Genomic DNA, 72,089 nt, shown 5'->3' on the forward strand with positions numbered 1-72,089 from the left:
GAGGGAAAAGCGAAGGGAGAGAATTCTCCAGCGCTTACACACATTGGTGAAGATTACATAACCTCCACCTGCACACCATCACTGAATCCCTTCTGTGTGCTCAAATCAATCAAGTGAGAAAAGTAATAACGTGATAATTATAATAAATCACAATCTTTGGTGCTAAAGTAAAGACAGAGCAGAGTGTTCCGAAAGTCCCCCAGCCGACTCCTAGAACAAAAAGAGGACTTAGCTTGAAGGCATGGTCCGGAAAGTTGAAAACACCGGCGGGAGTACAGAACCCACTGCCGAATCAGGTTCTACCAAGCCCGGTTTCGGAGATTCTGGGTCCCTTCCTCAGGAACCTGTAGATTCATCGGACGATAGTCATTAAGCCATGAGCCAAAAGCGGCATAACAAGCAAGCCAGCTGGAGAAAAGTGGAAGGAGCCAACAGAGCTGCAGGCAAAACGCGCTTAAAAACTGAACAGGTTAGGCACGTCATGAATGAACAGCCAATCCCAGCAATAATGCCGAAAGCCAATAGGCTACACGACAGAGTTCCATTCATTGCATTCATTGAGGCCGTGAGGATGAACGGCATTAAGTTCAAATATCCAGAATTGTTCCCTCAACGGAATGAGGACAGATTTATCAGCTTTGAAATCCACAGGAACTTGTTCAATAATAAACCAGATAAGATCGCCAAACCCATGGCCCTTATCCAAGCAATGTGGGACCATGGAAGCAGAGATAGTAGCCGTATTCAGCCGACTCTTGTGTTCTGAAAGTCTGGTTTTTATTTTACGGCTGGTCTGCCCCACATACACAAGGTTGCATGGGCAGATGATAACATAGACCACCCATTGAGACAAACAGGTGGTATGTTGTCTTAGCTTATATTCACGTTGAGAGATGGGATGACGCCAGATGGAAATGGACAAGGAATTAAAACACATGTTGCAATGACCACAAGATTTATGGCTGCCCTGACTCTGAAAATTATTGCCTTACGATTGACTCAATAAATTGCTCAATAATGGACTTTGACTTAGTTTTTATATACCTTTTCTAGACATGTTGCAGTAATAGTCCTCAATTGGCTCTTTTGGCACTTGCAGTCATAAGTTTCTAAATTCAGTTAGTAACTGCTGTTCCCTATCCTCGGAAGTGAGTGCTACCTGGTGATTGAAAGATGACTTAGGAAATTGACTCAATAAATTGGCGAGAGAAAGCAGTTCTAGGTGCATCTTTGAAGCTATCGTGTATGTCTAAAATGTGCCAGTGTTTCCTGATAATACTAGCCACAATTTGAGCTTGAGCAGAAAAAGAGATGACACACACTTGGCGATCAGCAGCAGAAGGAATGTTATGAGAGTCTAACAATAACTCAGGGTTAGCATATCGTGCTCTGTGATACGCTCTTTTGATCACCCAGTCAGGATAGCCCCTGTCCTTAAAGCGGTGCGTTAATAATTTTGCTTGAGACTTAAATTTGGCGGTAGTCGAACAAATCTGCCGAATTCTAAGAAATTGGCTAATGGGTACAGACTGCTTCAATCTGGCAGGGTGACAACTGGAATAGTAAAGATAGGTGTTACGGTCAGTGGATTTTCGATGGACAGAAGTGGTCAATTTATGGGTGATCTTATTGACCTCAATATACACAGTATATTCTAGAAGAAAGGTGGGAAAGGAGATATGAAAGAGGTATTTAAAAATTTCTGCAGCAGAAACATACAGTAAGCGAGTCTTTTTCAATTGCAAATAAAACCCCCTCTGTAATCAGAATGCATTGGACTGTTAAAAAGCTTTAGACTCAGGAGCAATCTAAGGAAATACTTGGGATATCGTTGCTGTGTGGCTTTTGGTGCACCTGTATGTTTTTTTTTCTGATGTTTTTGTGTTAATTGCCTCGTTCTTTGTCTCTGCTGTGCTCCATTCACCATTGTTACCTGTACCCTCCCCTCGCGGGCTGAGGTGTATAGGACACCGGGACCTGGGCTCATTCCGGCATTGCTACCGTGTTGCTATCTTGTTGCTATGGGTTAGGGTTAGGAGGACTTGTCTGTGGGAGATGGGTTCTACTGTGGTTGCTCTCCAACATTTGATGATGTTCTGTTTGCTCTTTTCTGGATTTATTATCCTTGTTGTTATGCCTTCTTGTCTGCTGTTTTATTGTTGGTGCATATTTTCCTCAATAAAAATTGTATGACCTTAAAGGGCTTCGGGGCTGTTGCCGCACGGCTTTGTATAAGAGATTGATAGTTTTTGTATTTTTCTGTGTTTTGTCTTGTTTTGTTTTCTGATTATGTATGCAATTTTGGAACCTGCTTAGCATTGTTGGATTTGCGAGATATAAATATTTTAAATAAATAAATAATAGTTGATGGTACGGATGGATAGGCCTTATGGTCTTTATCTGCTGTTATGTATCTGATTGGTCAAAGACCAGGTTGAGTCCTATGATGGCACTCGGTCATTGTTTGGGGGGGGGGCAGGGAGAGATGTTTGTGAGTCCTCTCATGAAATGAGACACTGGGGTGGGGTGGAGACCAGTATATCATCAATTTGTGCATGATATGGTGATACTGCTGATAGGTGTACATGCAGACATGCACAGAAGTTGTTTTTAGACCTGAGTCACAAAGGTGAAAGAGATAGGTGAGGAGGAAAGGAATAGGGCAAGTAATGGGGTCTTGATTCTTGCATCAGGCCCAATGGATGAAGCAAGTCTTCCTGGACTGGTAAGATTCCTAGTACTTGATCTTTTGGCTGCCAACAGAACTGATATCATTTCTTGTGACATTGGTATGTGGTCTAAGAAGCACTTCTTAATCTCTATGTCATTAAGGAGAGACTATGGAGGTTGGGATGCAGATGACCCTGTGTTGGGTGATAGGGAATGAATAATGCCCCAAAAGAAACTACCTGCACAGAGAGCAGACAAGTGAAACACACTCTTAGAAACATCTAGACTGCCCATCCACAGCATCCACTATCTCCTTAGAACATAGAACACAGAAACATGATGGCAGATAAAGGCCAAATGGCCCATCTAGTCTGCCCATCCGCACTAACCATTATCTCTTTCTCCGAGAGATTCCACGTGCCTATCCCAGGCCCTTTTGAATTCAGTCTCTGTTTCCATCACCTCTTCCGGGAGACTGTTCCACACATCTACCACCCTTTCTGTAACAACATATTTCCTCAGATTACTTCGGAGCCTATCACCTCTTAACTTCATCCTATGCCCTCTCATTGCAGTTTCCTTTCAAACGAAAGAGACTGGACTCATGCACATTTATATTACGTAGGTAAACACCTCTGTCATATATCTCCTCTCCCACCTTTCCTCCAAAGTATAGAGATTGAGATCTTTAAGTCTGTCCCCATACATCTTATGATGAAGACCACCGACCATTTTAGTAGTCTTCCTCTGGTCCAACTCCATCTTGTTTATATCTTTTTGAAGATGTGGTCTCCATAATTGTACACAGTATTCTAAATGAGGTCTCACCAGAGTCTTATACAGGGGAATCAATGTCTCCTTTTTCCTACTGGCCATACCTCTCCCTATGCACCCTAGCATCCTTCTAGTTTTCTCAATTATCTTTTCAACCTGTTTGGCCACCTTTAGATCATCACATACTATCATACCCAAGTTCTACTCCTTTTTCATGCACTAAAGTCTTCACTCCCTAAACTATATCATTCCCTCTGGTTTTTGCATCCCAAATACATGACCTTGCGTTTCTTAGCATTAAATCTTAGCTGTGCAGTCTTTGACATATCTTCTGTAGGACTCGAGATGAGTAGAAATGGTAGGCAGGCAAAGAGCAGGCTGCTTCCCCAGGAGATGGTGAATGCATCTCAGGCTAGGCTCATGCTTCCTGGGTGAAGAGAGTAGTAGAGTACCCCTGGCATTCTCTAGCGCCATGAAGAGGTTGGTTTGACTTGAGCCCAATTGTTTGAACAAGTTTCAAGCTTTATTAAAATTTGATTGGATCGCTTATCACATGTTTCTAAGCAATTCTGAATAATTGTGAGGTGGGATTGAAGGGTCACTTGTAGGGATACGGATACAAAGTGTAACTGAGTCTGCAATCTGACTGTAGTGTCCTGGCAAGTACATTACCTGAATGTTGATGTGAATGGCAAGTACCAAATGCATGAGGCTTCTTGGCAGAGAGTTAGGGATCTGGAACTTCCTTGTTTATGCCAAAAATCAACACCTGGTTCTCCAGGTGGAGATGACATAGTAAACTGCTCAAAGCTATAAGTGATTGATGTGGAGAGACTGTTCCTGCAGGGCCTTGCAGTTTGGTTTATTCCAAATGGGCTATCCAGCTCAGTGTGGAAGCGTCAGCTGTGACTATTACAGTGGAGGCTTGACGGGGCATCCTGCCATCAGGGAAGGAGAAAGCACTACCACTGATGAGACTACTTGAGTGCTGCTGGAACATGAACAAGCTTGGTGAGGAGCCATTGAAGCAGTTGCTTATGTGCAGCCTAGCTTGTGGTTCTGGAAACACTGTGGTTGCCAAGTGGCCTGGTAATCAGCAGGGTTGTGGAGTTGGTAGTCACAGTCAGAAGCAATTTTGGGTACAGTTGGAGTTGGTAAAAATGAACTGGCTCTGACTCCAGCTTCAAAACAAAAACTTACATTTACCAGCATTTTAAGTCCAAAACAAAAAATCTATAGCCTAATAGCAGTAGGAGTTGGATAGTAGAAAAACGAAGGAGTCAGAGTCAAAAGTTTGATGTACAACCTGGTAACAAGCATACTGCAAGCCATGATACATAGAGGTGGTCACACAGTTTGATAAGTGCTTCTTTCCTCTGGAAGTTAAGCCATAGCCGATGTGTTGCAATGAAAATAAGTCTAAGCTGGTGTCAGATTGGATCTGCTGTAGCTGATTAGGAAGCCCAGATTTTGCTGACTGAATAGTGTAGTCTGGATGGTTTGAGGCAATTGCACTTTGAAATGTGTTTACAAAGAAACCATGAGGGGCATTTATGATAGGACATCTAAGTCTGAGGTTATATGTTTTGGGCAATACATCCACAAACCCAGCAGAAAAAATGTCCATTTTCAAATCTGCCAGACGTTTATCTTTTATTTTTGAAAATGACCTATGTAAAGTTTTGGTCCTTAGGTCGTCTAGCTTTTTTGGCTATTTTCAAAAATAAAAGCATCCACATGAAAAACACACAATAGCATGTTTTATAGATGTACCCAACTACCTTGTCTGATGGTGGCAGAGGAATCCCCATCAGCTGAGCTGGTTTTGGGGATTCCTGCCGGCTAAGCTGATAGGGATTACCCCTGCCAGGATCAGCTGAGCTATGGACCCCTATATCTGTCCCCTGACATCCCCCAACATTGCTGGACACCCCCTCCCCCGACATCCCTGGACCCTTCCTGACATCCCACATTGCCAGACCCCCCCTTACCTGCTAGTGAAAGATCGGCAGGAGCGAAGCCCACTCCCTCCTGCCTACAGGGCTGCATATTGCAAATAACGGGCCTTCCCCCTCCCAATGCATTTTGGGATGCAGTGAGAGGGGCCTAAGGCCCAGATTGGCTCAAAATCAGAGGGAGGGATGTAGGGCTCCACGGCTCAACTGATCCAGGCAGGAGGAATCCCCATCAGCTAAGCTGCCAGGAATCCCTGAAACTGGTTCAGCTGTTGGGGATTCCTCTGCCACAATCAGCTGATGGCAAGCCCTCAATGTGCTGTTTCTTTTCCCCCTTCTCTGGATGGTGGGAGGAGGTTGTGATCACTGGGGGAGTAAAGGGAGGGTCATGTCTTAAACCCTCCAGTGGTCATCTTGTCAGTTTGGTCAGCTTTGGGGCACTTAGACCCGTTTTACTTTGGTCTAAGTCCCAGCATGTAAGTTCTGCCTAGGATGTCCTGCAAAAACTTTGATTATTGCTTCAGGACATCCAGGTGGAAGCCTGTCTGATTCCTGCCCTTAACATACTTCCCAACACACCCCTTTGAGCTCTAGACGCACAGCAGCTTAGAAGTGCTGCTGAACGTCCAGAAAGTTTGTTTTGATTATAGGCACTTGGACGTCCCTGCTATTAGGAAGTTCAAGTGCTGACTTACACACGTTTTTGGACGTTTTAAAGGTTTGATTATGAGCCCCCCATTTGTCCAGGCAAGGTATATAAAGTGGCTCTGCTTTCAAAGGCGTGTTGTTTCCACTATAAGGCATATAATAAAAACTCTGAATGCAGACAAGTGGCCAAACATTAGCACTTTACTGGTAACAGCTTTTTAAAAAATCTATATCAAAGGAACTACCAGTGGCAGGTGTGAATGGGGATTTGGTTATAAGCATCTTTGAGGTTGAGGGAGGCTAGCCAGTAATTGATGTCTACAAGTAGCAAAATATTGATCTCTCCTCTGTCTTTAACATAGTGGATCATCCTTTGCTTCTCTCTCGTTTCCACTCACTAGGAATCCAAGGCCTGTCCACGCTAGGTTTTCCAATTATCTCATGGATCACACTTTCCAGATTTTCCATGGAAACTCTTTTTCCTGCACCAATTCTGTTTTATCAGGGGTACCTTCAGGCTCTAGTCTCATTCCTACTCTTTTTGATATCTTTCTCTCCCTTCTTCATAAACTGATTCAGGAACCAGTGTCATAAGAACATAAGAATTGCCGCTGCTGGGTCAGACCAGTAGTCCATCATGTCCAGCAGTCCACTCATGCGGCTGCTCCCAGGTCAAAGACCAGTGCTCTAAATGAGTCCAGCCTCACCTGCGTACATTCCAGTTTAGCAGGAACTTGTCCAACTTTGTCTTGAATCCCTGGAGGGTGTTTCCCCTATAACAGACTCCCTTTCTGCTAAGTAGATGACATCCAAACCCTCAGTTGCTCAGTCTACCCCAGAGGCATAGCCATGGGATAGGCCTAGCCCACCCAGTTTGAGCTCAGGCCTGCCCACCCAGCAGCCACACGCTGCCAGCGGCTGACCCGAAAGTCTTCCCTCTGATGTGTTTGCATTTTGTGTCAGAGGGAAGGCTTCTGAGTCAGTCACCAGCAATGTGTAGGGACTGCATGTAGGAAGAGAGAGAAAGAGAGAAGCTGTATGGGCTTGTGGGGTGGGAAAGGAGGGAAAGAGAGAGATGCTCACCCAATTTGGGCTCAGGTCTGCCCAAAATTGGCCATCTGGTTATGCCACTGGTCCACTCTCAGTTGTCTCCACCAAGTCTCTATCTGGCTTAAGAACAACTTCCTTTTCTTGAATGCCTCAAAATGCAGAGCCATCATTTTTCCCAACCCTCGCTTACCTTTTCCTCCTTGCCCTACCATCGGATGTACTCTTCCTTTTTCTAATTCTATTAAGATTCTGGGCATCAGTGGCTGTGAGTGGGCGTGGCATTGCTGCTCTGGGCCGGCAGGACTGTGGCAGCAGAAGGCAGACATATCAGCTGATTTTAGCTGATCTCTCTCCCGGGGCCAGTGCGCAGAATCAACAAGTACTGGGGAAAGGGAGGAGAGGTGCGCTCATTCTGACACATGTGCGGGAATGAGGAGCAGGGCCGGAAAGGAGGCCTAGCGTGTGCAGGGACACGTCGAAGATTAGGAGGGGGCCGGGAAGTGCAGAGAGGGTTCCTGGACCGCCTATAAGATCATACTATTGACATTTAAAATTAGAATTGCAGGTCAGACCAAATTTATAAACAGCACTGATTCAGCACTCTTCCCAGCACTCTCTTCAATCCTCCAACCAAAATCTACTTTCAATTCCCTCGTTAAGGCACATCAATACCATGAGAACCAATATCTTCTCAGTTATGGCCCCCTCACTTTGGAATTCAGCCCCCTACTACTTAAGAGAGATTAATTCCCTAGACAAATTTAAATCCAGATGAAAAGCATTTCTTTTCAAAGATGTTTTTGAAGTTTGATCGTCCTTTCAAGGATGTTTTGAATTTTGTACTAGTTAGGCCATTCTGACCTTTCTATTTCGTTTCCCCTGCCTTTCAATTTTCCCATTTTTTGTTCTTTACTATCCAGTCATTGTAGTTCTTCAACATCTCCCCTCGTTCCAGTATGTCATGTATACTTGTTTTTCCCATTTTTTGTTCTTTACTATCCATTCATTGTAGTTCTTCGGGGGGGAAGTCCTTCAGGGGGTGGGACAGGCCTTGGGGGGGTGCAGGCCTTTAAGGGGGGGCAGACCTTCAGGGGAGGAGGTCCCTGGTGTAGAAGTACACGGAGGGAGGGAAGGGGGGTTCAAAGAGAAGTGCATATGCCGGACTTTGGGGGGAAAGAAATAATGGGTCTAAAAAGAGAGGAGAGGGAGAGAGATGATGGACAATGGGATTTAGGGAGGGAAAGAACAGAAAGGGAGAGAAGTGAGACACAAAGGATGGTGTGGAAGGGGGGATAGAGATACTGGATAGGAGGGTAGTTGGGAAAAGAAAGGGAGAGATGATGGACCCTGGGGTGGTGGGGAAGGAGGGAGAGATGGTGGATGAAAGGGTTGTTAAGAAAAGGTGGATCTGTGGATGGAGACGATGGAAACAAAAAAAAGAAAGATGCCAGACCTCTGGGGGAGGGGAGGGAAGGGAAACGGAAGGCGAGGACAGAGATGGCAGATGAATGGTTAGCACGGAGAAAGAAGAAAGAAGGAGACCCTGGCAAGCAAGTTATCAGAAGACAACCAGAGCCTGGGACCAACAAGATTTGAATAATGACCAGTCAACAAAAGATAGAAAAACTAATTTTATTTTCCATTTTGTGATTACAATGTGTCAGATTTGAAATTTGTATCCTGCCAGAGCTGGTGTTAGACCGCAAACGTGAGCTAGGATTTAACAGAGAGAGGGAAAAGTCTTTGTTTATTTTGTTTACACCACAGCGCCAGTGTGGTTAGGAGAAGGCAAAGGGGGTGAAGAGGCTATAAAATAAACCCATCAGGATGTTTGAAAAAACAAACAAACACCCAATTGGGCTGGAAAATCGAATCGAATAACCAATTCAGTAGGCTGAATCGAATTGAATCAAAATTTTTTTGCCTGAATCGGGCAGCATTAGTGCCAACACATGTGGCGGCTCTAATTTGAGGTCCTACAGGACCCCGGCAAGAGGCAGGCCAGAGTCCAAGAACAGGGCTACCCGATGTCCGGGTTTCCCTGAACAAAATTAGTAAAATAAAAAAGCCACCTGGATGCCTGACAGAGACGGGACATAGGGTAACCCTAAGTCGTGTCCAAAACAAAATCCAACTTTACTTCTTGAGACCAGGAAGAGGCACCTCTTAAACAGTGAATAGTTGATTTTAGAGCACAGTCCAACTATGTACAGATTCTCATTCACTTCAAGATGTTATTATCTAATTTCAAAACTCCAATTTCGGTGATCAGGAGGTGGGCTCTGACTTAACAGAAGCCAAACCTCTCCTAATCCAATTACACTGGTCAGTTGGTGGGTTCTGACCAAAAGACATATCTCCCACCCAAATCCAAATTTTAAATCTTTTCTGGAGGTTGGTCACCAACTGAGACCACCTTCCAGGAAGGGCCAAGAACTGGCTGGGCTTCTCTATGGATTTGCCTAGGCTTCTGGAAACTGTTGGAACCCATGTTCTGAGTAGGGTTACCAGATTAACCTCTTTAAAAAAAAAGATACCCCATTCCTCCCCCATATGAACCTTGTGTCTCCCTCCCAAAGTTTGGGGCCGCATCTGGAGAGTCTCTGCGCATGTGAAATCATCACGTTGACATCCACGCATGCGCAGAGCCACTCCAGATACAGCCTGTCTTTTTGATTGTCCAAGTGCCGATTTAGGCAGGTTTTTAAACTTTTTTAAAAAAATTATGTACCTCTTATTTTCTTGTTCACTACCCAGTTTAGGTTCTCTTCTACATCCATTCCTGAAAGACAATCCCAGATGATGTAAAAACATAGGCAACTGAATATAATCCCTTTTTATACTTTAATAAAAAGATTTAAATATAAAATCATAAGTGTTTGAGACTTGTGCAAATGAGGGCAGAGCTTGCGGGGAACTGTCCCAGTGTCATTCTCCAAGACAATGGTGTAGCGAGGTAGGAGGCACCTGGGGCAGGGGTGGTAGTAGGCACCCAAGGCAGGGGTGCCCCCCCCCGTGTCCTCCTCTCCACTCCCTGCGCCACACTTGCATTCTCCCTTCCCTCCATACCTCTTTAAATGGGCCTAAATCTTTGCCAGCGCAAACAGCTTCTCCAGCCTGCTGCTTGCACCAGTGTTGGCTTTCCCTCTGATGTCACTTCCAGGAAGTGATTTTAGGGGCAAGCCAGGCTAGTGCGAGCAGCAGGCTGGAGAAGTTGCTCACACTGGAAAAGATTTAAAGAGGTACAGGGGGAAGGGCATGAAAATGACATTGGGGACAAAGAGGTGCCAACATGGCACCCAGAGTTGTCTGCATCCCTTAATAGGCCACTGCTCTGAGCAGTGGAGTACCAAGGGGGAGGGGGCGGTCCACCTCAGGTGGAGCCTTAGGGGGGTGCACAGCTGGCCAGGTCCCTTTACCTTCATGGCGCTTCCCCTGTCCGCCCGCCTGACAACAGGCCCGGTCCGACAAACCTCCCTGCCCTGTGGCCGCGAGTCTAAATTACCTTCTTACAGCAGCTGGAGTATTGAAGCTGCATGTGGCTGCCGTAAAGGTCATCTCTGACGCAACCGGAAATTGTGTCAGAGACGACCTTTACGGCAGCCATATGCAACTACAACGCTCGGCTGCTGTAAGAAGGTAATTTAGACTCGCGGCCACAGGGCAGGGAGGTTTGTCGGACCGGGCCTGTTGTCGGTCGGTCGGGCGGGCGGGCGGGCAGGGGAGAAAGGGAGGAAAGGTGGAGTGGAGAGGAAAAGACGCTTAAGGGAAATGGGTAAAATAGAGGGGGGAGAAGGACGCTGAAAGCACATGGGGAAGACAGAGAGGGGAGAAGGACACTGAAAGCACATGGGGAAGACAGAGGGGGGAGAAGGACGCTGAAAGCACATGGGGAAGACAGAGGGGGGAGAAGGACGCTGACAAGACGTGTGGAAGACGGGGGGGGGTGGAGAAGGTCGCTGAAAGGAAATGGGGAAGAGAGAGTGGGAAGAAGATGCTGAAGGGAAATGAGGAAGAGAGAGTGGGGAGAAGACGCTGAAGGGAAATGAGGAAGAGAGAATGGGGAGAAGACGCTAGCAGGGAAGAAGACAGAGATGCCAGACTATGGGGGGAGCGGAGGGAAGAAGATGGGTACCAATTTGGAAGGGGGGAGAAAGGGAGAGGCACAGTAACAGAGCAAATGGAAGACGCAGAGAGAAGAGAAACAGTGGTGGAAGGAATTCAATGAGAACATGAGGAAAGCAGAAACCAGACAACAAAGGTAGAAAAAAAAATTCTATTTATTTTTCGCTTCAGGATAAAGCAGTATATTAGTTGTGTTGATAAAAATTTATAAACAAAGCCCTGCCAGCTGAACATCTCTTTCTCCAGTTCAGCAGCCAGAACTTTGATTTATAAGGAAGGAATAAGCTAAATATTGCAGTACTGAAGCTTGTATGGATGTTGTGGGGACGGTGACGGGGCGGTGAATGGGATGGCGGTGATGGGGCATTGAAGAGGACGGTGCAATGACGGAGACAAATTTTTTCCCTGTGCCATTCTCTAGTACTCACGTCAAAAGCTTCCCTCTGACTCAGCTTCCTGTTTCCGCTTTTGACTGAGCACTGTGTTGCCAATCTGAAGTTCTGTCGATGCCAGGGGTAGAAGGAGGCCGTTGCCGATCTTAAGTGTCATTGTGTGTGTGTGTGTGGGGGGGAGGGTTTGCAAATCTTGTTGCCAAAATCGGAAAGGTGACGAAGGGAGAAAGATGGGCCTGTGGTGAATGGAGAGATTGAGAGAAGGGGGCAGATGATGGAAGTGGGGAGAAAGGTGAGAGAGAAGAGGGCAGATGATGGAAGTGGGGAGAGAGAAAAGGGCAGATGATGGGGAAAAGGATTGAGTTAGGAAAATACTTGAGGGGGTGAGGGAAAGAGGTGGCGAGTTGTAGGTAGACAGTAAAAAAGGAAATTGATGAGAGGGTAGTAAGAACGTAATCTAGATGGATGCAGAAAATAAATTGAAAAGGAAAATGAGGGAAGAAAGGGATTGCAGAAGAGAGGTGTGGGAGAGGGAAGGAGAGGAGAGAGATGCCAGACCAATGGGGGTGAAAGGAAAGATGGAAGGGGGAGGCATACAGTTTCTGGAAGGGGCATAGAAGGAAAGAAGATGCCATATAGGGAGGGGCAGAGAGACGGCAGACAGTGGACGGAAGGAAGAGAGTAACAAGAAGATGAGGAAAGCAGAAACCAGAGAAGACAAAGGTAAAACAAAAATTTTCTATTTATTTATTGCTTTAGGAGACATGTGTCACTGTTTCTCTGGTGTTGCATTTTATGCAGAGTCCAGCTTCTTGCTGGTTCAATTTAACCTTTGTCTATTTTATCCCCCCTTTTACAAAAGTGTGGAGCGTTTTTTAGCGCTAGCCTTGGTGGTAGCAGCTCTGATGCTCAGAATTCTATGAGCGTCAGAGCTGTTACCACCATGGCTAAAATCCACACTACAGTTTTGTAAAAGGGGGAGGGGTTAGTTTGTGATGACATATTCCATACTAGACGAAGGTGTTTTCTGTGTTCTGTGTGTTCGAAAGACACAGGATTGATAGTGTAGGATTGATCTGTACTAGTCTGGCTTGTTTAGTTTTACAATGGGTGTATTGATGTACTGCTCACTGCAATATGTGAGATGCTGCCTTTTCCTAGGTACTCATGTAACATAGTAACATAGTAGATGACGGCAGATAAAGACCCGAATGGTCCATCCAGTCTGCCCAACCTGATTCAATTAAAAAAAATTTTTTTTTTTCTTCTTAGCTATTTCTGGGCAAGAATCCAAAGCTTTACCCGGTACTATGCTTGGGTTCCACCTGCCGAAATCTCTGTTAAGACTTACTCCAGCCCATCTACACTCTCCCAGCCATTGAAGCCCTCCCCTGCCCATCCTCCACCAAACGGCCATACACAGACACAGACCGTGCAAGTCTGCCCAGTAACTGGCCTTAGTTCAATATTTAATATTATTTTCTGATTCTAAATCTTCTGTGTTCATCCCACGCTTCTTTGAACTCAGTCACAGTTTTACTCTCCACCACCTCTCTCGGGAGCGCATTCCAGGCATCCACTACCCTCTCCGTAAAGTAGAATTTCCTAACATTGCCCCTGAATCTACCACCCCTCAACCTCAAATTATGTCCTCTGGTTTTACCATTTTCCTTTCTCTGGAAAATATTTTGTTCTACGTTAATACCCTTTAAGTATTTGAACGTCTGAATCATATCTCCCCTGTCTCTCCTTTCCTCTAGGGTATACATATTCAGGGCTTCCAGTCTCTCCTCATACGTCTTCTGGCGCAAGCCTCCTATCATTTTCGTCGCCCTCCTCTGGACCGCCTCAAGTCTTCTTACGTCTTTCGCCAGATACGGTCTCCAAAACTGAACACAATACTCCAAGTGGGGCCTCACCAATGACCTGTACAGGGGCATCAAGACCTTCTTCCTTCTACTGACTACGCCTCTCTTTATACAGCCCAGAATCCTTCTGGCAGCAGCCACTGCCTTGTCACACTGTTTTTTCGCCTTTAGATCTTCGGACACTATCACCCCAAGGTCCCTCTCCCCATCCGTGCATATCAGCTTCTCTCCTCCCAGCATATACAGTTCCTTCCTATTATTAATCCCCAAATGCATTACTCTGCATTTCTTTGCATTGAATTTTAGTTGCCAGGCTTGTTACTAAAAATCATGTTTTTCGTACAGATGGGGGGGTGCCAAAAAATGATGGGCCCCGGATGTCACATATGCTAGGTACGCCACTGGCTCTGAGATAAGCAAGGAGAGTTGCATCAAACAGGCGAACTCCTGTATGTGTAAATTAAGCCAAAAGACTCATGCAGTATTTTATCAAGCTGTGGTAGATAATTTTACCGGGCCAGAGTGGTAAATGATCCGATGTTCATTCAATTCCTGTGAACGTTGGAGCATTTACCTCGCCAGCCAACAGTAAAACGCTCTACCGCTGCTTGATAAAAGCAGTCTGGAGGAGAGCTCTTGACACACAAGAATCAAAAGGAGACATCACCTTATCATACCCTACTTCTCTCTGGAGTAGGGTTATCATATGGCTCCAGGAAAAAAAAAAAGAGGACAGATTGAGACATCTGGGTTTTACTTCAATTGAAACACCCCTGCTGGCTTTGCCTACCTTCTCTCAACAACCTCCCTTCATCCATTCCTTGAATCACTTGACAGGTGATTTAAAAAAACCTGCACAATTAACTTCACTTATCTCCCCCTATGATTCCCCCCCTCAAGAGCTCCACTCAGCTGTTAAGTCCCTCATATCTGCGCCCTTCTCTTCAACAGCCAACTCCAGACTCTGTTCCTTCTGCCTTGCAGTGCAGTATGCTTGAAGCAAGCTGCCTGAATCCCTACAGCAGGCTCTGTCTCTTGTCAGTTAAAAGCCCACCTCTTTGAGAGCAGTTTAACTCCTCTCATCTTGGGTTCTGCATGCCAACCCCATATGTCATGTCTATCTGTCTGTCCAAGTTAGATTATAAGCTCTTTCGAGCAGGGACCCTTTATAAATGTCAAAATGTACAGCACTGCATATGCCTTTCAGCACTATATAAATGATAAGTAGTAGTATGTCTTAATCCGTCCTCCTTTTTCTGGAGCCATATGGTAACCTACTCTGGACTGGGGGTGTGCAGCTGTTTTCAGACACTTTCTTTGTGTTGCAAATTCCACCCTATCTCTCCCATTCCATACTGCATAACAGGACTACGTGGGGCGGGGCTGAAGGCTCTCAGGAGCATTTGATTGGCTGTTGGCACCACAGGTTCGAATGAGTACCTTTGCCACCGCCACACAATCTTAGGGAGAATCGGCAAGGGAAAAAGGTCCACTTTCGCAGTTTTGGGCTTCATTGATCGTACGATGAGGTCTGTTATTATATCAACACCATCACCACTGTAAGTCTTAAAACAGTGGGTCCCTGTGACGTAGTCACTGAGTAGAGGAGGCAGGGGGTGGGCTGGACTCCGTATCTTACCCGCCTCCAATCCCGCCCCTCCCCTCCCTAGCAGCTGGACCTATAGGAAAGTGGTGATAGCGGAAGTAGGGCATCCCTCCAGCTGTCTTCCCCTCCCGTCCCGTCCTGTTCCTCCTCCTCCCCCACAGCGTCTTCCTCGCCGGTATCACAACCTGTGCTCCGTACAGTTTTCCGCTGCATCCACCATGTCTTGGCTTGGTGCTGCCGGGATAGGCAAGTGCAGCGACGAGGTGTTTGACGAGGAAGCGAACGAGCTACAACTAGCGCAGCGAGAGTGGACGAACGTCATGGAACAACGCGCCAAGGTAATAACAGCGCCGGAAGTCCCGCCCCATGCTCTAGCCATCTGCGTCCCTGTGATTTGTCGACGATCGTTCGGACAGCTGTTCCGCTACGTTACGTGTGCGTGATTCTTCCCTCCCCTGGTTGTCAGAGTAACACTGTGTGTGCAGGAAATATACTTGCAGGAGGCTGGGTACGCACAATGCTTAAATTTAGGAATGCGATATTTTATACAAACTAGATTTGCTTTTCTAGATTTAGGAATCAAAACTCTGCTGCACCGACTCATCTTTTACCAATCTTGCTATGCTCTCCTTAAGTCACTTCACTGGCTCCCTATCTGCCATCGCATAGAGTTCCAAGATCTTATTGCTGACCTACAAGTGTGTTCATTCTGCTGTCCCTCAATATCTCTCCTCGCTTCTCTCTCTCCTTATACACCTCCCAGAGAACTCTGTTCCTCAGATAAGTCACTCTTAACATTACCCTTCTCCTCCACTGCCAATTTCAGACTTTGTTCCTTTCATCTAGCTGCCCCCTATGCCTGGAATAAATTACCCGAGTTTGTCTCTCAAGCAAACTGACTGAAAACCCACCTTTTGATATAGTTTTCAATCCTTAACCCTACTTACTCCTCTGCCCTCCAACCCAGCCAGCTGATTTAACCATTCCCCCCTTAATTGTATCCTTGACATCCTGCTTGTCTGTCTTGCCTGTTTAGATTGTAAGCTCTTTCGAGCAGGGACTGTTTTCTTCTTCTATGTGACTATGTACAGCGCAGCATGCATCTGGTAGCGCTATAGAAATAATTAATAGTAGTAGTAGGAAAGGAGATATGCAGTCCTTGCCTTTTGCGTACAACTGGGAGGTACACTGGTGCAGGTCTAATATGCTTCCATTTGCTTGAGCCTGTTGCTGATGCTATTTAAGGATTAAAGATTCAGGATGTTTAATTAAAGGCCCTTAGGGGAAAGCCGGAATGGCTCACGTTGCTACACTTGAATATAATAACTTCAGCAATAATCAAACATATTGTCCACAGGAAGTTGTTTTTGGGTTTGTTTGTTGTTTTTTTGCTTGAAGATAAAATGCTTGAACAAAAAAAACCCAAACAAAAATCGGGTGTACAATTTAAATATATAAAACTTAATTAACTTATGCTCGCTCCTGCTATCCTCTCCAAAACAGGACCCCCCCCCCCAATCAAATATATCTTCTGGGATGAAATGTTAAGGGTCGTTTTACTAAGCTGCAATAAACAGTGAAGCTTTAAAAAGGCACTATTCAGGTGTGCACTACCCATGCACTAAAATATATATATATATATTTTTTTTTAGATGAATGGGTAAAGAGTGGGAATTTCTGTGCTATTTGGAACATCTATATTGCCGTGTCCTAACAGATTAGTGTGGGATTAGTGCATGACCCTCCCCACCTACAAAATAGGTGGCAGTAAGGGCTGCGCAATAATGGCAACATTAATGCATGGCTGTTAATTTAGGAAATGGAAAATCTGCTTTTTTCTGGCTGTAGTAAAAATAGTCTTAGTGTGAGGGAAAAACTCTGGTAAGGGTGTGCTAAGGCCACTTTCTACTTCATCTTTGTAAAAGGACCCATTGATGAGGCTGAAACATTGTGATGTCATCAAGCTTTGTTAAAGCAGCCATGTAATGGGTTGGTGGGTTGTCATATTGCAGGATTTTCCACATACATTTTTGTACACATGGTGCAGACTGATAAATCCTGGAACAATTAGACACCCAAGATGAGTACACAAAAATATTTTGGAATGTTTATAACACTTTGAGAAACTGGAATAGTAATCACTACAATACAATATTTAAAGTGCAATGATTGAACAAGTGAAGATTTTCTCTAGGGGTAAAACCCCGGCGTGATCTTTTTACTCCCAACTGATTGGTTCTGAGCACTTTGTAGTACTTAGTTTAAATATTCACCTTTAATACAGAATGAGTGGGCATTTTTATATTTTGCATGATAAATCTTAATGCCTGATTTATCCGAAACAGTTAACAGTTTGTAAATTATGCTAGTAAGGTGAACTGCTCTCAGCATTTATGGCGATTAAGAATCAGTTTTGCTCTTATATCATGTGTACGATGATGGACTTAAAATACGTAATTTCATGATTAAATTATGTGATTGTATTATGGAAAAGGATAGTGAATTTCTTAGAATCCAACAGATTATAAGATCCAAGGCAACATGGCTTTACTAAAGGTAACACGCTATTGTTAAAGAGTAGTAACAATAGTAATCTTTACAGTGAGGTCTCGTAAAGATTACTATTGTTACTACTCTTTAACAATAGCGTGTCACTTTCAGGTGTCATTTGTGTGGATCACATTAACTTTTGAAGGGATTTACTAAAGGTAAACAACAAAAAAAGACCAACGAGTTCCACAGGATGCCAAGAGAAAACCAAAACCAAAAATGTGGATATGATGTACTTGATTTCAGAGTTTATTGTAACAGTTCTTCACAAATAATTCAAAAGGTGCAGATAAAGCAGTATGAATCCATTCAACACACATCAGTAGATTGTGGTGTGGATACAAGTTGAAAAAGTGGAATATGAACGGAAATGAGAGAGATGTGTGGAATATCCATGTGAATTAAATAATATGAAACTCAAAAGGGAGACACTATGGGCTCCTTTTACAAAGGTGCGCTAGTGGTTTTAGCGCGTGCTAGCCGCTACTGCCTCCTTTTAAGCAGGCAGTAATTTTTCGGCTAGCACGCACTAATCTTGTGCGTGCGCTAAAAAGGAGCCCTATGCTTTAGATTGATGACGAGACTATCTCAAAATATATGAAAAAATGAATATACCAAAAATTTCTGTAAAATTAAAAATAGAGGAATCTGTAGCGTAATAACAATGAAGATATGAAATTGTGAGGTGAAAAAATGTGTGAGGGCATATCAGTGTAAACATACCAAATCAGCAGGTACCACAAGACTTAATTAAGCTCTAAAGCAGGGGTGCCAAAAAGGTCAATCGCCATTGACCAGTAGATCACAAAGGCAATGCCTTTGCGTTCTGTTTCCCTGCTTCCCCGACACCAGGCACGTACAAGCGCCGGGCCCAAAGCCTTCCTACACCGAGTCCTTTTCAGTCAAAGGCAGAAGTTAAAGTGCAGTCCTATTTCAACGCGGCTGAAATAGGACTGCACTTTAACTTCTGCCTTTGACTGAAAAGGACTTGGGCTTCCTTCGATACCATTTGATTACAGAATTTTACATTCATCTAAGTACCTGGAGGAACAAGTGATTAACTTTTATACTCTCTGTCTTTAGATCAGTGGGCTTAGGCATTCAGGGCATTACAGGACAGTGTATTTCCTGCCTTTCCACTGATATTTACTTATTTATTGTACATTGTTTGCACTTTAAAGCACACAGGGAGCACCAAGATGATGGTGTGCCGCTGGCAGGAGTAGTATTTTCTGCCCGGTGTTTGCTGGCTCTGCTTTTTTAAGCAATAGAGCTGCTCTTCTGAGATGCCCTTTAGAGCATTTTCAAACTCACGCTGAGGGTACTCCTCATTTCAAAAATTTAAATTTGAGGCTGTATTGTTATTTAGTGTGGAGGCTATGGAATCATATTGCCTGTAATGTCCTAGGGCACACCCAGTTCATATCATTGTGTCTTTTAAGATTATATGTGAAAACATACTGAATGCCACAAGATTTAATTATGTTCTAATGGTCTCAAACTCAAACCCTTTGCAGGGCCACATTTTGTAGGTACTTGGAGAGCCTCAGAAAAAATGTTAATGTCTTATTAAAGAAATGACAATTTTGCATGAGGCAAAACTCTTTATAGTTTATAAATCTTTCCTTTCGGTAAGTCTTAATAATAATATTGTAATTTATAGCTAAAGAGAAACTGTTTTATTTTACCGAGGGCCTCAAAATAGTACCTGGCAGGCTGCATGTGGCCCCCAGGCTGCGGGTTTGAGACCACTGCTCTAAAGCATACAATCGTGTGCGAATACTGGAAAAAAAGATGAATGAAAAATATACAGTCAAATGATATTCAAAGACAAAATTTTATATGAGAACAAACAGAAAACATTGAGTTAAACAGAGGTGCCTTATTATCGTCTGACTTAATTCACCATCAGAATGGGGATTAAAAAAACTTGTTCAAAGCGGTTTACAATGAAGATACATTAAAGATACATTAAAATAAAATAAATAAAATGGTACTTTGGATTTCCCTAGCTGTCCCGAAGGCTCACAATCTAGCTAAAGTACCTGAGAAAACAATAAATAAAATAAATGAAATAAAGTAAATTCCAGTCAGACAATAGGATCTGATGTTAGAAGTTCATAAAGACGATATGCCAAGGAGCGAAAGCTGGTATGCTCCTTGAGCCCTGACGTATGCAGCTAAGCCAACACATAATATATCTATAACATAATATATATATAACATATCCAAAGCAGTGTGGAATCAATTATATCTCTTACATATAGGCATCGACAAATAATTGAGTTTTTAATCGTTTCTTAAAGCTGACCCATTCAGTGCACAATCTCAAATGTCCAGGAAGACTGTTCCACAGATGTACAGCAGCGATACAAAACATTTTCCTTTTTGGAGGTCACATATCGTACTACTTCCCTTATTGCTGTTAATTTCATCTCTCTCTCTGATCTTAACATTCTTCCCGGTTTTTATATCTCCCACCAATGCCCCAAAGCAGGCCGACCTATACAAAACCTGGTGGACAATCGTAAGGACCTTGTGCTGTACTCTCTGTCTTACTGGGAGCCAGTGAAGATGTTTCAAAGCCGGTGAAATGTGTGCCATTCTTGGTGTATTTATAATCAGCCTTGCAGCTGAGTTCATTACTAAATGCAAAGCCTTATTCTTTATTTGAGTCAGTCCTAGGTAAGGTGAATTGAAATATATATTCTGAATGTGGGGTTGATAAATGAGTGTTAAGATATGTGAGATAGCAAATTTGTGATAATCAGTGAACATAATTGTGTCCACAAAAAAACATTAGATACGTAGTGCAAAAAGTAAAAGACAAATTGTGAATATGACAGAACCTTAAAACACAGTATGAACCATCCCTGAACTTAAATTGTAAAAAAAAACACAGGACCGACATGATAAAAATAAAAACAGAAATGGAAACCTGTAGGTAAGAAATGTGTGCACATGTAGACCAATTTAATGATTGACAATCCTCAATAGGCCCAAAAGTTAATAAAATCAATAAAATAGGAACACCTAACAACAAAAAAAAATCTAAAAGGCAATATTATGGTAATTGGAAATCGGCTTCAGCTAAGGAATAAATTATCTGAGGGGGTACAAAACTAAGAAAAACATAAGACGGTCCTTTAAATCTGGCTAGCCAAAATACCGTGAAGTACAAAAGAAACATGAGAGCAAAAGAACCCAAAGGCAAACAATGTAGTAGGAACCAATATAAAATTGAACTTACAGAAAGTCACCAAAGTTGAAGCATGGAGCAAAATGCTTGTCTGTCAATTGTAAAAACAAATGTTGTGGGAAAGAACTGAGGCCAGGATTTTCAAAAACCCATGTTAAAAAGCGACGGTCTGCTAATGCAGCCATTTTGATAGCAAATCAAAAAAAGCGAGACATTCTTAAAAAATTGCACATGAAAATGAGGTTGGCGGACAGCAGCGAAGATTTGCTAAATTTGCATGTGCCCATCGCTGGTGATAGCAATGGGCACATGCGCATAAAAAAATGCTGTCAAGACCCCCCCCCAAAAAAAAAACCACCCCACAACAGAGGAAGGGATGCTCACACTCTCCCACTGCCCTGAAATCCCAGCCAGGTGTCACCCCCCCCCTCCCGCAGCGGGAGAGATTCCCAAACTCTCCCGCTGTCAAGAAATCCCAGACATGCACCCCCTTCCCCCACAGTGGGAGAGATGCCCACACTCTCCTGCTGCCAAGAAATCCTGGCTGCGCACCCCTCCCTCCAAAGCGGGAGAGATGCCTGCTCTTCCCCATTGGCAAGTGCCCCTCCACCATAGAATACCTCCCTCTGCCTCCAATGCCCCCTCCCCCTTACCTCCAAATTGATGCACCGGAAGGATGCGGACTCCCTCCTCCCAGAAGTCCTTTATCGTCAAAAATGGGCCTTCCCCTTCCCGGTGCATCTTGGGACTTCTGTTAAAGCTCGGTGCCCATTATTCATATTTGGTATTTGGACGAATAATATTTTTTTATTCGTATTTGGCTAATTAGTAGAACATGCTAATAAGCACAGCTCTATAAATATACACTAAATAATCATTTTAAAATTCCCCACAATATTCCATGGACTGGATCAAAAGTTTGCTATTTTGTGTAAATAGTACAAGAAGCATTAATGTTGTATTCTGTGATTTGAATTACAGGAAGGCTACCGAGATGGAGTAGATGCTGGAAAAGAGGCATCACTTCAGGAAGGCTTTAATCAGGGTTACAAACAGAGCGCACAGCTGATGGTCAAAAGTGGACAGCTGCGAGGGACCCTTAAGTGAGTGTCTCAGATTTATGAGGTGAAAATGGAATATTAGTGTTTTTTTGTGCCTTATCATCCTGCATATCAGAAAAACACATACTACTCAATATATTACAACTTGTTTTTTTTTCCCTTGGATCTCAGTGATGTCAAAACTTCATTGTTGCCAGAAAGTTGTACCTCAAGGTCCAGATTCTGTATAGGATGCACAGTCTCAGCAGCCGCCTAAGTGGCTTTTAAGAATCACACACGGGCGACCTATATAGAATTGCATTTGTCCTGACGGACAGATGCCTAACCGCCCCAATTCTCTAACCAGCGTCCATGTCACAGGCACTTTGTGGAGAGAAGTGATACCCACTTATTCCTGCCACATGTTTCAAGCCATGTAAAATGGCTGTCAAAACCTCCAATGGAAATATAACGATATTTCCACTAGAGGTCAGGCTGTTGTATATGGGAAGTCTGTTTAGATGTTTAAATTGGAGGTGTGTACAGGGATGGGGTCAGTAGGAATCCACAAGGATGAGGACAAAAAATATCATTACTACCGTGGAAATGGGAGAGTCAAATCAAAAATGAATGGGGATGGGAGGGAAAGGTTTTGCAGTGAATGGGATTGAGACCAGATTATTTCCCTGTGCACATTTGACTCAGAAACTGGATACCAGCACTTCAGATTTAAAAAAACAAAAAAATTTGAAAGAGAAGGTCACTGTGATGCCACAATTGCTGAACACATGCACCAGATTTCAACAAGGGGAGACCACTGGTGAATAAACTGGTAAGAATTTTTATCAATTTGTTTCAAACACTTTCACAGAGTATAATCTCCATCGAGCTAGTCTCATCTGTGTGTCTGCTTTCATATTAGCTGCATTATCAGCATTTCGAGATGAGGTCTGGATAGGTTGTGCAGGTTATAATATCAATCTCGTATTCTCTCGTGGACTCCAGCCATCAAAAACTGAAGTTGATTCAAATGACCTCCCTAGTGAGATAAGCAATCTTATAACATTGTGCAAGAAGGTCATAACATTCACTAAGTGAAGACAAATCAACTGTTCCTGAAGAACGCTTAAGTAGTGCAGGTCAACTCAATAGAATTGACATTGAAATCTGTGGCAGGAAATATGGAGAAGCTGTGTGCAGTTGTCACTGAACCAGGTGCATACAAGGAGATCTTGACCAAATTGTGCTCATTTGATAAAAGTATCTGCATATAATAATTATAAACTGTTTTGATTGTACCAAAGAAAGACAGTACATCAAATCCCATAACCATTACCTTGACTCCTTGCTGTCGGAAGCTGTTTTGGTGTTCTAACCATATGACAAGGCTACAAAAGCTTTCACTACATCTAGTGGTACCAACAATATCAGCTGAAATGGCATCTGACAATTGAAAGCTCAGACAGCTATGTAATAGCATTCTTGAAGGATCATCTTGCTGATCACTTAGATCGCTATTTTATGTTAGAGACACACTTGGCAGCAGTGTTGCTGGATCCAAGTCAGAAGGGTTGTTTAGTTCTGATGATAGTCAAAGGGTAGAACAGTGCCACAAACGGTCTGTGAACACTGACAGCAGATCATACACCTGAAACGATCAAATTTTAAAACTACAAATTGTCTATGTTGTATTTAGCATCTAAAGTTATTGTCTGCAGACATTTTCTGCTAGATATCTATATTTACAGTGATGTCCTTTGTTCTTAATAACTGTCTGTGTTGTGGAATTGATCTGTCCAGTTCTTCAGCAGAATGCTGGTGTTATCTCTCGAGTCCACACAACTTTGATCCAGTATAAGGTCTGCTCCTATCGATCATCTCTCCACTGCTTGTACTTGTGACAGAAAGCAAGCCAGTCTCTGATATTTTGGGCAGACAACTTCACTTTTGAGCAGACCGATAAGATCAAAATCCAGCATGAAATAATATGTATTATCCTCTTGCTCTGGTTTCTTCAGTGGACTGCCTGCAATTCTGGCCCTGGAAACACTTGATGATGCTCTTGAAGAACGTTTCGGGCTCCTTTTACGAAGGTGCGCTAAGCGTTTTAGCGCATGCACCGGATTAGCGCGCGCTAGCCAAAAATCTACCACCTGCTCAAAAGGAGACGGTAGCGGCTAACGCGCGGGGCAATTTAGCGCGATCAGGCCCTAGCTCGGCTTTGTAAAAGCCCTTAGTTGCTTTTATGATCTCATACATCTGTTGCTCTTGGTGAACCTGAACTTGCCTGAGACTAAACTGCTTAGCTCTTCTTTTCATCTGACTGTTGCTATGACAGTTGAATGAGCAGCATTCAGATCCTTTGTAATTGCTTTTTTTGTATATTTTATTTGTAAAGCATTATGATCTGTGCACATTTCTTTGGGATAATATGCTCTTTCCCAAGTACAAGCAAAAGCCTGAAGCAAATCAAACCAAAGACACCAAATAGATTTTCATTTTGTTGCACCATGTACAAAATAATGAATATTCATTTTCTTTCTTTAACACAAGATTTTTTTCCTCAACTCAGAATTAAATTTGAATGGATCTGACTCTTTGTTATAGTTGAGTTAAACAATACTAATACAGTGGTCTAAGAGATCATTAAACCTCTATTATCACTCACAGCTATGACTGCTAACTATTCCTACACTGAGAAATAAGAAAAGTTTGATTAAATAGTATTGGAGAGAGTGGGGGAACCTTAGGGAATTCTACAAGGGGGACCAACCATCTGACAAAGTATTATTTATTTTGATGGCACAATGCCTGTTAAATAAAATTCTCTGAACTATGACAGAACGTTACCTGAAATACCAAAAAAGCTTAATTTAATCAAAAGAGTACTATAATCTGCTATATCTGTAGCTGCTGTAAGATCCAGCTGTAACAGGAGAAGAGTCTTATTCTGGATAAAAAATATCTTGGCATCTGAAACAATAATGCAACTTCCATGCTTTAAGTTCTAAATCCAAACTGAAGACTACTATAGCCATTAACAAGGGAAGCATTACCAGCAGTGACCTGGAAAAATGTAAAGCATCATGTGCAAACCATATCTCTCCCATCACTCTATATGATGATAGACAGTCTTGGTCATTAAGGAGTGACACACAGTGCTCCAGATGGCCAAACACACCTTTCTTCAATCTGGGGACACATAATTTTCCTCTTCATTGGTGGTTACAAAGGCAGAGGAACAATAGAGGGAGAGAGATGCTCACTGGCAATTACATTAAAGGCAGATTTTCTTTTCTTTTTTTTTAAATTATTTATTCATTTTTGAAATCCAATAAATAGTGCACCAAGTTAACAAGCAATTAATATAATAGACTACCCTCCAAACAATCAAATGATATATAAGTGCTTAACACCCACCCTAACCCTCCCTCCCTCTCCACCTGGATATGCATAGCATTCTTTTCATGAATCAAAGGGAAATAATAATATTTAATATTGAATCAATGGCACCATATAATAATAATACCTAATAATTAATTCTTATAAAAATTTGTTAATGGACCTCAAATCTCCTTAAATTTATTATGATGTCCCAATTGTAACGAATTCATGTGTTCAAATTTATATATTTGGCATAAGGTTTCCCACCACAAACTATAATTTAAGTTATCCCAAGATTTCCAATTTTTCATAATAAGTTGCATAGCAACTCCTGTCATAATGAGAAGTAATTTGTTCTGGTTTGCCTTGATCAGACTCTTGATCAGACGTTCCAAACAAAACTATATCATATGACAATGAAAATGGAGCTTCCAGTATCGTATTTATTTGGCCCCAAATAGATCTCCAAAATTTAAGGGCTCCTTTTATGAAGGTGCACTAAGCATTTTAGCGCACGTACCAGATTAGCGTGTCCTATAGCGCACACTAGCCGAAAATCTACCGCCTGCTCAAAAGGTGGCTTTGTAAAAAGAGCCCTAAGTATCAAGGGACAATAGAAAATTTGATGATCCAGTGTCCCTACATCTAGATGACAGTGCCAGCATCTATTAGATTTTGAACTATCTAACTTTTGTAACCTAACAGGGGTCCAAAAACTTCAATACAACAAAAAAACCAGGCAGATTTTCTTAGCGTCAGATCACCATTCCTCACAAATAGAGTTATCCCTTCCTACCAGCAGGTGGAGGTAGAGAAAAGACTCAGTTCTACCAATGACATAAACTATGAAGCCCCATGGAATATTACATGGGAGCCATAGCCATTTATTTACCTGTTCTTTGCTGTTGGGATTGGAAGAGTAGCCTAATGTGAAGGAGAGCAGTGAACACAGTTTATATTCTACTGCAGCTCCTTTTGATCTTGGGCAAGCCATTTAGCCCTACATTGTTTCAGGTACAAACATAGGAACCCTTTTACTAAAGCATAGCACATGCTAACAGAATTAGTGTGTGCTAAATGCTAAGAAGACCCATCCACTTCCAAATACATTCAAACTCCTCTTACTGACTTACAAGTGCATTCACTCTAGCCCCTCGATATCTCTCCTCACTTACCTCCCCCTTTGCTTCCCCCTTTGAACTCTATTCATTGGGTAAGTCCCTGTTATCTGTACCCTTCTCCATCTCCAACTCCAGACTACATCCCTTCTTTCTTACCACGCTGTATGCCTGGAACAGACTGCCAGAGTCAATATGTCATGCTCTGTCTCTAGCAGTATTCAAATCCAAGCTAAAAGCCCACTTTTTGCTTTCAACTCCTAACTCCCACTCTCCCAAATACTTATACCTATTGTATCATTCCTTCTAACAGAAATTCCCCAACCCTGAGATGTCCTGTCTGTCCAAATAAGATTGTAAGTTCTTCTGAGTAGGGACCGTCTATTAAATGTTAAATGTACATTGTTGCATATGCCTTTCAGTGCTATAGAAATGATAAATAGTAATAATAGTAGTTTGAACCTATGAGCCTTTTAGCATTTAGCACACACTAAACTTTAATAAAAGGCCCATTAGTTTGTAAGCCTTCCAGGAACAAATCAATACCTTCTATACCTGAATGTATCCCACTTTAGTAGTTTTCGGGCTTATAGGTAGCATTTCAGAAATTAAAATACATATCAAATATAGTTAAGATAGCACTATAATTACCAATTTTAAACATAATAACAAACTATGAAAACAGAAATGTTTTCAAACTTTTAAATTCACCATGATCTAACTTCCCACTTCATGTGATAACCTTTTATCCCAGGACAAGCAGGCAGCATATTCTTTACGCGTGGGTGACATCACCGACGGAGCCCCCGGTACGGACCTTTTTAACTAGAAAGTTCTAGTTGGCCGCACCGCGCGTGCGCGAGTGCCTTCCCGCCCGACGGAGGAGTGCGTGGTCCCCAGTTTCATCGTTTCCGCGGAGCGAAGAAGACGCGTGTTTTTTCAACGGCCGTTGAAACTACCCTTTTTGCCTTCCCGCTCGCAAATTTTCTTGTTGTTTTACTTTTCTTACCTTCGGGTTCCCTTTTATTTTCCTTAAAAAAAAAATAAAAAAATTTTACTTTCTTTTTTCCTTTTTCGAACTAGCCCCGGCGGGGCCTGTTGCCACTATACAGGCCTCCGGGTTTGATTTTGCGGAGGCCGTATTCCCATTCATGCCCCCGCAGCCAGGTTTTAAGAAGTGCCAGTGGTGTGCACGCCCGATCTCCCTCACTGACCCACACAATTGGTGCTTGCAGTGTTTGGGTCCTGAGCATCGGGCGGACTCCTGCACCCGCTGTGCTACTCTTAAAAAGCGAACACTTAAGAATCGCCAGATTCAGCAGAACATCCTATTCGGCACTGGGTCTGCGATGGAATCCTCTGCGTCGACGGCGGTACCGCCAAAATCGACACCCACCACTTCAATGACGCCCGATCCGACATCGGCGCCGCTGGCGCCAGGTAAGCCGGCTAAGAAGCCTTCCTCTTCCCTCGAGCGCCCGCCAGCCACAGTGGCGGCACCGACCATACTGGCTTCATGCCTGCCCCGGAAACGCTCCGCCCCGATCTCGGTGAGTGCCTCGTCATCGGCCTCCTCATCGCCGGGGCGTGGAGCGGCACCTATGGAACCGAAACAGAAGAAAGCGGTTCCGGTGCCACCCCTGGATGACCGCATCGCGGCCATCCTCCAAACACAATTACAGGAACAGCTGCAGCATCAACTCCAGCACCTGTTACCTACTATCCTGGCACCGCTCCTTTCGGTACCAGACCGGCCCGAGCCCCGCGCCGAACAACCGGTATCCACCCCATCGGTGCCACTTAATACGTCCATGCCGATTCTCTCGGCTGAACAACTCCGTGCCCATCCTGTAGTTCACTCACATACCACTACAGATCCGCCTCGGGAACGGGCGGGGCACCGTTCTTCCCGAGATCGGGACCGACACCGATCTTCCTCTCCCGGTACTGTTTCGGTGCGCTCGGGTAAGTCTCTATCTAAGACCCACCATACCGAGCCTTCCACCCCGGTTTCTCGGCACGCGCACCCGGAGGTCCGGGACTCGGACTTATGGGAAGAATCCCCCCCTGGTACCAAGGAGGATGTCTCCTCATCGGACGAGGAACCCTCAGCACCCGATACCACTTCCAAACCTGAGCAATCCTCGTTCTCCAAGTTCCTCAGGGAGATGTCAGCGGCTTTGTCTCTCCCTCTAGAGTCAGACTCCAAAAAATCCCAAGCCTTTCTGGAGGCCCTGGATTTTGAACAACCACCTAAGGAGTTCCTCAAGTTACCCGTGCATGACATACTACGGGAAACCTTTTATAAAAACTGGGAGAACCCTCTTACGGTCCCCGGGGCCCCCCGCAAGTTAGATAACCTTTACCGAGTTATCCCGATCCCGGGGTTTGATAAACCTCAATTGCCCCATGAGTCTCTCCTTGTTGAGTCCACCTTGAAGAAAACTCAGGGCTCCAGTGTTTATGCCTCCACCCCTCCTGGCAGAGAGGGCAAAACTATGGACAAGTTTGGCAAGAGGCTCTACCAGAATGCCATGCTGGCCAACAGGGCGAACAATTACACGTTCCACTTTTCATTTTACATGAAACACCTGGTCCAACAGCAGTCCGCCTTTCAAAAATATCTTCCAGAGAGGAAGATTCCACTTTTCCAACAACAAATTTCCAACAAATTTCCAGTCTCCTTCAACTGAGGAAATTTATGGTCCGCTCTATCTACGATTCCTTTGAGCTGACCTCTCGTGCCTCTGCCATTGCTGTCGCCATGCGCCGCCTGGCTTGGCTGAGAGTATCGGATTTGGACATCAACCACCAAGACTGTCTAGCCAACGCTCCCTGTCTTGGGGATAAACTTTTTGGGGAGTCCCTGGATTCCACCACCCAGAAACTCTCGGCCCATGAGACCAGATGGGACACCCTGGTTAAACCCAAGAAAAAGGCTCCACCTGCTCGACCTTACAGGCCACAGTCCTCATATCAACGCAGGTTCTCAGCCAGACCGCTCAATCCACCTTCGCAACAACCTAGGCGGCCCCGTCAGCAACAACACCACACCCAGGCTCGTTCTCAGTCCAACCAACCTGCCAAGCCTCTTCCACCTTCCAAACCCTCTCAGCCCTTTTGACTCTTCTCTCCAGGGCATAGCCAGTCTCCCGCCTTCATTGCCTCTTCCTCAACCAATCGGAGGCCGTCTCCACATCTTCCTCAGCCGTTGGGAGGTCATCACATCGGACCAGTGGGTCCTCAACATCATCCGCCACGGCTACTCTCTCAACTTCCAGACTCTTCCACCAGACAATCCTCCCGTAGAGTCTGCTTCTCACTCCTCCCAAACCCCCCTCCTCCTGAGGGAGGTCCAATCCCTCCTTCTTCTCAATGCCATCGAAGAGGTGCCTCCGGACCAAAGGGGTCAGGGATTCTACTCACGCTACTTCCTGGTTCCCAAGAAGACAGGAGACCTCCGTCCCATTCTCGATCTCAGGGACCTCAACAAGTGTCTAGTCAAGGAGAAGTTCAGAATGCTCTCCCTTGCCACGCTTTACCCTCTTCTCTCTCAGCACGACTGGCTATGTTCCCTGGACCTCAAAGAGGCCTACACTCACATCCCAATCAATCCGACTTCACGTCGCTACCTACGATTTCAGGTACAGCACCGTCACTATCAGTACAAAGTGCTACCTTTTGGCCTCGCTTCATCGCCCAGGGTGTTCACCAAGTGCCTTATTGTGGTGGTGGCCTTCCTCAGGTCTCACAACCTCCAGGTGTTCCCCTACTTGGACGATTGGTTGGTGAAAGCACCTACGTCTCCACTTGTGCTACAAGCCACTCATCACGCCATCTCTCTCCTCCATCTCCTGGGGTTCGAGATCAACTACCCCAAGTCGCATCTACTTCCCACACAGCGACTTCAGTTCATTGGAGCAGTTCTCGACACCACACTAATGAGGGCGTTTCTCCCCTCCGACCGTCAACGGACCCTGCTCCACCTCTGCCGTCAGGTGCTCCTTCATCACTCCATTCCTGCCCGAAAGATGATGGTCCTCCTGGGCCACATGGCCTCGACGGTCCATGTGCTTCCTCTGGCGCGACTCCACCTCAGGACACCTCAATGGACTCTTGCCAACCAATGGTCACAGACCACGGATCTTCTTTCTCATCCCATCTCTGTGACATCGTCTCTTCGGCAATGTCTTCAATGGTGGTTGAACTCCTCAAATCTTTCCAGGGGTCTACTTTTTCATCTACCCCCTCACTCCATGATCATAACCACGGATGCCTCCCCCTATGCGTGGGGAGCTCACCTGGGAGATCTACGCACCCAGGGACTCTGGACCCCGCAGGAGCGTCAACATCACATCAATTTCCTAGAACTCAGAGTCATGTTCTATGCTCTCAAGGCCTTCCAGCACCTTCTCTGCCCTCAGGTTCTTCTCCTGTGCACAGACAATCAAGTCGCCATGTACTACATAAACAAGCAAGGCGGCACCGGATCTCGCCTCCTTTGTCAGGAGGCTCTCAGCATCTGGACTTGGGCCACGGCCCGCAATCTCTTCCTCAAGGCTGTCTATATCCAGGGCGAACAGAACTCCCTGGCCGACAATCTCAGCCGCATCCTTCAACCTCATGAGTGGACTCTGGACCCTTCCACACTCCACTCCATCTTTGCTCGCTGGGGCACTCCGCAGGTGGACCTCTTTGCAGCACCTCACAACCATCAGCTGCCCCAGTTCTGTTCCAGACTCTTCTCTCCTCATCGTCTGACCCCAGATGCATTCCTGCTCGACTGGAGGGATCGGTTCCTCTATGCCTTTCCTCCACTTCCTCTGATGTTGCGGACGTTATCCAAACTCCGCAGGGACAGGGCCACCATGATTCTCATCGCTCCTCGGTGGCCTCGCCAACACTGGTTCTCCCTCCTGCTTCAGCTCAGCTCCAGGGAGCCCATTCCTCTTCCTGTGTTTCCTACTCTACTTACGCAACAACGTCAGTCTCTACTGCATCCCAATCTATCTTCGCTCCACCTGACAGCTTGGTTTCTCTCGGGCTGACCTCTCCAGAGAATCTGTCTCAGCCTGTCCGTCTCATTTTGGACGCCTCCAGGAAACCGGCCACCCTCCAATGTTACCATCAGAAGTGGACCAGGTTCTCCTCTTGGTGTCTACGGCGTCATCACGATCCCACCTCTTTAGCGGTGGAAACTGTACTGGACTATTTGCTCTCTCTGTCCAATGCTGGCCTCAAATCTACCTCAATCAGAGTCCACCTCAGTGCCATCACTGCGTTTCATGAGCCTATCCTCGGAAAACCTCTCACGGCTTATCCACTGGTTTCCCGGTTCATGAGAGGCCTCTTCAATGTCAAACCGCCTCTGAAGCCTCCTCCTGTCGTCTGGGACCTGAATGTGGTTTTATCAGCCCTCATGAAACCCCCCTTTGAGACTCTTGCCACAACTTCGCTCAAACTTCTCACATGGAAGGTGCTTTTTCTCATTGCCATCACCTCTGCCAGGAGGGTTAGTGAGATGCATGCACTGGTCGCCGATCCACCGTTCACTGTTTTTCACCATGACAAGGTGGTTCTGCGTACCCACCCTAAGTTCCTTCCCAAAGTGGTCTCGGCTTTTCACCTCAACCAGTCCATTGTGTTGCCTGTCTTTTTCCCGAAACCTCATTCACATCCTGGGGAACAGGCGTTGCACACTCTGGATTGCAAGCGTGCCCTTGCCTACTATCTTGATCGTACAAGGGCTCACCGCATGTCCCCTCAGCTCTTCCTGACCTTCGATCCTAACCGTCTAGGTCGCCCTGTCTCTAAACGGACGCTGTCCAACTGGCTTGCGGCCTGCATCGCGTTCTGTTATGCTCGGGCCGGTCTGTCACTGGAAGGTGCTGTCATGGCCCACAGGGTTAGAGCTATGGCTGCTTCTGTTGCTTTCCTCCGTTCCACACCCATTGAGGAAATCTGCAAGGCTGCCACCTGGTCCTCAGTTCACACGTTCACTACTCACTACTGCCTGGATGCATTCTCCAGACGGGATGGGCACTTCGGCCAATCTGTACTACAGAATTTATTTTCCTAATGGCCAACCATCCCTCCTCCCTCTCTGTTAGCTTGGAGGTCACCCATGCGTAAAGAATATGCTGCCTGCTTGTCCTGGGATAAAGCACAGTTACTTACCGTAACAGGTGTTATCCAGGGACAGCAGGCAGATATTCTTACGTCCCACCCTCCTCCCCGGGTTGGCTTCTTAGCTGGCTTATCTTAACTGGGGACCACGCACTCCTCCGTCGGGCGGGAAGGCACTCGCGCACGCGCGGTGCGGCCAACTAGAACTTTCTAGTTAAAAAGGTCCGTACCGGGGGCTCCGTCGGTGACGTCACCCATGTGTAAAGAATATCTGCCTGCTGTTCCTGGATAACACCTGTTACGGTAAGTAACTGTGCTATTCCACCAATTATCCAAGGACAAGCAAGGAACGTATTCTTACAGACGAGTGACGTCATCCACGGAGCCCCAGTACAGACAGTGCAAAAGTGTACTGTCACTTTAACTTCTTTAGAAGTCTCAAGACCATCCATACAATGCATGTTCAAATGCCTTCCCGCCCAATGTTGGCATGCAGGACCATCAGTTCTAGTCTTCTGTGTAGCTAAGAAGTTGTGTTTTGGAGTTTCTCCAAGTGCGCGTTTTATCACCTATTTTTCTTGCCTTCCTGGTCTGATTTTCTTTATCATTTTGTTCCTTAAGTATTTTTCTTTTAAATTTGTACTTATCTGTTTTCGAGGTCTTCAGGCCCCTTTCGTCCTCTTTGCAGGCTGGCTGCATTGATCGGTTTTTGGACTTAGATTCACTCGACCTCCAGTACAATTGAGTCCTTTGACCTTGCTGCAGCTATTTTTCCATTAGTGTCCAAACCTTCTAGCAGATTTTAAAAACTGTACTCGGTGCAACAGGGCTATCTCCATCACTGACCTGCACAGCTGGTGGCTTCAATATCTTGGTCCTGAGCACCGGGTTGATTCTTGTCTCCGCTGTTCTACTCTTCAGAAGCGCTCTCTAAAGTCTCAGCTTCTGCAGCAGGAGAAGCTTTTTGGGTCCCCTTCAGCATTGACCATATCATCTTCTCCACTGAAGCCTAAAAATCATTCTACAGAGGCATTGACATTGGTATCAGTATTGTCGACTTCTCCTCCTAAAAATGCTAAGAAACATTCTCATACTTCACCTTCCACTCATACATTGGCATCTTTTCAAACATCAAGTAAGTCGATGCACACCAAATACTGACATAAGAAGTATCCTTCCGTCAGGTTTTGAGGAGAACTCATGTCTCTAGCTTAGATGAGACAGGCAGAAGCTGCTATTCGTCAGGCAACAAATAGACAAGATTCTGTAGGACAGGGCAACGAGAGACAGACATTACCAAAAATACAAACTCTAACAATGGGGGGGGGGGGGGGGGGGCAAGGCAGGCAAATTATTGGCTAATCTGGTGCGCCCTTACAGGAAAAAAAAAAGTGGTTTCATCTATTAAAGACACTAAGGGCCAACTCTATACATCTGAGTCCCAAATTGAAGCGCAATTTGTGAAATTTTATAAGGATCTGTATGCCACTTGTATGCAGAAGCTGATCTAGTTAATTTTCATAATGTTACCGTCCCTCACCTTTCGGAGGCCAAGAGGCAATGTCCCAGCCAACCGATAACAAAGGAAGAAGTCAGGCGGGGCATTCAAAATTTAAAACTCTCCAAAGCTCCTGACCCAGACAGGCTTGGCCCTGAATATTACCAACTACTGGTGGAACTAGTGACTGACCCATTGTGTAGAGCATGTAATGGTTTAGCACAGGGGTAGGGAACTCCGGTTCTCAAGAGCCGTATTCCAGTCGGGTTTTCAGGATTTCCCCAATGAATATGCATGAGATCTATTTGCATGCACTGCTTTCAATGCATATTCATTGGGGAAATCCTGAAAACCCGACTGGAATACGGCTCTCGAGGACCGGAGTTCTCTACCCCTGGTTTAGCGGAAGACATAGGCTTGGGGTCCCATCATTTAACCCATGTAGCCTTGTTACCCAAGCCTGGAAAAGATCCCACTCAGGTGGAATCCTATCGCCCCATTTCCCTCCTTAACCAGGATGCTAAACTGTTGGTGGACATATTGCTACCCACCTGAATACAAACCTGCCCACACTGATATACGGAGATCAAGTAGGGTTTGTACCCGGGCATTATGCCTCAATGATTCTCTGCAGAACTCACTGACCTGAACGACAGAGGCACATCAAAGTTTGCATTTGTGGGAAAAAGGCTTGTCGCTCTGCATATCCTCTTGGGTGATCTGATGACAGATGCTGCCTTTATGGCTGGGAGGTGGGGGGGACATTTTGAAGATCACCAAGTCCAGGGCTGCTGATTGCCTTCGCAGGGAAATAACCGCTTTGACCTGTGAGCCATACATCTGGCCCTATGGATATTGGAGAATACTCTGGGAGGCAAATCAGTCAGGGTATTCTCGGACAGTGCCACAGTGGTGGCTTTTATCAACAGGCAGGGAAGCATCAAGAGTGTTCTGTTGAAACTGGAGGCCCATTTGTTGTTTTTGCTGGAAGAAGGTCCATCTGCAAGTGCTATCAACCACACATGTATTGAGAGTGGACATTGTGCAAGCCAGTGGACATTGTGCAAGCCAGCAGATCCTAGACCCAGGGGAATGGTCTCTGTCTTAGAGGTCTCAACAACATTTTGTGTCAATGGGGGCATCGGTGGTCAACAAAAGGGTCTCTTGATTCTTCAGCCAAAGATTCGAGCCCAGAAGCACTGGCATGGGCCCTCTCATATAACTATACCCAGAGAAAGGGCTGTTGTATATTTTTCCCCTCCATGGATGGTGTGCCGGGTCATTTGAAAAATATAGCCCTGGTTGCTCCAGATTAGCCACATCAGCTGTGGAACACAGATCTGGTTAGTCTGTAGAGGGATAAGTGTCTCAAACTGCCATTGCATCCAACTCTGCTCTCACAAGTTCCTGTTGCCCTGGAGGATCAAGTACGCTTTAGGCTTCTGGCATGGCATTTGAGTACACAGTTTTAGCATGGAAGAGCTACTCAGAAGTGGTTATTACTACCCTCCTCAGACCTAAGAAACCAGCAACTGTCTCAGCCTATGGTTTTCAGCACTGGTGTATTAAAGAGAATGTGGAACTAGTGAAGGCTCCAATGTAAGTGGTTCTAGTGTTTCTCCAGGATAGTTTTGAGAGGGACTTGGCTCCCTCATAGTATACATGGCAAGACTCTCACATTTTAGGACTCAAGTAGTAAAGGTTTCCTTGGTCTCTCATCCAGTTGTTGCCAGATTTTTGAAAGGATTGCAGTTGCATTCTCCTCAGTGACAGCCGTTCCTAGTGTGGAATCTTAACTTGGTTTTGCGAGCCCTCAGTAAGAGGCATCTCTGATGAATCTTACCATTAAGATGGATTTTGTAGTAGTTATCACTTCAGCCAGGTGCTAAAATCCAAGATGTTACAGAGAGCTTGTTGAAACTCATTAAGCCTAATGACTATTATCCAATGCTGCTCATCCATTTCGGCACTAATGATACTGCTACATACCTCTCTGAATGTATCAAAAGTGACTTCATGGCTTTGGGAGAGAAGGTGAAGCAGTCAGGTGCGCAGGTGGTATTCTCGTCGATCCTCCCTGTTGAGGGTAAAGGCCTAGGCAAAGAAGCATCCTGGAGATGAATGCATGGCTGCATGGATAGTGTCGTTAAGAGCGTTTCAGCTTTATGGACCATAAGATGAGTTTCCAAGGGCTGCTGAGCAGGAATGGTGTGCATCTATCAAAGAAGGGAAGAAATGTCTTCAGCAGCAGACTAGCTAACCTGCTGAGGAGGGCTTTAAACTAGAATCATTGGGACAGGGTGATCGAAGCCCCTAGTTGAGTATAAGCCTTCAGGTAAGAGAATCACTATATACCTCTACACAAAAGGGAAAAGGAGTAATGTCTGGAAACCTGTATATACCAGTGCTCGAAGTCTGGGAAACAAGATACTGGATCTAGAGGCTGTGATGAAAGCGGTTGAGTTGGATTTAGTGGCTATCACAGGGACTTGCTCCACAGAGAACAATGACTGGGATATAATAATAATAATAATAATAACAGTTTATATACCGCAAGGCCGTAAAGTTCTATGCGGTTTACAATCGTTAAAAATACAACAAATTGAATAAAAACTAAAAAGATAAAAGCCAATAACTAAAAAAACCCTAAAAAGATCTGATTATTGGGCTGTAATCTGTTCAGGAAAGACAGGATAGGAAGAAAAGGAGGAAGTGTGGCATTATATGTTAAAGATCATATTAAATCCACACAACTGCAAGATCTGCAGGGTAAGGAAGAGGCACTGTGGGTCAATCTGGAAAGAGGGAATGGAAAATGTATTTACATTGATGTGTCATTCAGGCCTTCACAGACATAAGAAGTGGACAGAGATTTAATAGTAGAAATTCAAAATATAGCTGTAAAAGAAGCACATTACTACTAATAAGTGGTTTTAACATGCCAGATATTGATTGGGGTATACCTACTGTGTTTCCCCGAAAATAAGACAGTGTCTTATATTAATTTTGGGTCCAAAAAACACACTAGGGCTTATTTTCAGGGATGTCTTATTTTTTTCATGTACAACAATCATCTCTCCCTTCCTCTCCTCTACCCCAATTCTTCCTCTTTCCTTTCTCCCCCCACCCATGTGCCGCATTATTCCTCCCCTCTCACCCATCCCCTTGTACAGCAGAACCCCACTGACCCTCCCACCGTGAGACTGACATACCTCCACTCCGAGGCCTCCTAAAGCAGCAGGGGTAGGAGTTGCTCAATTGACAAGTCTGATTTTTTTCAGCAAATCAGGCAGCATTAGTGTCAGGGATGGAGTCAGGGCGGGGACATTTAGGGGGGAGGCTTCAGGGGTCAGTCTTAACTAGGGCTTATTATTGGGGTAGGCCTTATATTAGGAGTATCTTTAAAAATCATGCTAGGACTAATTTTTGGGATAGGTCTTATTTTCGGGGAAACAGGGTATTATTGGGTCTTCTAGAAGTAGGAAGATCCTGGATTCTCTACAAGGAGAATTGTTCCAGCAGTTGGTAATGGAACCCATGCGGGATGAGGTTTTACTGAACTGAGGGGAAGATTCTCAAAACTTTGTGGTAAAATCCAACTGGCTGTTGTTGCAGGCGCAAATATAACATTTTACAAAAGATGAGTCATTCTCAAAAACCTGCATAGGCAAATGAAGTTTGCAGAGAGTCACAAAGGGTCATTATATTTGCATATGTCGAGTCGCTGGTGATAGTGATCGGCACATTTGCAGAATACACCGTACATTAAAAAAAAAAAGACCTCTGAATTAAAAGATGGCAGGAGGGATGCCTACTCCCTCCTGACACCCCCATACCTCTCCGTCCAAGGCCGGCCAGAGGGATGCCTACTCCCTTCGACCGGCAGGCCCACCTCTTTAAAATGGCAGACCTTCCCCTTTCCAGTGCATCCTGGAATGCGTCGAGGAGGGGCCTAAGGCTCTGATTGTTTCAGGCACTTAAGGGTGGGCCTTCCCCTCCCTGGTGCATCCTGGAATGCATGGGGGAGGGACCTAAGGCTCTGATTGGTCCAGGCGCTTAAGGGCCCTCCTATTGGCGAAACCGGAAATTACAGTGGAAAGAGAGATTCGGCAGCAAGAAGGTTCCTGGAGCAGCACTGCATGCAGGAAGCTTCCAATTGGCTGGTTGGCCCGCATCAGGAGGCGTGAAGGGGCCAACCCAGTAGGGTTGAGAGTTTTTTACCACTGGCATTCGGGAGCCAGGAAAGGAGAGTGTGAGGGCTGTTGGATCCGTGATAGGGAGAGAGGGAGGGGGTTGCTGGACTCGTGAGGGGGGCTGCTGCTGCACCCGTGAAGGAGGGAAGGGTTTGAGAGGGATTTGCTTGGGCTGCTGAAGGAAAGAGTGACAGTTACTGGATCTGGTCTTGGGCTGGAGGGACAGTTACTGAGTCTGGGCTGGGCTGGAGCTGAAGTTACTGGATCTGGTCTGGGGCTGGGGGATATTTACTGGTTCTGGTCTGGAGCTGAAGGGAAGGGTGACAGTTACTGGATCTGGTCTGATGATGGGGGAAGAAGGGAAACATGTGCTGGGCCCATGTGGTGGGTAGAATGGAGCTGGAGGGAAGGGAGAGGTGCCAGACCCACATCTGGATACTGAAGGAAATGGATAGAAGTGTTGGACCCATGGGAAGAGAGTTTAGAGGGAAGGGAGAACAGTTCAGGACCTGCAGGGAGGAAGAGAGAGAAGGGAAAGAGAAAAGCTGAACCAAGGGGATGAAGGAAGAGTGAATGAAATATTGAACATAGTGGAGGGAGGGAGGAAAGAGAGAGAGAGTGTGAGAGACACATTAGTGTAAGGGAGTAAGAGAGGAGATAAGCTGGACACAGGGAGATATATAAAAAGAGGGGAGATGGTGGGCATGGATGGGAGCATAGAATGGACAAAAAAGGGAATGCTGCCTGGGTGTGGTATATGGACACGGAGAGAAGATGGCTAGACATGGGGGAGAATAAGAACACCGAAGGAAGATGCTGGACAGATGGGATATAGAGGAGTGATACTGTACACAGGGGGAGGGGGTCGTAGGGTAGAAAGATGAGGAAGGCAGGGAGATGGGAACGGGAAATACTAGAAAGGGACGTATAGGAGACATAGAAAAGGGAGACACTGAACATGAGGAAACATACATACACAGAGATAGAAGATGGATGGTGAGCATGGAGAAAGAAGAAATGTCAAATGGTCAAGAGACCCTGGCAGGTGAGTTAAGAGAAGACAAAAGAAAACAGAGACCAGTGCCTGAGACCAACATGATTTGAAGAATACAATGACGAGACAACAAAAGGTAGAAAAAAATAATTTTATTTTCAGTTTTGTGATTAGAATATATCAGATTTGAAATATGTATCCTGCTAGAACTGGTGTTAGACATAACTGGGGATTGCAAAGCCCAAGCTGTTCTTCTTTAGCTTCCAGCTGGCTTAGGGCTCTCTCTGACCAGGGGATAGTTGTCCTAGTTGCACTTCCCTAACACTATTCCTGCCATGTGCGACTGAAGTATTCTATTAGCTTGATTTGTCTATGTAGCATTCTGTAGTACAGTAATTTGACTTCAGTTTTCTCAATAGTGGAGGGGATATTTGTGAGGGGGAGACAGGGATTTTGTTGATCCTTGCTCTGTATTATTTGTGATTTATAAAATGATAATTGTACTGAATATTGTTTCTTTTTATATAATAAAATAAGTTCAGTATAAAATCATAATTATTCAAGGCTTGTGCGAATGGGATCAGATGGTGGGGTGAGCTGGTGGGAACGGGGACTGAGCTTCATTCTCTACTCGTGAGTAAAGGAGAATAACCTACTGATTCAAGACTCGTATGCCTTTCTGCTAGAAAGAAGATTATCGAGGTAAGAACCTAATCTTCCCTTTGAAGAGCAGGGCTATCCTATCTTTGCCACTAAATGCAAGTGCTACATATTTATATTATAATCACATGTCCCCAAAAAGCAGAGCTGTAACCGATTCATAGTCAGTCATGCGTGAGACACCAGCGCGCCGACAATTCGGCACAAGAAAGAAGCGCGCCGTGGGAAAACTTTGTTTTAAAGAGCTCCGAAGCGGGGTGTAAGTGGGGAACCCCCCACACTTTACTGTATAGTGTTCGCACTACTGTTGGGGGGGGGTTGGAACCCTCCATTATAGAGAAAACTGAACTTTTTCCAATTTTTTTTCAGAAAAAGTTCCGTTTTCTCTCTAATGTGGGAGGTTGCACCCTCCCCCCACACACCCCCAACTACAGCGCGAACACTATGCAGTAAAGTGGGGGGTTCCTCCCCCCCCGTCAGAGCTCTTTAAAACTAAGTTTTCCTGCGGCGCACTTCTTTCTTGCATCAAACTGTCAGTGCTCGATTGTCGGCGTGCTGGTGTCTGGCGTGCGATTATCCTGTCACCCTGTAACCCTTACCAATACTATTTTTCCCATGAAAGTATTTAACCTATGTTGTTCAGATTTCTGTACTGCTATGGATTCATGTTTTATCTATTTTATTGAATTGTTTTGTTTGGATTGTCCCCTCCCCCCCTCTTTTTTGACCCCCCCCAGTGTTTTCACAGTCATCTTTATCTTTGGTTCCTCAGTGCCTTACTGTCGTGGTGTCGCTTTCTAGAAACTGGCTCTGCTTTTCTGGCCCGCATAAGCAGCCTGCTAGATGCCGTTGGATGGTATGAGGAGAAAGTGGTGCAGCGTCTTGGCTCCGCTTCTCAGCTGCCTCAGCCTGCGGAGTTGTTGGATGCTGTCCAGGATATGGACCTGAACATTGACACCGCACAGCAGGAAGAGTGCACTGGGTCTGAAGACAGCATGCTCTTCAATAAAGCTCCTGACCCTGCTGCAGCCCCTCTGAAGAGCAGTTCTGAGGTTGTGCTTCCTGATTCAGAAAGTCACAAGATGGCAGACGAGTGCAAAAGTGCCGAGCAGAATCTGAACTGGCTCATTCAGCAGACTGCTTGTTTAATGGAGCAGCTAAGATTATCAGCAGACGTAATCCAGCAAGTCCAGCAACTAGAAAACTAACAACTCGTGTTTCTAAAGATTGGAGGGAGAGAGAGCATTGTCTAAATATGTACATCGCACTAGTCCATGGTCAGCATCTGAAACCACTGACTGTTTCTCAGCACCTGTACTTGTGGTGAGGGGGCAGGGATTCTGGATTATAAGACACCCTTTTTTAAAAAACCACTCAGAAATAGATACCTGACTTCATCACAAAGCATGTAGCAAACAGCTCAGGAAAACTGTGCCTTTGATTGAGATTAGACAGTTGCTCTTATTTTTTGTGTTTATGGGTGTTTATTCCTCCCTCCTTTTTTAAGAGCATATTTAGTTATTCTGTTTAGCTGCTTATTGCTGTATGTTCCCTCAGTCAGGTCAGCTTTAAGGTGTTAAGGTGTCCCTGGCATTTGTGTGGCACCCAGGTAATGCATAAACACTTTCCTATCTGTGAAGAGGAGGGTTTGGGAAGAGCAGTTTCAGGATCCATGTAAAGCCAGAGAGGGACCTTAGTGCTCTTAGCACACATTGACTTTTAAATGATGGAGGTAAGTAGCTTTGTTCCTTTTAAAAGTTCAGATTTCTGTCTGTTGGGATTGTAATGCTAAACTCTTTAGCAAAGACATGGGATTCCATACATTAGCTGTTGCTTCCCCTTAGTCACGAACTTTGCAGAAGGGTGTCACTCAAAACTTCCAACTCTTCCCCTTCTGTACTGGAGAACAGCTCCCTCTTCAGTTTTTCCTTATGCAAGCAAACTTAGAAGGTGTGTTCTGATCTGCTGTGCTTCTTTTTCTTATTTTCGGGTATTTTTTGCTATCTGTTTTGATTTTCCTGCGTGACTTCAGTGCTCAGAGGTCCCCTTCTTGGGCTTTCTCCATCGGGGAAAAGGATGCAGTCCTGTGTGGATGGACTGCTGCTCCCAGGTCAACCTCACGCTGAATACCTGTAGAGCTAACCTGCTTTTTGTCCCTTCAGGAGCTCAGAGTCCATTCCCCTGGGAGTTTGCTTGTCTGCTGATTTATCAGAGATTAGAGAACCGTTCTTCAGATTTACTTAGGCCAGTGTTTCACTGTAGACGGTACCTTCCTTTCTGCTGACAGTGATTTCTGCCTTCCACATCAGTCAGGAGACCCGCTTACCTGCATTTCACCCCACTGGTTCAGCGAAGCAGGACAGACTTTTGCAGAGGCTGGATGTGCGCAGAGTCATCTTCCACTACCTGGAGAGGACCAATGACTCACGCCTCTCTGACCACCTCTTTGTGCTGGCCAGCCATTTGAGATAGGGCAAGCCAGCTTCTAAGGCTTCGATTGCTAGATGGATTCAGATGGCAATTTCTTCTTTCTACATTGCCTATGGAAAGCAGCCTCCTATCTCCCTTGCCGCACACTAGAGGTGTGGCTGCCTCCTCGGTGGAGTTCCGGGCTGTTTCTCCTGCTAAGATCTGTAGAGCAACTACCTGGTCTACTTTCCACACTTTTACAAAGTTCTACAGAGTGTATGTGGCAGCTCAAGAAGATGCCGATTTTAGGTCCTCTGTACTCTGGGCAGGCTCATCTGTCCTTCTCTAGACAACTGCCGCTGCTTTGGTACGTCAGCTGATGTACAGAATCCCAAGTCTTTGCTAAAGAATGAAAGATTAGATTCTTAACCTTGATAATCTTCTTTCTTTTAGAAGACATGGGATTCTATACGGCCCATCCTGTATGGACTTTGATTTGCCTGATTTCTGCCTTGGACATTGCCAGTGTTTGTCACGGGACTTCTCTTGTCTTTAAGAGGAGACAAAACTACAGAAGCATGCATGCACCATTTCCCTTTATCCCTTGGGGGTTCAGGGGTTATCCTAGTTACACTTAGCAGGTTGGTTCCCAGCTACTTGCGAGATTGATGTGGTGTTCATTGTTAACTGTTCACGGTGGTTAATCATTGTTCTTTTGTCACAAGTTACAGAGCAAAACAGAATATGTTTGTCCCTGGGGAAGTTCCTCGTGCCTCTTCTCCTTTCTTCTGTTTCAGTGGTATTCGATTGCTTTGTACTAACTGTTCTCTAATGCAGAAGGGGAGGAGCTGGAAATTTTGAGTGATACTCTTATGCAAAGTTTGCGAATATGGGGAAGCAACAGCTAATGTATGGAATCCCATGTCTTTTAACAAAAGGAAAATTAGAAAGGTAAGAACCTAATCTTTCAATGAGTGCTGAACAATGGCTTCTGGATCAGAGTGAAAAAACACCATTTGGTGTTACCAAGTGAAGAGGGTTGGTCACAGTGTTGGATTGTGAAGAAATGAGCTATGAAAATCACAAAAATTATGATGTATTGTGTTTGGGATGCCTGGTATTGTGACTAAGAGCTCCTTTTACTAAGGTGCGCTAGCATTTTTAGCGTACGCAGGAAATTACCGCGCGTTACACTTCTAGAACTAATGCCAGCTCAATGCTGGCGTTAAGATCTAGCAATGTAGCACGCGCTATTCTGCGTGTTAAAACCCTAGCGCACCTTAGTAAAAAGAGCCCTAAGTGAGACCCCTCTAAATCCAGTCTTTCCAGGCCTTTGGGTAGAAAGTGAGATGGATATGTGGGAATCGCAGTGTAATTCAACTGTAATTCAATTTGAGAAAGCTGACTCTGATTTCATTTATTAGCTCAGATTTCTGGTAGAAATTATCTGATTTCTTATACATGATGAGCCATACAGAAAGTGGAACAAGTGGCTTTGGATCTTTTCTGCTTGGTGATACCTTTAGATTAGGGGTGTTCAACCCAGTCCTTGGGACACATGAAGCCAGATGAGTTGTCAGAATACCCACAATGAGAATGCATGAGATAAATTTGCATGTATTACCACCATTTTATGGAAATCTACCTCATGCATATTCATTGCAGATATCTTGAAAAACAGATTGGCTCGATGTGTCCCAAGGACTAGGTTGAAAGCCCCTGCTTCAGATGAGTGATTCACAACCAGTGGATCACGACACTCTAGTGCAGTGTCCTGCAAATTTTTCAGCACCGCAGCACACTAAACCTGATGCCCCGGCCAGAAGGCATCCAGAAGTATGTGGAAGTCGACGTCATTACGTAGACATCCGCACATGAGTGTAGGTCCTCTAGCCACAATTCTGAACCTGTCACTTTGCAGGTGGGGGATCCTAGGGGAGAGGAGGAGAGATGCCGGCGAAGAAGAGAGATATTGGTGCTGGCTGGCTGGCTGTGTACAGGACATGCCTCTTGCCGCGAGAGGCATGCTCTAGTGTGTCACTGCTCTAGTGTGTCACTGCTCTAGTGTACACTGCTCTAGTGTGTCACCAAAAAATGGGACAGCAAGTTCCTGCTTTCCTTAACCACATGTGCCTGCAGGCTGGGGCAAAGTAAGGAGCCAGGTACTTGAAATCCCCTTACTGCCTCCCTACTTCTGTTTCCTCCACCTCCAGTGACCACTGTTAACACCAACCCAAACTGGAAATGTAGGTTTCCTCCCCTACTCATTCCCATTGACAGTTCGGCACCATGGCATTCTGAACATAACTATGCTTTCACCACAACTACTACTGTCACTAGCCTGTATTGGAAGTGCAGCTCCTGGGCCCTCCCATGTAGCCTTAATGGTGTCAAGTCAAAAGCGCGCCGGGCAAAGGCGCGCCCAGACAATTGAGCGCAGTGCAGAGGCGCGCGCCGCTCTAAATCACTGTTTTTAGGGCTCCGACGGGGGGGCGTGGGGGGGAACCCCCCCACTTTACTTAATAGACATCGCGCTGCGTTGTGGGGGGGTTTGGGGGGTAGTAACCCCCCACATTTTACTGAAAACTTCACTTTTTCCCTGTTTTTAGGGAAAAAGTTAAGTTTACAATAAAATGTGGAGGGTTACAACCCCCCAAACCCCCCATAACGCCGGCGCGATGTCTATTAAGTAAAGTGGGGGGGTTCCCCCCCACACCCCCCCCCCCGTCGGAGCCCTAAAAACAGTAATTTAGAGCGGTGCGCGCTTCCGCGCTGCGCTCAATTGTCCGGGCACGCCTTTGTCTTTCGCGCCGTTGTCTATGAACCAGCCTTAATCACTGCTGCCAGCTTGTTCCAGAAATGTGGAGATTTCCAACCCACCCCTATGGTCTAAAGTACAGGCATCACTGGCTTCGGGGAAGGAGAGGATAGCCTGAACAACTCTCTCCCTCCCTGCTGGATTGTTTTTGCTTTTGCCAATTCTATGTATTAGGTAGAGAAGGTAAATTTTCAAATGGGAATTGGTAGGACAGGAGTGTTTGAAAAGGAAAGGATAGAATAGGATAGGATTTGGAACATATTTAAGATAAAAGTGTGAAAGGAGGGGAAACCTAGGGATAGAATGTGCCCTCTCCCTCCCCTAGAGGAATTTAAGATGAGGTGGAAACTCGGGGAATTGAGCAGAAGTATAGGGACTTTTTGATTGACTTGAGAATGATGAAAATGGGCACTGAGATACGGAGTATGGATTCAGAGATTGTGCAGTACTGAGGGCAAGGCAGCTGTGTGGGGGTATTGAAAGGGTGCTAGATTTGAGACAAATTGTAGAAAGGTTGGGGGTGGCAAGATGGTGAGAATGGTGAGAAACTGTGGAGGAGGTATAGATGATAGGAAAGGGATGGATCTGTGATGATAAAGGTGGAAATAGAGCAGTTAGAGAGGAGGTAATGGCAGGTATGGGAAGCTAAGTAAGGGATGAGAGAAGAAGAAAGATCTAAAAGGAGATTGGGACCACCCAAATTAGAGATAGAATGTCCTACACAATGGTGATTTTAAAATATATTTGAAAGAAAAAAGGATTTTATTTTCAGTACTAGCTGATGCCCCGGCATTGCACAGGTATTTAATTATAGCAATAACACTGTAAATGGATTCAAATAAAGATACTTTATAGTGGTGAATGAAATTATTGTTTTACAGCTTAATAAAAAGTACAATATTCAAATTATAATGTGAAATATTTGACAAAATGAATACAATACAACTAACGCAAAACGTGATTATAAACAACATTTTTAGTTTCACCTCCAGGAGCAAGAACATATAAATTGTTGGGTGAACCCACCCTTGAGCAAGCAACATAGAGTTGTGGGCCGAGAGACCCCCAGAACATATCACCCCAGGTAGTGAGGGATCTGCATACCAAGTTTCGTTCAAATCGGTCAAGCCGTTTTTTAATTACTGTGAGAATGGCAGCTTTTTACATTTTTTCCATTGACATAAATGGGTGATATCTGATTTTCTGTTTGTAGCTCCGCCCACGTATGCAGGTGGGCCGCGAGACCCCCAGAACATATCAGCCCAGGTAGTGAGGGACCTGCATACAAAGTTTCGTTCAAATCGGTCAAGCCGTTTTTGAATTACAGTGAGAATGGCAGCTTTTTACATTTTTTCCATTGACATGAATGGGTGAAATCTGATTTTCTGTTTGTAGCTCCGCCCACGTGTGCAGGTGGGCCGCGAGACCCCCAGAACATATCACCCCAGGTAGTGAGGGATCTGCATACCAAGTTTCGTTAAAATCGGTCAAGCCGTTTTTGCGTGATCGCGGCACATACACACACACATACACACCTCCGATTTTATATACTGTATATATATATATAGATTTGATATTTTTCCAATCACTAATTTTAGAAATGATAACCTCTTCTGTTTTTGTATTTTGCTTGCATTTTTATTTTTATTTCTCCTTTGTTGTACTACTTACAAAGATCATGTTTTCTTTGGGGTTTCCATTTTTAATTTGTGATCCTTTTGTTCTGCTGTGTGTGTCCTGGTATGGAAGGGTGTCGCAAAGGTTCTGAGTTATTCATTTGCAGGGTTTTGTGTTGCTTTATAAAGAACAGTGTCTGTTAATGGACAGATTTTGCTTTGTTGCTACTGAGGTAATGAACAGAATTTTAATTTTTTTATATGGCAGTTTGTTAGGAGAAACCTCCTAGCTCTACTCTGGATAGACCCAAAAAGGTAAAAGAAAAATATTACTTGGACAATAATTTTAGTGTGAATTTGTCTACCATTTAACCACAAATGCAAAAACTACAATACATCATTCCCAGATTTTTCACTAATAAAGTGAACAGTAAAACTATTTTATTTAAAAAAAAAGGGGTCCTTCTACTAAAATGTGTTGCTATAGTGCATTTAGCCCAAAATACTGAATTTTAACATGTGGCAAGCTTAAAAACTAATGCTGCATCAAGAAGGAATGATCCAGCTATTATTTGTCACAGGTTGTGCGTTAATGCTCGGATTAACATTCGGTACCTGCTCCCAGTTAATGTAAAAGCATTTAAGGACTGATTTTATATAATACACCTAAAAAATCGGCATTGACTAGTGCAGCACTAGGAGCTCCTTTTCCTAAGCTGCGATAGCGTTTTTAGCGCAAACAGAATTTTAGCTAAACCCGTGCTGGCGTTAAGGTCTACCTGTGATAGCTAAAACCGCTATCACAGCTTAGTAAAAGGAGCCCTAAGTGTGATTCTATAAAAGTTATGCACAGTTTATGAAATCATGCTTAGCACTGGCTATGTGTCATAGATTTTATGCGTACTCATTTATACCAAGGAAAGCCTGGCCTAAATGCCTGTGCCGAAGTTGTATACACAACAGCGAATAAGCTAAAAAAATTGTTAAAGTATGCCCGTAACCCACCCCCTAACCATGCCCCTTTTTAGATTTGCGCACTGGACACAATGCACAACACTTTATGCGCCTACCGAGTTGTTTGTAAGTTTCAATTCCAATTATCGTCAATTATGAGGAGTTAAATTGCAAATTATTGGCACTGATTAGGCCTATTAATTAAGTTGGGCACGTATAATGGCTTCACATACCCCGATATATTTGCAGTGCTTTAGGTGCCATATACAGAATTTGGGGGTTAGTGCCTTCTATTTTTAACACGCCGAGTGCACCTATATTAATAATGTGTTGGCCAGTTAGCTTGCGGTTGATGTAGTGAGCTAGCTGGCTAACTCTTCCATGTCCCTGTCAGAAAGATTCTGAAAGATTCAGTAGCGTGCAGTTTAATGCACAGAAACAAGCAAACTTTCCCAAAACTCCTTAATGCAGTTTCACAGTAGCCTGTTTCAGTGCATTAACCACGCTTAACACTCTCTAGAAAAAAGGGCCCCAAAATGTAATAACTTTATTTCAATAACAGTTTATTTTAAAAAAGTAAATTCTGTTAGAGCTCCCCGTTTATCTTTTTTAACTGTAGTAAAAGGATATTTGGACTATTTCTCATTCACACTGAAATCTTTAAGACTTGGCTAAAGCACAAGTCTACAGCAACCCAAACCAGGAAGTGTGGAGAGTTAATAGGGGTCTCAAGCGCTCACAGCTATAAGCCCGATATTCGTTTCAAGGCTAATAACTACAAAGTGAGCTATCATCGGTCCCATACACTCTCTCCTTAAGTGATTTTTAAGTTTTTATACTTTTAAATAGTTTAGTGATCTTAATTTCTTAGGCAATACTCTCCTATTATGGTATATAATCATGAAGTACTTAACTTCAATGTATTTTCTTAACGACGGAAGATCTCCGTTTCGCTCCTATCACTTTTAAAAGGGCTTCATCAGGGAAAGCACCGAAAGCATCACTGTAAATAAAGCATAATGTATCACGATATATCACCAACTCATTTCTCATTCAGCCAGAGACTGAAATGTTAGTTTGTCATGCACATAATCACAGTCGGTCATGTGTGTCACAACAGAAGAAAGCTGTGAATCACTGCTTTAGAAGAGGTGACGATTCTGTGCGATGCCTTCAGCCTTAGAAAGGGCACAACCAAAGCTTTCTATTCTGACAGCCCACTAAAGTGACTTGAGTGTTAGAATATGGGGTTTTGGTTTTGTTGTGTTGTTGTTGGTTTTTTGTTTTTTTTTGGGGGGGGGGGGTTGGTTTAAATCATCTTTATTAAGAAGCAAACAAACAAACACAACCAACAAGGCCATACAAGATCCAGAAACAATGCAGGAAAAATTACAGTGCACAACCCGAAACACAGTGCTGTAGAAAAAGAGGACAAACAAAAATAACTGCCGGTCAGGACCGAGGGGGGATATCCCCCCAGACACTAGGACAGGAAGAACCCAACAATTGCCCCATCCTCAAAAGCAGAGGTAGAGTAAATATGAACTGGAAGCCCCAGGGAGGCCATAAGTGCACATAAGATCTTAATTTCCATGTAATGACTTCAGCCGTGGGGGGGGGACTTTTAGGCATATTGCTGCTGCTGGAGCCATGAGAAATAACAACTGGAAAAACGGTGTTCACAGATATAAACTTGTTCCTATGGGGTGCAGCCAACCTGCAAGCACAAGTTAGCAGATGGAAGGTACAGTTAATCGCCCACTGTGAAGAAGAATCAGATTCCATAATAGCAGATTCTGGCTCAGGTTAACTGAGGTGGTTATAATAAGGCCCTTGGTTGAACTAGATTGTGGGCTTTGCTTAGGATATACTGTGACCCAGCATGTGAACCTCTGATGTTTGTTATAAATTTATATATGTTTGTGCATTACTTTAATATGTCCAAAAACCTCCTTTACAAATCTTTTTATGGAGGGACCAGATGCAGGATCTTCTGAGAATGGAATGTTTGATAGCCATTAGGCTGGGAGAAAAGGCAATAAAACACTTCTTCTTTCAATCTGAAACCCACATTTGGCTTAGTTAACTTTGTGAATGCACAGTTTCCTTAATAGATTGCAAATTTGATAGGGTGGGTTGGAGGGAAGAGGGAGGAAAACAGAAAAATGACAGTTATAACTGTATTTGACTGGATAGTTGGGTAGGATTACTCAAAAGGTTTCAGACCTTACAGCAGTGTCTCGCAAACTTCCAAGCCACGGCACACTAAACTTGGGGCCGCAGCTGGAAGGTTTCCACACATGCGCAGATGTTAACATGACATCACGTGCATGTGTGATGTCATGACATCAACGCATTCGCGGTGGCCCTCCAGACGGGGCCCTGAGCATGTTAACACTAAAATGACTATGCCAATGGGGAGGTGTAGAGAGCAGGAGAGGTGCTGGCTGATTTGCCTACACGACGTGCCTCTCGCAGCACACCTGGAATCTCACCGTGGCACATCTGATTTTAGTCAACCAAGGTTTGAATCTGCTGCTCCGTTGTTGAGGAACCTCCACTGTCTCCCGGTGAAAGCTCAGATTACTTTTAAATGATTTATTTAATATTGTATGGGCTGTCACCAGAATATACATCTAATTTGTTATTCATAGAAATAGAGTTTATTCAGATAGTCTCCCATTATTACAATATCTAAATTCTTATCGAGCAACCAAATGGTGGCATGCCCTTCCATCTAGTATTAGGAAATTAGACAATTTTAAGGTTTTTAGGAAAGCATTGAAAACTTTTAAAACTTTTTTTTCTAAATTTTATGCTGCTATTTTGTATTTATGAGCATTGTAATTCCTAGAGTACTGTCCAGTTTTTTTGTCTTGTAACTGCATTGAACTCTGCTGGGTATATTGCAGGATATAAGCATATATTGTATATAGCTTAATGAATAAGAAACCATGACAAAGTTGTCTATATGATACTATTGTTTTGTACTTTGACATTTCTTAATAAATATGAGTTTTTCATAAAATATTTTACTAGTTAGAGCTGGAGTGAAGTTCTTTATGGTCTGTAACTGTTTTATCATTACAGTAGGACAAGGTAAGTAGAAGATGTTACAGTAGTCTAGCAACCCTAGAACAAGGGACTGAACCAGAAGATGGAATTGTGTCCTTTCAAAGAATTTCCGACTATATTGCAGGTTTCACATAACTATAAACGATTTCTGAACAACATCTGTCAGGACAGGCATGGTTATGGTAGGTAATCTTTCCTTTTCCATCAGTAAGATTCTATTTTTTTGTGTGTTCAATTTAACCTGTGAGATTCCATCCAATCTCTTGCAATTTTGATGTTGTAGTAGTCGGGTGTCGAGGTATAAGGAGGGTGATATCAGAATAGCTATATGACATTATGCCTTGTTGTTCTAAGGTGGTACCCAGGGAAGTGACAGTGGTGACCCTTGGGGTACGCCGCAGGGATTGGACCAGGTCACCAATTATGATGGGCAAGTAGGTTTTTGGCGGGTTTTGATGGGCTCACATATTCCACCATAAGTGTAGTCATTAAAGTGGGATATGGGCCCGAATCCCCATCTCTGTGGTTGGCTACAGTACCCATTAGGCTACTCCAGGAACCTTCTTGCTTCTCTACTATGACTGGTCATAACATCTGAAGCTATCATATCGGTAGGTATGTACTGTTACATTTACATCTTTGGGGGGTGGGAGGGGGCCAGTGACCACTGGAGGAATGTGGAGGAGGTCATGCTTACATCCCCCCAGAGATCATCTGGTTAATTAGAGTAACCTTTTTGCACTTATTCGCTATTAAAACAAGTCCCAAATGTTCAAATTGTGCCCTGGGTGTATTCTTAAATGTTTGGTAATGACAGAAAAACATCCAAGTCATAGGCCTGCACTAGTCCTGCCCACACCATGCCTCTAATACGCCCCCTCGAGATTTAGACAAACTGAATGAACAGCATAGAAATTTGTCTAGAAAATAGGCTTCAAAAATAGTGAATTGGAAGGGTTTGGCGAGAAAAATGTCTATCTGCCCCTTTGTCACTTTTAGATGGTTTTCTCTTTTGAAAATAAGCTCAATAATATCCCCCAAGTACATACCCATGAACAGCTGGTAGAATGCTAGAGGAGCCCAGGGCAGAAGCATTGGATATCCTCCAATTTCTTGACCCATCCAAAGAAGCTTTAAGAATGCCCATTCACAAAGATCCCGATTCACTAAAGCCAGCAATTGTGGCTAAACCTGTTTTCACAGGTTTAACAATGATCGCTGATAACCGACCCGATTTACAAAATGGCCCACCGTGTGTTTTTCCATTCGCTCGCCCATGTTCCGATCCAGCCATGCATATTTGTAAAACCCCATGCAAAATAGCCAAGTGATTGATTCACTTACATTGCTTAGCTATTTTGCATCGGGTTTTATGATCCTAAAACCCGACTGCTGTGGACTTGTCAGTGACTGTGTTACCAACAGGTCTGTTGGGGGGGGTTCTTTTTTTTTTTTTAAATGGCACAGATATTTTGCATGTATTACACACATAAAATATCTACCCAATAAAATAATGAAAAGCCCTCCTCAACGACCCACAACAAAGCACCCTCCCTCTCCCACCTAAAATGGCACTCCCTACTGCTACCAGGTGTCCCCCGCTGCCGTCAAACTTTTAAATATGGCAAGAGGGATGCCCACTTCCTCTCGCCACCAGATGTCCCCTGCTGCCGCTGAACTTTTAAATATGGCAGGAAGGATGCCCACTCCCTCCTCCCAATGGAGGCCACCCTGCCTTGGCCTCCCCCCTCCCTGTTACTTTTAATCAGGAGCAGGAGGAGTCCCTCCTATTCCTCCGTCGGCCACTGCCGTTTCAATGCAGGCCTTAGGCCCCTCCCTGGTGCATCATCTGATGCTCGGGGAAGGGCCTAAGGCCCTGATTGGCTCAGATGCCTCAATTGGACATTTTGAAAACATGTCTTGAGCATTTTAAGCGCAATGAGAATGACATTTTGCGGTGTTTTGTGACTGGATGAGACTGGGGTTCATCACTATACTCCTGAGACAAAACAACAATGCAAACAATGGACTACAAGAGATGAACCGACTGAAGAAAGTGAAAACAGCTCCATTGGCTGAGAAAGGAATGGCAACCATCTTTTGGGATTTTCAAGGGAAAATTTTTATTGGCTATCTGAAAAGGGGAAAAACCATTAATGGCAAATGCTATGCTGGCTTATTACAATGTCTAAGTGCTGAAATCAAGATGAAACGTCCTCATTTGGCCAAGAAGAAAGTTCCCTTCCACCAGAACAATGCACTGGCTGACACATCAACCCATGATGGTGAAATTGCATTAATTGCAGGTCAAATTAATTTCCCATCTACCATGTGACTTCTTTCTGTTTCTGAACCTGAAAAAATGGTTGGGAAGAAATTTTCTTCATATTCTGCGGTCATAGATGCTGTAAATAGCTATTTTATGTATTGAGTTAAAAGGAGACTATGTTGAAAATAAATTCCACCCCCCTCCCCCTTCAATTTTTTTGGATTAAGCTGGAAAATTTTCTGTTGTTCCAGGTATGTGGAATAGTGCTGCCCAATTCGGGAAAAATAATTTTGATTCGATTTTCCTGTCCAATTGGGTGTTTTTTTCCAAACATCTTGGTGGGTTTATTTTATAGCCTCTTCACCCCCTTTGCCCTCTCCTACCCACACTGGTCCTGTGGTGTAAACAAAATAAACAAACAAAAAATACTTTTCCTCTCTCTGTTAAATCCTAGCTCACGTTCACAATCTAATACCAGCTCTGGAAGGATACACATTTCAAATCTGACATATTGTAATCATAAAACAGAAAATAAAATTATTTTTCCTACATTTTGTTGGTCCTATGTTGGTCTGGTTGTCTTCTGATCAGGCTCTCCTTCTTTCTTCTTTCTCTGTGCTAACCATCCATCTCTGTCCTCCCCTTCTGTTTCCCTTTCCTCCCCCGGAGGTCTGGCATCTTTCCTTTTTTTCATCTCCATCCCCCGGCAGCTGCAGCGATGGACCCCCACCATTCACAGATCCACCATTTCTCCTTTTTTTAACTACCCTTTCATCCAGCATCTCTCTTCTGTGTCCCTGTCCCTATTCTCCTCTCCAGTACTGTCCCCCTTGGGTCCCTGTTCCTATGCTCCCTCCATGCCAAGCATCTTATCTCTCCCCATATCCAGCTTCTTCTTTCTCTCTTCCTTACCTCTTGTATCCCTTTCCCCAGGTACAGGCTTTCTCCTACTATCTCTCCTGCCATCCTGCACCCTGCCCACCTACTTTGGAGCAGTATCTGTCCCTCTTATACCCTTCCCCTTGTGGTCTTGCATTTCTTCTCCCTCTCTCCTTTAGACCAGCACCTCTCCTTTGCTTTCCTCCCCCTCTTTTTGGTTTGATCTCTCTCTTCCCTTCACCCCAGGTATGGCCTCTCCCCTCCCCTCTCTTATTCCTTCCTCCTCCTCCCTCTGCACAGGCCTGCCTCTCCACCACAAAGGAACTCTTCCTCCTCTTTCCTCTGCACAGGCTTGCCTCCCTGCCGTGAAGGCACTCTTCGGCCTGCCCCCCTGCCGCCAAGGCCTGCCTCCCCCCAGCTTCCCCACGTTTACCTAAGCTAATACAGCAGCATGCAGGATCGCTGGTGCTATAGCGATCCCTGCAGCTGTCATCATCCTCAGCGGCACGTTTCCTCTGTCACGATCCTGACCCTGACATCAGATGAGGGGCGGGACCATAGCAGAAAGAATGTGCCGCTGAGGGATCACTATAGCACCAGCGATCCTGCAGGCTGCCGTATTAGCTTAAGCCTGTAAGAGCGAGGAAGCTGGGGAAATGTTCAGGCCTTTCCGACTGACCCTCCCCCCTCCAGCAGGAGCGGCAGTGGACGGCCAGCAAGATAGGAAGGCACGGGGAGAAGGGTCAGCCATCAAATCGGGAGGCCGATTTTTCTTAAAATTGAATCGATTTGAATTGTGAATCGGGCAACACTAATGTGGACTTTTTTTTTTTAGTCCCATTGTTCAGGGATCTTTTTTGTATCTTCAGGATTCTACCCATTTTATGAATAAATTAGCTAAAACTACTCTTGATGATATAACTGCTAGAACTTTGGATGTGAAGTCCTTGTGTATTGGGGTCATTTAACATTGATTACAAGAGAGATATCAATCACATAATGTGTCAATTGGTTTTATTGATTTCATGACAATAGCAATGATAAATTTAGTTTTTAATGTTTGATAATGAAGTTTAACAGCAGATCTCAAGGGTGGCTATTGGAGCAACCATGGCTCTCTTGTGGGAAATCTTTTTATCGTTTATTTTCAAGAACAGTGGGTTTAGAAGATCAGAGTATAATGCCTACATAAAATTGTGGATTCGATTTTATTTACATTTTTTTCAATTTGGCAACGCACTCAAGAACAATTGCATCATTTTGTAACATGGTTAAATGGATATCATAAATTGGAGTTTACTATTTCGTGCCATAATGAAGAAATATCCTTTTTTATATGAAAATTAGAAAAGCAGTGCCCATTTTTTTTACTACGCCATAGAGGGAAGAGTGGGACAAGAATACTTTTCTCCAATATACAAGTATTGTCATCCAAAACCACTTAAGGACGGCCCCCCATTTCACAGTTTTTATGATTTAAGCACAGTTTTTTCGGCAAATCAGGAATATAAAACTCAATCTTGGATATTGATAAAGAAGTTTTTGGAGAGGGGTTACCCTAAATCAGGGCTGCTCAATTCCAGTCCTTGAGATCTACAGGCAGGCCAGGTTTTCAGGATATCCACAATGAATATGCATGAGAGAGATTTGCCTGCACAGCCTTCTTGGTATGCAAATCTCTCATATGCATGTTCATTGTAGATATCCTGAAAACCTGGCCTGCCAGTAGATCTGGAGGACAGGAATTGGGCAGCCCTGCCTTAAATCCTTGGTAAAGAAAGCATGTAAATGTGCAAGATTTGGATCTAGTAAAAATGAAAATAAGAATAGAGAGAGTTATGCAATGTGGATACTGAAATTTTGGAACTGGTTCAACCCAGCTCCAGTGCACAGTATTAAACATCATTTTAGAGTGCTGCCAGCTTCACCATGCTTTACAGATCTCTGCCTATTGAAGAGGTCAAAACTTGAAAGACATTTTGAGTCCAGAGTCTTTGAATTCATCAGCTACGATACCTCAGCAAGATAAAGTGGAGCATTATAAATGTCAGAAATGTGAAATATGTAAAATACCATCTGACTTACAAATGTTCCAAGATCCAGAGACCGGAAAGGAATACAAATTGAGATTTCATACCATAGTAGATTGCATCGTCTGCCTCAATAGTAAGCTATATATTGGTCAAATATCAAGACAAGTTAGTGTTACGGACAGATGAACACTGGAATTGTGTGTAAAACAAATATTTAGAGGCCCTTTCAGCCAAACACTTGGGCCTGTTTTACAAAGCCGCGGTAGTGATTCCCGTGCGGCCAATGTAACATAGCATATTCAATTCCACGGGCTGCATCACATTTGCTATGCCAGGACTTGCTACCGCGGTTTTGTAAAAGGGTTCCATTGTGTGGAATTTCAGCATCTTTTTAAAGAGCTACGCTGCTTTGTGATAGAACAGGTTCCACCCAATAAATGGAGAGGTAAATATAAAAAGAGACCACCAGAGGGAGCAATATTGCATATATGCTTTAGGAACAGAAGCACCAAGCCAGTTAGTAGTCTGAATATTGCTGCTAACCAGCTGGGACCATCTGCTGCCTCATCTCCATCCCAGCCCATCCCTAACCTCACCAGTTGGCTCTTTAGCAGCAATATTCAGCAGCACTGTCTGGTTAAGTACTGCAAAATATTGCCAAGTAGTCCTGACCAACTGATTTAAAATTCCCAGGAGCTTCTTCTGGCTGTTTAAATCACTTTGAATATCTTCCCCTGTTTTTATAATCTCTACAAATGCATTTGCTTAGGTTATTGCTTCCCAAGAATTCGTTTAAAAAATACTGATACCAAAGAAAAATAATTCTGAACAAAGTCATATATTTATTTAAAAAATCTGACTCTCTAATCATTTCTGATATCACTTAAATTTATGAGCCTCTAGAATCAAAAGCAAGCTCAGAAAATAGTTCTTCATAGAAAGAGTAGTGGATGCAGGAATGGTCTCCTGAAGGAACTGGTGCTGAAGGCAAAAATGGGTGCTTAAAAAGGAGTTAAGCAGAGTGGATCCCTAAAAGACAAAAGGATGTAAACTAAGAATGAAGCATCTCAACTCAAAACAGCTGAGAAATGATTGGTGTGCTTATCTTTAGAAATCGGGGAATTGCATGGCAGGCAACCCCCTTCCCCCCCAAAAAAAGAAGAATAAAACAGGCCTAGAGAACATAACCTGCACTATACAGCAGATACACCCCCATAAAAACAATAAAACTCAAGGTATGGGCAAAGTAACCTATACTGCACAGCAAGTACTGCACCAGCAACCCTACTGGGCATATCAAAGAACTTTGTTGCCAATTGTGATTTAGAGTGTTCTTCAGCTGGGTTGTATTGAATTGATCAATTTACCTATTATTACTGGATTGTGAAAGCAGTGTATTAATTTTTTGAATTAAACTTACCCAGTGGCAGCAGGAGAAGCCGAACGGGTTGTTTTATTTTTGTGATCCGGATGCCTTGCCTCTCTTTTGGGCTCCAGGTCAGTGCTGTGCTCTGAGGCTTTTAGGTTTTATTTTATTTTTCAGGGGTAGCCGAGGCGCAGACAATGCCCTCCGGCAGTAGTGGCCTTTGAATTTGTTGAAGCCGGCTGCTGGGGCCCACCTCACGACGCAACTCCCGGCAGCAGCAGAATTGGTATGCATGCCAGCCGGGAGGGAAGACAGGAGCCCGTTTGCACATGCACTGCACAGAAGACTGGAGATCTGACTGGCGCGCCGGTAACATGCGTCCATAATGGATGCACGTGCCGGCGCTGAAAATGGGGAGAAGGCCTGAGGGGGCAGAGCAAGGCCAAAGAGGGCTGGAGGCCCGGAAGGGCTGAAGGGAGGCTCCAGAGGCTATTGTGGACCTGGCAATGGAGCTGGGCCGCAAAGATGTTTGTTGTGGGCCATGAGTTTGACATGCTTGCCTTAGGGTGTAAAGCAGGCAAACAGGCTTCCTGATTGACGTGGAAGGCAGAGACTACTTTTGGTAAGAAGGAAGGAACCGTGTGAAAGAAAAGTCCTGCTTCCGTAATCTTAAGGAACAGCTACCTACAGAACAGAGCTTGTAACTCAGAGACTCATTTTGCTAATGTAATCGCCACCAGGAACACTGTCTTGACCGTAAGATCCAGAAGGGATCTACGGAGCTCTACTAAGACCTTACTAGACGGTGTTAAGATTCTAGGATGGGAATAGGGACACACTGCAGAGCTTAACCAAAGAGCCCCTTTAATGAACCGGGTGACATCTGGATGAGAGACCAGAGAGCTTTCACTCCCCCCCCCCGACCTTGGAAACAGGAAAGTCCTACTAATTGCACTTTCAGCAATCCACCTGACAGACCCTTCTGAAGTCCCTCTTGCAAAAAGTCCAGGACTACTATAAGGGTTCTACATCATCCACAGCACACCAGTGCTGAAAAGACTTCCAGGCCTTTTCATAGGCTGCCATCGTTGACGGCTTCTTAGCTCTAAGCAAAGTGGCGATGACTACACCTGAGTAACCATTGCTCATCAGGGCACCCCACTCAAGTATCCTGCTGTAAGCCCAAACTATTCAAAATTCTCTACATAGATCGGTCCCTGAGTGAAAAGATCCACTTGGACCGGCAATCTGAAGCCTTTATCCCTCAGGGCCAATGAGACACCACTAGGACTATCAACCCTGGATGACTCATAATCCTGCAAATGACTTGACCGAGCATGGGTCATGGGGGAAACACAAGAGCCCATTTGGCTGTGGTTGGATGCTTCTGGGCTCATATCTGTGGCTGTAAAAGCGAGACATCTTTTGTGTTTCCTGCAGAGGCCATTAGATCCATCTGTGGATGTCCCCCACACCAAACAATGGAATTGAACGCCTGGGAGAGCAGTGACCATTCCACTGGGTTGAGAGTCTGCTGACTGAGAAAGTCGGCCTGCACATTTTCCACTCCTGTTACATGTGCAAATGAGCTACTGCCCACCGAAAGAGGAGTTGAGCTCCTATGCATAATAGTGTGCTTTTTGTGCCTCCTTGCCTGTTGACATAGGCCAACACTTTCGCATTGTCTGAGAAAACTATACCTGCCTACCTCTCCAGGGCCTGCTCATTGGTCAAATAGCTCTGAGTTCTAGGTGATTTTATGGAACACTTCTGCTGAGCCAGTGACCAACAACTCTAACCTGGATAAAGGCTAGCTTCGGTTGTTAGTATTTCCCAGGAGGAAATGTGGAGAGGTATGCCCCTTGAGAAGGAAGCTGCAGCCACCACCACAGGCCATGGAAGTAGTTGCTGAAGCGAGTACGTCTAAGGAGACCAATGAGAGAAAAGAGTCTTAGAGAGGTATCATGTGCGCTCTCACCCAAAAGACCACCTCTATGGCTGCCGCCATTGATCCCAGGATCTGCAGATAATGCCACGCCATGGGAGTTGGACTCTATAGCAGGTCTGAAATCGGCTTCTGTCATATTGAGGGAGGAAGAAATTACCACCTGTACCACTGCTGCTATGACTGAATGCATGGTCTCCATCCGGAAGTGCGACACTTCCAGTGCAGCATTGACTGACTTGAGGTCCAGAATTGACCTTCAGTCATCTGAACCTTTTTTTGGCACTATGACATATATATGGCGTATTGGCACAAACCCGAGTTTTCATCCAGGACTGGCTCTATGGCATGAAAATCCAGTAGCCTTTGCACCATTGACCGGACTCTGAGGGCTCTCTCCAGCCAGCCAGCCAGCCAGCCAGAGAATCCCCAAAAAGGTCCGGTAGGGAGGCACAGAACTCAATTTTGTAACCTTCTTGAATAACTTCTAGGACCCAACGGTCTGTACCAATCTGAGCCTAGATCAACCAATAGGCTGACAGCCTTCTCTATATTTGGGGGTGGGGGCTTGGCCCCTGTCCTGACATTGTGCTTTCTTGGAGGCAGAAGAGGGGCAAAAGCCAGAGGCTTGCTGTCTCCTGCCCCTACTAAATCTCTGCTATGACCTTTGCTATGACCCCTGAAAAGACCACTGCGTCACTTGGCCTCCCACAAGAAGCTGAAATTCCCACATCCCAGACACTGAGCCATCCGGGATCTGCTGTCTGGTAAGACCTTAACCCTTTCAGGACCAAGGGACATATTTGTCCCATAACTTTAAAATCCTATAAATTTTGATTGGGATAGTCTACAGTTCTAAATTTGATATGTACGGATTCCATATGATACTGCCTTTATGTAAACAAACTGGTTCCAACATTCATTCATTAGCGTCGTTGCCAGATTGACGAGAAGATTCACTTGCCACACTGTCCATAAGCCAGAAGTGTGATTTTTTTTAAAAAAAATAATGATATTTCACAAAAAAAATCAATTTTTTGGCATCTGCAAGCCCTTTTTACCATAAAAATGTCGTCAAAACCACAAAAATTGGCCTACGATCCTTATGGTCCTGAAAGGGTTAAGGTGACGGTACATGACACTGGCTATCAGGTCATCCAGACCTTTGCCAAATAGCATCTGCCCCTGAAAAGGAAGCCTGCTCAGTGTGGCTTTAGAGGCTGAATCTGTCTGATCGAGAGCATCTGTTCACATGACTATGATGATGTCATACAGAGCATCCACTATTTGCCCAGATAGGAGCATTTGGGAGTCTTCGTCTTCCTCTGAGGCCAAGACTCAAGACAGTCGGGTGTGGCAAGCATGTGCCACAAAGGAACCTGTGGCTGCCACCTTAATCCCTAGGACCAAAGCTTCAAATTGTCTCTTGAGGACCATGTCTACTTTATGGTCCTGAGTATCTTTTAATATCACACCTCCTTCACTAGGCAAGGAGATTTCATTTGGTGACGTGCGCCACCAGCGAATCCAGCTTTGGCTGGAAATCTGGAGCCATAGCGTAAAGCTTGGACATTAGTCTTAGTCACTTGCAAGGACTCCTCTGGTGACTCCCAGTAGTTTGTGACCAGCTTTGTGCTATCCAAATACAAGGGAAAGAACATGGTTGGAGCAATTGAGCCGCTTATACAGTAATTGAGCACTGTGACAAGGGGGCTGGAGGAACTTCCAGGTTCAGTTCTTGCAGCGAGGTAGAAATAATGCCGAAAGAGTACAGAGTCTTTAAGCAGCCAGTGCATCGTAGGGACTTCCCCCAGGTCCAGGGCCACTACCGTTTCTGGACCACTGGTCTCATGCAGAGAACCAGACTCTGCAATAGAAATTACATCCTGGAACAATAATGGCATGGAATTGGACTGTCCATCCTCCCAGCATATGTCTGACTGAATATCCTATATGTTTATGATTCCGGATGCTTTATTGTAATCCAAATAGAATTGTGGGATATGTGGAATATAAATTTTTAAAATAAATATATATTTAATAAATAACTAAAATCTTGGTCCAGCTCTGTGCTCTCATCTGGTTGAGGTGCATCCTGAGGGGTGATCCCCTGCACCACTGCCTCTGTCACACTTAACACAGATGCTGAGGATCCTCAGCAGTTTAAATAGGCATTCCAAATAAGGCTCACAAAAGCCAGGGTGAATCCTTGTACTGAGGGTTTCAAGGACCCCAGCATAGAACTACTTCAGGTCCTCCTGAGCTCTGCGGCAACCATGCATCTGCACTTAGCCAATGCACCTTCAGAGGACTCTGGAAAGGGGCCTTCCCTTGTTATTTCACCTCCTGCAGATCCTCAGCCCTGGAGGATTCAGAGGAGGCTGAGCACAAGGCTCACTCACCTCCCCCATGCGCTTAGCTGCATACAGGACATGATACAAGGGTAGGAAGGCCTGAGGGGTCCATCCCTATCGATTTTAAGTAAAAGTGAGGGGTTTTGATGCAAATGGAGGCTTTAGAAAAAAAGATTGTTTAAAATCCAAGATGGCCACTGCCATCAAAATCACGCCAAAAACAGCCTGTGGGGACTCCACTGAAGTACAGAAAATGCAAGGAAGGGGTTTTAGCCTTACTCACTGTGCCATGTGCCTGCCTATTTCAACTCAAGAGTGCAGCTGGAACAAATGGAGAAGAACTCTGTCTCACAGATTCATGGAATAAACATGGTCTTTGGGCTCCCAGTCTGACTGATGTCATACTGAGCCTAAGCCCCCAGAAAACCGCACGCTACAAAGGGGGAGAAGACCACACAACCAGCCCACTATTGTCATCGGAGGTTAGGAGGGAAGTGTGGGCTGGATGCTTTTAGGTGGATGTGGATGTCTTTACATTATTTGGGGGTTCAATTGGGGCCACTGGACTTTAGCTTGTTTGATTTGAATTTTGGACCACTTCTTAGCAAGATTAGGCAAGAGCTGGAATCCTGGGACAGGTTGAACCTTTCATAGGTGGGGAGGATTGGTCCAGTTGATGATGTGACCTCAGGTTCTTTCTATTTCAGACATTGCCAGTATAGGTAGGGAATGGAACTTTGGGGCACTTTTAGGCTCAGGTGTCTTGGTTCATATGGGGGGTAGGCATTTCACACTGGTGAGGAGGGTGATAAATTTGGGGAGAAGGGAAAGGGGCTTGGTAGTCCCAGATTTTCAGAAATACTATCAGGTAGCTCAGTTACGGCTCCTCTCCAAGTGGCAGGCTCCTGAAAGTAAACCCTGGGTGTATATGGAACAGAAAGAAGCAGGGGATATTCCACCATTACATTTGCCATGGCTTCTAGAGGGAAGGATGGGGTTTAGGGAAAGGGAGGGGACATACCAGGAAGTGGCACTGAGGATATGGAAAAATACAAGGCGGTGGTTGTTAGAAGGTATTCTTGGTATATGCCAATACGTTTTAATTCAGAGTTTAATCCAGGGAGGGACCCAAGGGTTTGGGGGGAGTTGGGAAGAGAAGGGATTGGTCTGTGTAGGGCAATGTTAAATGTAGTTACCAAGTAAGTAGAAACTTCCGGGAAGGTGCAGGAGTAATATGGCTTCTATGTGAGATCAATTTCCTTTTTTACACATCCACCACTACAATGAAGGTTCTGGGGATAATACTAACCATGAAAGACCAAGTGAGCTCCCTAGTCAGAAAGGGTTTTTTTACTCTCTGGAAGCTTAGGTCTATTAGAGCATACTTTGATGCTTCATTCAGAATCCTGGTACAAACTCTAATACTAAGCCATCTCGATTATTGTAACATCGCCCATCTGGCAATCTCCCAGAAGAACATGCAGAGACTGCAACTTGTGCAGAATGCGGCAGTAAGGTTGATCCTTGGGTTGAAGAAGTCAGATCACATAACCCCTTCCTACCGACTCCTTCATTGGCTGCCGATGGAGGCACGTACGAAGTTCAAGCTGGGATGCTTTTGCCTTAAAGTACTATCCGGTTTAGCCCCTAAATATATATTTGACCTCTTCCACTTCTCAACTAATAGACACAAAAGAGGTACACACCTGAAGTTCATCTCCCCACCGGTTAGAGGATGTAAATTTAAAAGACACCACCAATATCTTCTCTCTTACCAGGCGGCATTATGGGGCAAAGACTTGGAAAAACTAATTATAAACGCAAATAACTATGGTGAATTTAGGAAACACCTAAAGACATACCTGTTCTTGAAATATATAGGTAGTGAATTTGCACAATCTCTCCCATCACAATCTCCCACCTCAATGCCCCCCATCACAACCGTTCCCTTAAACTGCTAGCCACTATTCATCAACTATGTAAGTTCTACTCTTATTTGTAAACAAGACAAAACTGCAGATCTGTACAAGATGTAGGCAAAATTTATTTGTGACAAAAAATTATATGCAAACCCTTTTACCAATCAGGGGACCCGACACGGTCCGTGTTTCGGACAAACCTTCGTCAGGGGTCCTAATAGGTACAAATATGACATAAAATTTATTATTTATTATTAAAAAAATTACAATTAAACACATAATAAATTAAAATAGTAACTAAAAGACCATCATAACAAAGAGATGGTGTATCAACCAGACTTATACCCCTGACGAAGGTTTGTCCGAAACACGGACCGTGTCGGGTCCCCTGATTGATAAAAGGGTTTGCATATAATTTTTTGTCACAAATAAATTTTGCCTACATCTTGTACAGATCTGCAGTTTTGTCTTGTTTGCTCTTGGTTGTTTTTTTACTGCAGTTTAGGTTGGAACTCTTCTTTTTGTTTTGTTGCTACTCTTATTTGTAGCATCTTTCTAATCACTGTAAACCGCATAGAACTTCACGGTACTGCGGTACTGTTATTATTATTACTACATTCAGAGTTCAGGGATCCTGGGTGAGGTAATTAATACTCACTCTATAGAACAGTGTATTGCAAACTGTGTGCCACGGCAAGAGGGTGTGCCATAAGATGCTGGTGAAGAGGAGAAGCGCCAGTGTCAGCTGACTACCTACAGGACATGCCTCTTGCAGTGAGAGCCACATCCTGTAGGCAGTCAGCCTGCACTGGCAGCTCTCCTTTCCACACCTCTCCTCCCAGGGTTAGCAAGCTCAGGCCCACAGCAGGAAGGCCTCTGTGCATGCGCAGATGTTGGCATGACATCGCACATGCACATAACATCATTGCATCAATATTTGCCTATGTCCGCATGCCCTCCAGCCACAGTCCCAAGTTTAGTGTGCCACGGCTTCAAAAGGTTTGTGACACACTGCTATAGAACGATAACATTTAGAAACTAGTCTTTAAGCCCGTTACATTAACGGGTGCTAGAATAGATGTTTGTGTCTGTCTTTCTTTCTTTCTCTCTCTCCCCTTGGCCGCTGTCTGTCTGTCTATGTTTATTTGGTTTTCTCTCCTTGGACACTGGCTGTCTCTCCTTAGACGCTGACTGTCTCTCCTTGGACGCTGCCTGAATGTCTTCCTTTCTGTCTCTTACTGGCCCCCTGTGTGTCATTCTTTGTGTCTGTGTCCTTGTGTCATTCCCCCGCCACCCCCCCCCAGAGCAAAGCTGTCTGCCCCCAGCATACCCCTTTCCCTCTCCCTGACCCCCTTGTGTCTTCCCCCTCCCCCCCGAGCAAAGCTGTCTACCCCCCAGCACACCTCTGCAACAAAAGCATCCCTCTGTACCTGCAGCACTGGCATGACATCCTTCAGCCAATCGTGAGTGCTCAGAGCGCGACAGGGAGCGGGGCCTGCAGCTTCTTCGGCGTTGGTGAGGAAGGAGAGGTTGGCCCAACTCTCTGTATGGCCCTTCTTTTTCCTCTTCCCCTCCCTCCAGTCACTGCTGCCATTCCTATTTAAAACGGCCTGCTGAGGTTCGCGGCCGGCTGTAGCGAACCTCGCTGTTCACCTCAGTAGCATGTTCCCTCTGACGCGATCACATCAGATAGAACGTGCTACCATGTGGAGAGCGGCCTGCGAGGTTCGCTACAGCCGGCCACGAACCTCAGCAGGCCGTTTTAAATAGGAATGGCAGCAGTGACTGGAGGGAGGGGAAGAACAGGAGCGGTAGCGGTTGTTGCGGGAGGGGGGGAGTCGGCGAAGTGAAGGCCGCTGTGAACAGGAGCGGCAGCGGCGGCAGGACCATGAGCCCTCCTCCCGCAATCCGCTGCCAGAGCCGCTCCTGTCGCCCGATGCAGCTAACTGGCGCATACGCCTCAAGCCGCGGTCAAGTTTACCGACGAGGGAGATACCCTTTGAGGAGGGGAAGGATAGTTTTAATTTTTGCGTGGATCTGGTGGAGAATGGATTTGAGGAATTCCAGGATAGAGGAATAAGAGGTGGAAGGATGCCGTGGAGCATCTTGAAGGTTAAGCAGGCACATTTAAAATGGACCCTGGAGATGACAGGAAGCCAGTGCAGCTTGGACAGGAGTGGAGAGGCATGGTCAAATTTGCTTTTTGAGAAGATAAGTTTGGCCGCGGTGTTCTGGATTAGTTGGAGTCTGTGGAGGCTTTTTCTTTGTTAAGCTAAGGTAGATGGAATTGCAATAGTCCAATCTGGAGAGGATGATGGACTGTACGAGCACGGCAAAGTGTTTTTGGTGGAAGCAGGACCTCACTTTCCTCAGCATGTGAAGGCTGTGAAAGCATGTTTTTATCAGGGAGTTGAGGTGGTCGTTGAAGGATAGCGAGGAATCTATGGTGATGCCCAGAACTTTGCTAGAGAACTCTAGTTGTAGAGAGGTGCCTGTGGGCAGTGGGATGGAGGTGGGTAAATGATCAAGTTTGGGGCCAAGCCAAAGTAGTTTGGTTTTGGATTCATTTAGTTTCATTTGTACAGCAAGAGCCCAGGATTGAAGTTTGGTTATGCATGAAGAGATGTTTGCTGCGAGATTGGTGAGGTTTGCGTCGGTCTCGAGGAGGATCAGGATATCGTCAGCGTAAGTGTAAAGTATTTTTAGGGGGGAAAGGTGGAGGAGGTTCAGGGAGGACATATAAATGTTGAAGAGGATAGGGGATAGGGGGGAGCCTTGTGGAACTCCATATGTCGGTTTCCACGGGGAGGATGAGGTACCATTCTTGGTGACGATGTAAGAGCGAGAACGTAAGAAATTCGAGAACCAGTCAAGGACCGTGGAGCTGATGCCTATCTCGGAGAGTAGGAGGATTAAAATGTCATGATGGACAACGTCGAAGGCTGCAGAGAGGTCGAATTGGAGTAGAACGGCAAATTTTTTGTGAGAGTGGAGTTGTTGGATCTTCGAGGTTAGGGAGGCCAGGAGGGTTTCAGTACTGAAGTTGGGTCTGAAGCCGTATTGATACGTAAGGAGGATAGAGAATCTTTCCAAGTAGGCTGAGAGTTGGGAGGAGACAATGGACTCAAGCAATTTGGTTAGGAGTGGGATGTTTGCTATAGGGCGATAATTGGATGGGATGGAGGGGTCTAGGTCAGCCTTCTTCAGTAGGGGGGTCAATGCAATGTGTCCCATTTCAGGTGAGAAGAGGCCTGATAGTAGAGCAGAATTTATGAGTTTGGTGAGAGATGAGATGGCCTGTGTGGGTATTTTCTCAAATAGATAGGATGGAAATGGATCCAAGGTGCAGTTACAGGATTTCAATTTCAGGCAGAGTTTGAGGACCTGCGATTCGGATACTTGCTCAAAGGCAGTCCAGGATCTATTGACTGGGACAGGGGTGATGAGATTTGGAGTGGGATTAGGGGTGGCGAGTACTAGGGAGTTGTAGGAAACTGCAGGAGGGAAGGAGCTTCTTAAGGTGGTGACCTTTCCATTGAAGAAGTTTGCTAGTAGATCGGCTGATGGGGAGGAGGGGAGTATGGAAGGGTTGGTGTTGGGGATTAGGGAGCGCCAGATATTGAACAGCATGCTGTTCTGGTTGTTTGATCTCGAGATCTTGTCACCGTAAAAGTTTTTCCTAGCGCTTTTGAGTGCGTTGTTGTAAAATTTAATGTTGACTCTCCAGATTTGTTTGTCTGTGGGGGATTTAGATTTTTTCCAGATGCGTTCCAGGGATCGACATTTTTGTTTTAGTACCCTGTGGTGTGGGAAGTACCAGGGGGCCTTACGGGAGTAGGTGACGGTTTTGGTGGAAAGCGGGGCAAGAGAGTGGTAGGTGGATTCTGAGAGAGTAATCCAGTTGTGCCAGTTGGTTACAGAATCTGAAGGCTTAGGCTTGGATGAGAGATTGTCGAGAAATTTGGACCAGAACTGATCACTTGAAATTTTCTTGCGGAAAGTAATGGACTTAGAGGTATGGGGTGAGGTTCCAAGGTGTGACATGAAGATGGGGAGGGAGAAGGTTCCTAGGAAGTGGTCGGACCAGGGGACGTGGTCCCAACGGATGTCATCGATCAAAGTTTTGTAATCCGTGAGATCGAGGAAGCTGATGATGTCTAGTGTGTGGCCTCTATCGTGGGTTGGAGAGGGGGCGGGGGGAGAGAAGCCAAGGGAAGAGAGGAAATTATTGAAATCAGATGCATCCTTGCTGGTGGTGTCATCGAGGTGGAGGTTGATGTCACCGATGATCAGAAGTCTTTGGAACTTAAGGAACGCGTTAGATATGGTCTCGTAAACAAGCTCGGAGGAATTGCTCCAGGGGATGGGCGGGCGATATAATGATAAGATACCCAGTGGGTGAAGATGGAGCTCATCGTTGACTGAGGCTAACATGTATTCGAGTGAGCGATGGCTGCCTTTTTCGAGAAGCTGAACATCAAAGAAGGATTTGTAGAGGAGTGCCAGACCACCTCCTTTTCGGTTTAATCTAGGAGAAAAAAGGCCTTGGTAGCCCGGGGGGCAAAGTTCGTTTTGTGTAAAGAGATCGTCTTTGGTGATCCAGGACTCTATGATGCAGAAGAATCCAGGATCAGAATCCGCGAGGATATAACAGCAGTCTTACCATAATTAGGGCTTCTGATGATTGTTTAAGCCCAATAAACTCCACCAGCTGCTCTTCCTCCTCACCAAATGTGAAAATTAGATTGAAATTTTATGTTTTCCAAATGTGTAATTCTTATATAATATAATACTTGCAATACAACATCCATGTGCCATAGATTGGTATTTCTCAACTTCTTCAAGCCAAGTACCCCCTAAGTCTAACAAATATCAACCAAATACCCCCACCCAAGCTCCACCCCTGACCCCAACCCCATAATAATAGTACTAACTGTAATGCAATTTCTTCCATTCATTTTTCATATGCACACAATATAATCTTATTAATACATAATGGTAATCACAAAATTAAAAAAACACAAAGCACACTGTATACAGAGAAAATGTTAATCATCATTTATATTTGGGGGGGTTTTCAGAGAGGTCAAGGCAGATGACTTTAAAATATGCAATGTTACCTTAGTAACAACTATAGAAAAAATAGACAAATGTAGTGCAAAATATAGATAGCAGATATAAATTCTCAAAACTGACATATTTCGATCACTAAATTGAAAATAAAATAATTTTTCCTACCTTTGTTGTCTGGTGATTTCATGAGTCTCTGGTTGCACTTCCTTCAGATTGTGCATCCAATATTTCTTTCTTTTTGCCTCCTGCATGCTTCCTCTCCTCCGGACCTCATTCCCTTCCCCAACCAGCATCTCTGTTCCTCCATGAGTCCAACTTCTTTCTCTCTCCTCCACCCCTATTGGCAACATGTCTCCCTCTCACTTTCCATCTGTCTTTCTCTCATTTCCTCCCTTGCTGCAAAGGGAATGGGGAACGAGAGAGAGATCCAGGGTTCATCTCTCCCACCCCCTCTACTGCCACATCCAACATTTCTCCTCTCATCCCCTGGATCACGTGTAGCATTTTTCACCACTGCCCACCAACCCCATGCCCATTTCTCCTATCATCTCGCTCCAGCACCATGCCATAACTCTCCATCATTATGTCCAACATTCCTTCCCCTTGCATCCATTTCAATCTGTTCCTCTGTTCTCCCCACCATATCCAACATTTCTCCCTCTCATCCTTCTCTTCCCCGTGCTTCTCTACCTCACTCCTCTCTCTGCCCAATTTTCCTCTTTCTTCCTTTCCCCATGTGCACCATCTATCTCCCTCTCACTCATACACGCATGCCCAATGATTCTTACTTTCTTTTCCCTCCCTCCCTCTGTCTTAAGTTAGTGCCCTCTCCCTTCCTTCTGTGTCCGAGTTTGTGCCCCTCCCATGTCCCAATGCACTCCATCCCCCTCCAATGTCCCATTTCTCCCTTACTTCTTCGCTCCAGGGCCACACTCACTTCCTTCAGGGCCGTCCAGCTGGGCTGATTCTGCCTTAGAAACATAGAAATAGACGGCAGATAAGGGCCACGGCCCATCTAGTCTGCCCACCCTAATGTCCCTCCCCTACCTTTGCCCTGTGAATAGATCCAATGTGCCGATCCCATTTGGCCTTAAAATCAGGCACGCTGCTGGCCTCAATCACCTGTAGTGGAAGACTATTCCAGCGATCAACCACTCTTTCAGTGAAAAAGAATTTCCTGGTGTCACCTCGCGGTTTCCCGCCCCTGATTTTCCACGGATGCCCTCTTGTTGTCGTGGGACCCTTGAAAAAGAAGATATCTTCCTCCGCCTCGATGCGGCCCGTAAGATACTTGAACATCTCGATCATGTCTCCCCTCTCTCTGCGCTCCTCGAGCGAGTATAGCTGTAATTTGTCAAGCCGTTCTTCGTATGGAAGATCCTTGAGTCCCAAGACCATCCGGGTGGCCATTCTCTGCACCGACTCCAGTCTCAGCACATCCTTGCGATAATGTGGCCTCCAAAATTGCACACAGTATTCCAGGTGGGGCCTCACCATGGATCTATACAATGGCATAATGACTTCCTCCTTACGGCTGACGAAACCCCTTCGTATGCAACCCATGATTTGTCTTGCCTTGGACAAAGCCTGCTCCACTTGATTGGCAGACTTCATGTCCTCACTGACGATTACCCCCAAGTCTCGTTCTGCTACCGTTTTTGCTAGGATCTCGCCATTAAGTGTATAAGACTTGCATGGATTTTGGCTGCCCAGGTGCATAACTTTGCATTTTTTGGCATTGAAGTTGAGTTGCCATGTCCTAGACCAGCGCTCCAGTAGGAGTAGGTCGTGCATCATGTTGTCGGGCATTGAATCTTCGTCATGTGCATTTGCCCACTACATTACTTAGTTTGGTGTCATCGGCGAATAATGTTATTTTACCTCGAAACCCTTCTGCCAAGTCCCTTATAAAGATGTTGAATAGGATTGGGCCCAAGACTGAGCCCTGTGGCACTCCACTGATCACCTCCGTCATTTTGGAGGGGGTGCCGTTCACCACCACCCTTTGAAGCCTACCTCCAAGCCAGTTCCCAACCCATTGCGTCAATGTGTCACCTAATCCTATAGAACTCATCTTGCTCAGCAACCTGCGGTGTGGTACGCTATCGAATGCTATGCTAAAGTCCAGGTACACGATGTCTAGGGACTCCCCAATATCCAGCTTCTCCGTCACCCAATCAAAGAAGCTGATCAGGTTGGATTGGCATGATCTCCCCTTAGTAAATCCATGTTGTTGGGGATCCCATAGATTCTCTTCATCCAGGATCTTATCCAATTGGTGTTTGATTAGAGTTTCCATTAGTTTGCTCACTATCGATGTTAGACTCACTGGTCTGTAGTTTGCTGTCTCCATCTTTGAGCCTTTCTTGTGGAGTGGAATGACGTTAGCCGTCCTCCAGTCCAACGGGACGCTGCCTGTACTAAGGGAGAGGTTGAAGAGCGCGGACAGTGGCTCCGCCAAGACATCACTCAGCTCCCTAAGCACCCTGGGCTGCAGGTTGTCTGGCCCCATTGCTTTGTTAACCTTGAGCTTTGACAGCTCACCGTAGACACTGCTGGGCGTAAACTCAAAGTTACTAAAAGGGTCAACTGAGCCAACCCTTGTCTGTAGCTGAGGGCCAAGCCCCGGCGCTTCTCGGGTGAAGACTGAGCAGAAGTATTCATTTAATAGTTGGGCTTTTTCCAAATCCTTTTCCACATAGTCTCCGTCTGGATTCCTAAGACGTACAATCCTGCCTGAGTTTTTTCTTCTGTCACTGATATACCTGAAGAAGGATTTATCTCCCTTCTGGATGTTCTTTGCCAGAGACTCTTCCATGTGGAATTTAGCCTCCCTGACTGCTGTTTTGACGGCTTTTGATTTGGTCAGGTAGTCTGCTCTAGAGTCCTGCTTCCCCGATTGTTTGTAAGAGATGAATGCTTTTTTCTTCTCCTTGATGAGGTCTGAGATCTCCGCAGTAAACCACTGTGGCTTATTGTTCCTTCGCCGTTTACTTACTGATTTAACATAGCGGTTTGTTGCTTCTTGTATGGTGGCTTTCAAAGTCGACCACATTTCTTCCACGTTATCAGTTTCTGCTTGGCTTTGTAGCGCCTGGTGAACGAAGTCTCCCATTTCTTTGAAATTTGTGTCCTTAAATTTGAGGACCTTGGTCAGTGTGGTAGATTTAGTGAAACCTTTCCTGAGATTGAACCATACCATGTTGTGGTCACTGGAGGCCAATGTGTCGCCCACCGAGACCTCTGTGACACTTTCTCCATTGGTAAGTATCAGGTCCAGTATTGCCTGATCCCTTGTTGGTTCCAACACCAGTTGCCTGAGTCTTGCTCCCTTCATAGAGTTTAATAGCCTCCTGCTGCTGCCGGAAGCAGAGGTAAGTGTAACCCAATCCACATCAGGCATGTTGAAGTCACCTAGCAATACTGTGTCCCCACGCAAGGTGATATTTTCTATATCTCCGATTATTTCCATATCCAGGTCATCCTGTTGTCTTGGGGGTCTGTAAATTACACCAAGATACAAGCATTT

At 44.9% G+C, this 72,089-nt stretch overlaps 1 protein-coding gene across 1 annotated transcript; it reads left to right on the forward strand.

Annotated features, from left to right (window-relative positions):
- The first annotated feature begins 15,159 nt into the window (after positions 1-15,159).
- On the forward strand, positions 15,160-43,696 carry YAE1 (YAE1 maturation factor of ABCE1). Its single transcript, XM_033924205.1, has 3 exons — positions 15,160-15,426; positions 21,819-21,940; positions 40,623-43,696. The coding sequence occupies exons 1-3, from the start codon at positions 15,307-15,309 to the stop codon at positions 41,056-41,058; spliced, it is 678 nt and encodes a 225-aa protein (XP_033780096.1). The 5' UTR covers positions 15,160-15,306; the 3' UTR covers positions 41,059-43,696.
- Positions 43,697-72,089: the final 28,393 nt, after the last annotated feature.

The sequence above is a fragment of the Geotrypetes seraphini genome, chromosome 1 (assembly GCF_902459505.1).
Source record: "Geotrypetes seraphini chromosome 1, aGeoSer1.1, whole genome shotgun sequence".
Lineage (NCBI taxonomy): Eukaryota > Metazoa > Chordata > Amphibia > Gymnophiona > Dermophiidae > Geotrypetes > Geotrypetes seraphini.

What these genes read in the sequence shown, in the direction of transcription:
- YAE1 (XM_033924205.1), top strand. Translation starts at nt 15,307, where the DNA reads ATGTCTTGGCTTGGTGCTGCCGGGATAGGCAAGTGCAGCGACGAGGTG. An exon ending in TCATGGAACAACGCGCCAAG is followed by an intron (nt 15,427 to 21,818) that starts GTAATAACAGCG and finishes TTTGAATTACAG; the next exon opens with GAAGGCTACCGAGATGGAGT. An exon ending in CAGCTGCGAGGGACCCTTAA is followed by an intron (nt 21,941 to 40,622) that starts GTGAGTGTCTCA and finishes TTGGTTCCTCAG; the next exon opens with TGCCTTACTGTCGTGGTGTC.